This window comes from Zingiber officinale, chromosome 4B, assembly GCF_018446385.1.
Source record: "Zingiber officinale cultivar Zhangliang chromosome 4B, Zo_v1.1, whole genome shotgun sequence".
NCBI lineage: Eukaryota > Viridiplantae > Streptophyta > Magnoliopsida > Zingiberales > Zingiberaceae > Zingiber > Zingiber officinale.
In genome coordinates this window covers 120262141-120334229 of record NC_055993.1, presented here as the reverse complement: position 1 = coordinate 120334229, position 72089 = coordinate 120262141, and the positions used below count along the sequence as shown (strand labels likewise).

General features: G+C 39.0%; 2 protein-coding genes across 8 annotated transcripts in view; one reads left to right on the top strand and one right to left on the bottom strand.

Moving 5' to 3' along the window:
• Positions 1-45292: 45292 nt before the first annotated feature.
• LOC121976283 (putative disease resistance protein RGA3) lies at positions 45293-49952 on the bottom strand. Of its 3 annotated transcripts, XM_042528385.1 has the most exons (5): positions 49569-49950; positions 46483-48797; positions 46019-46397; positions 45849-45946; positions 45293-45762 (listed from the first exon to the last, which is right to left on the bottom strand). In XM_042528385.1, the coding sequence occupies exons 1-2, from the start codon at positions 49855-49857 to the stop codon at positions 46483-46485; spliced, it is 2604 nt and encodes an 867-aa protein (XP_042384319.1). In that variant the 5' UTR covers positions 49858-49950; the 3' UTR covers positions 45293-45762; positions 45849-45946; positions 46019-46397. The 3 variants fall into 3 exon arrangements, with proteins under 3 accessions (XP_042384319.1, XP_042384317.1, XP_042384318.1); XM_042528383.1 differs by having other exon boundaries at positions 46483-49952; XM_042528384.1 differs by having other exon boundaries at positions 45293-45746; positions 46483-49952.
• A 21361-nt stretch (positions 49953-71313) lies between these two features.
• Positions 71314-72089, top strand: part of LOC121976282 — a 4035-nt gene continuing 3259 nt past the window's right edge. For 4 of the 5 annotated variants that reach the window (XM_042528381.1, XM_042528380.1, XM_042528379.1 and 1 more), the window contains exons 1-2: positions 71318-71450; positions 71957-72031. In XM_042528381.1, the coding sequence (XP_042384315.1) occupies positions 71393-71450; positions 71957-72031 (133 nt within the window). In that variant the 5' untranslated portion in view covers positions 71318-71392. Of the gene's footprint in view, positions 71451-71956; positions 72032-72089 lie in introns of all 5 variants that reach the window. The other variant, XM_042528382.1, reaches the window with a different exon arrangement.

Sequence of the window (72089 nt, the reverse complement as noted above, 5' to 3'; positions counted from 1 at the left end):
GGGATGGCTCGGATGCGAGGAGGGGGGCTAGGGCACGCGGGGAAGGAGTGAACGACGACAAATAAAAACCGGAGGAAAAGAAAACAACAAATAAAGAAAAGAAATAAAAGAAAAGCAAACTTTTCCTCAGTTAAATGGGGTAGCCTAAACAGACTTTCCCCGGCCCCGTTTTTATCCCCGTTAACTTGTCCATACGAGCTCCGAAAAATTCCAGAAATTTTTTTAAAAATTTCAGAAAATTCCCTTATTAATATTCGCCTATTTCCGGTATTTTACATGCTTTACTGCAGTCTAATGTCCTTGTCCAGGGTTACTTTGATATCTGCTAACTATGCCCTTGACAAAACAGATTTCCGATCTCGTGCATAGCATACATTAAGCTTCTGACAACCGAAGCATAAAGAACTGCCTTTATTTCCTTTATCTCCTTTGATGTCTACGGAGACATATCTTTAGATAAAGTTACTCCATGCTAAAAAGGTAAGAAACCTTTCTTGAAGTTTTGCATGCTTAAAACGAACAAGGATTTTTCCGATGTATAAAGCTTGAGATAAGTAAAATATTCTTTTCTTGCGATCCCTTATTACTTTGATCTCAAGAATATATGCATTCTCCCAAGTCCTTTATATCGAATTGTTTGGATAACTATACCCTTACTTCTGACAACATTTTGATATTGTTTCCAACTACCAAAAAATGTTATCTACGTATAGTACAAGAAATACCACCACGTTTCCATCACACCTTTTATATACACAAGACTTATCCGGTTACTAAATAAATCCATAGGTTTGGATTACTTTGATAAACCGGATGTTCCAAGACCTTGAAGCTTTGCCTCAGTCCATAGACTGATTGAGCTTGCACACAAGATGCTCTTAGCCCTTTGCAATGAATCCTTCTGGTTGCTTTATATGGATGCTTTTTTCAAGACTTCCATTAAAGAATGCTGTCTTGACATCCACTTGCCAAATAGATAAAAGAATCTGGATAGACTTAAGCATGACTACCAGTGAAAAAGTTTCCTTTTTCATCAAGCCTTGCTTTGAAAGTTTCTACCTTCCTGTCTATCCCTCTTTTCCTATTATAAACCTTTTTACACCCAAAGGCTTTTACACCATTTGGTAGTTCTACAAGCTTCCAGACTTTGTTAGAATACATATATTCTAATTCTGTTATTCATTACTCTTTGCCAAGATGCTGCATCTTTATCTTGGAGTGCTTCGTCATATGTCCGGAGATCAGGTTCATGTCCTCCAGGGATCGAGTCCAAAAACTCTCCCAAAACATGAATCTTTTTAGGTTGTCTAACAACACTCCCACTACGACGAGGCACTTTCTGCAATTGTGTATCATTTGTGATACGTGTTGCAGTTTCTTGTGATATTTCATCTTGTATAGTTGGTACTATGTTAGACATGTCCTTTATTATTTCCTTAAGAACAAATTTACTTATGGGCACGTGATTTATTACATAGTCCTTTTCTAAAAATCGATCATTGATGTTAACTATGACCTTCTGATTTTTAAGACTATAATCCTACTTTCATTTCTCTAGGATAACCCACAAATAAGTGAATTCCTGTCCAACTTATCATTATCTCTCTTCAGCATATGTGCTGGACTACCCGAATCCGAATATGCTTCAAAATAGGCTTACGCTTATTCAGCAATTCTATATGAGTAGAGAGTTCTGAGTTTGGAAGGTACTATGTTCACTTCCGTTTCCAAAGTATATCCTTAAAATGAATTTGATAATTTTCTGAATAACTCATCATTATTCTAATTATTTCCATAAGAGTCCTATACCTTCTTTCTACTACACCATTCTGTTGGGGTGTACCAGGTGCAGTTAGTTGGGAGTGAATCCCTACTTCTGATAAGCAACTCCTAAATTGTCCTAAGAGGTACTTGCCACTACGATCTTACCATAGTGACTTGATACTTTTACTTTAACGTTTCTCCACATCAGCCTTGTACTCTTTGAACTAATCAAAGCACTTAGTCTTGCGGCACATTAAATGTATTTGTATCTTGAATAGTTGTCTATAAAATAGACGAAATATTCGATACTACCTCTTGACTGGATAGACATAGGATCACACAAATCAGAATGAACCAATTCAATATATCTTTGGCTCCATACCCCTTAGACTTAAAAGCTTCTTGGTTATTTTTCCTTCCAAGTAAGACTCGCAGGTTGGAAAGATTTCCACTACTAATGAACCCAAAAGTTCATCAGCTACCAATGAATCCTACTCAAGTTAATATAACCTAGCCTTAGATATCAAAGATATAATTGGTTCATTTCCGAAGGTTACTTTCTCTTAAAGTTAGAAGATGTGTTATCAATTTCCATTTGTTCCATCGTGGGAGTTATTGGATTATAATTTGTCAACCAACATACTAGAATAGATAACTTCCCTATTTTTCTTGATAACAACTTTGTTATCAAAATAGACACAATATCTATTCTATAATAGTTTAGAAAATCAGGTTTTTTCTAAACTTAGTATGTAAAGACAATTTCTAATAATCCATATTTTATTCCTATTAGAGAATAAACCTCTCCCACTGCAACAGCTGCTATTTTTGCAGTAGTGCCCATGTGGACGGTGTTTTAATTTTCATTTAGTTGTCGGGTTTCCTGGAACCCTGCAATGAATTGCAGGCATGATTAATGGCATCTGTATCTACACTCCAAGTTCTGGTAGATAACACCACTAGACATGTTTCAACTAATGAATTAAATACACCTATATTGTTCTTAGTTCTAAGAAGACAGTCAACCTTAATGTCCAAATCCTATTTCCAATCAATTATAATTGGGACCACTAAGTCTATCCTAAAGTATATCAGCTAGGGATTGACCATCATCCTAAGAATCACAAAAATATTTGGTTAAGACCAACTCCTTAAAAAATCCCCATGAATTTTGTATGCCACATTAGTGTGGACGTATACAAATTCAAAGAGGAAATTTTATCATTTAATTTTATTATCTCGTCAACTTTACTTTATGACGAATAAAATTAATAGTTGGTCTATCTTTAATCAAATATTTGGTCAAGACTCTAAATTTAAAATAATATTGATTCCTCTAACAATACTATTTAAATTTACCAACACATCAAAACACCGTGAATTTTGCATGCCACGTTAGTGTGGACGTATACAAAATCAACATTTGTAAGAGGAGGGTTTTACCCATTAACTATCTTGTCAACGTAACTTTATGACAAATAAAATTATCTCAAACACCGTTAATTTCGTATGCCACGTTAGTGTGGACGTATACAAAATCAATCATTTGTAAGAGGGGTTTTAACCCTTTAATTTTATTATCTTGTCAACCTAGTTTTATGACAAATTAATAGTTGGTTTCATTTGGTCACACAAATAATAGCAGTGACTCCGATGGGGAGAATACTATTAGATGTGTCTAAGTGTATACCATTACTTGACACTAAGTACATTAATAAGATTATGCCCCTTCCGTTGGTGAAGATCACACGCTCTTAATTAACTTCCTATAGTCATCCAAAAATGGAAGTCTGTTCTAGTGATCTGCAAACAAGCTCATCCGTTATGGAGGAAGGCACTCAGAGCCAACGCGCAAACTTGTTTGCATCACTTACAAACCAGTAATGGAGACCATGAGATTTACTTAAAAATCCCTCTCCCACTTAGTTATTTATTAATGAGGAATTTTAACTATGCTAGCCTACTAAACTTGTAAACTAACATGCACACACAGCACAATATAAAAAGCAATAAATAGAAAAAATAATTTTCAACTATTATGGCTTTTTTCTATTGCTGCCCTCTGTGTGTCGCCAACCCTAGCTGCTGCCATCTTTAGCCACCGCCACTGGGTCTAGTTGTCGCATCCATCTTGCTCCTTGTTCCGTTGCGCCTATGGTCCTCAAAAGGTTCCACGCCTTGCAAGATTCAATCCGCGACATAAATATAATTTTATATTTTTCGATCCTATATTCCTCGAAGGAATGTACATGTAAACTAGATCGAACATAAAATAAAATTTACATCCATCGATCCTATATTCCATAAAAGGAATGTACATGTATCTAGATCAAAAAATAAAATCCTAATAAAACTAAATATAGCTCCTGCTGTATTTTATAATACAATCATGCACACTCAATAAAATGCCCTTGACATGTCCAAGGGTCCAATCACACACATAATAACTATAAGCCATAATAGTTGGATCCTGCATCCACAAAGTTAGCACATCCTACTATTATACTGCCTAAATTATGTATGACATGTGCATAATTAAACTAATACCAAATACACAGAGGCAAAACTCTAGCTCTGATATCAATTGTTGGTTGTTACTCGGAAAACCTAGAGGTTCCTGTAACGACCCAAATTTCCTCATTTTGAGTCTCAAAAATAATTCAAAAATATTTAGAAATACCTTTAAAATATTCTAGAGATTTTTAGAAATTTTTAGAGTATTTTTACGTAATTTTTGGAGTTCGTTTGGTATTTTTATCCAGAGAAAGAATTTTAAAATAAAATAAAATAAAAAGTGTTAAGGTGGGGTTTTGAACCCAAGATCTCGGACCGAACTAGACGATAACCAAAGTCAGCCAACCAACTGGGCTAGTAAGTGTTATTTGAATAAATAAAGGAAGAGATTTATTTGAGTAATAGGAATTAGTAACAAAGAAATAAAAGGAAGGAAAAGGGGTAGCAGCCGAGAATTGAACCCGGGGCTTTTGACTCGGTCAAAACCCAGCCAACCAACTGCTCCGCGGATATTTTGCAAAAGAGTTGGCATCGAAATATTCTTAAGTTAACAGAAATACTAGAGTTATAAAAAGGAATTTAGGGCTTTCCGAAACTTAATTTTCCCCGATCCCTTCCTCTCTCGTGCGACAAAGGCAGCTCGGGCGGAAACAAGCCGCGGCTAGGGCACGATTTCGGCGGCCGGCGGGTGGCTAACTCGGGGAGGTTCTTCACCGTCGTGATCCTTGCGTCGAGGAGGAACCGTAAGCACGGAGGAGTCGAAGCTTGCAATTTCCGCAAGCCCTAGAAGTTGTTCCGGTTGTAGGATTAAGAAGAGGTAAGTTGCTACTCACCTGCGGTAAGAGTTGCTCCGATTTTGCTTTGGTGTTTCCTTGTTTCCTTGAGTTTTGCCGTGAAGAAACTTGTTTTTGTTTGCTGCCGCGAACCCTAAAGAAAGAAGAGAAGAATTAGTTCAGTTTAGGCATGAAGGACAGATTTGATTTAGGTTTTAGCTTCCTTCTTTGATTGGGATTGCTTGCTGCCGTGAGTTGCTTGCTTTAGATTTTGTTGGATTCTGTTCTGTTTATGAATGTGCCGTGAGTTTTATAAAGAAGATTGTTCTTCCCTTTTTAAGCTTTCGGATTTGTTGTAAAGAATCTCGGAATTTCTAGGGATTTAGTTTCTTCTTGCTTTAGAATTTTTGTTGTGAAGATTGATGATTTAGGGTTGCTGTCGTGTATCACATAAAGAAGATAAAAGGGGGTTTTGGTTGGATTAGGTTTTGGATTTGTGCTGTAATGTTTTGTTCAGCATAGCATTCATTTTTTGGTTCCCTGCCATACCACAGTTCCAGGAGGAATTGTTTCCCTAGTTTCCAGATTTTGATTTGTTGGGAGTTTTGGTTGCCTCGCAAAAGTTTAAGTTGAGAATTTGATTACATAGGTTGTGTTTTAAATTTTACAGCAAGCTTAACTTGATCTCTCCACAGTAGCATTGGACTTAGGTTGTACATAACCAGTAGATGAGTTTTCCTTCTTGCTACAGACCTTGTTTCCATGGAGAGGCTTGGTTTGCATTCCTATATAGATGAATTAGGTTGAACTCTTCTGGAAACAAACTAGTTGATGGCATTGCTAAAGTTATGAGCACGGTCTAGTAGTACTGGAATTTTCTTTATAAACATGTTATGCTTGCTGGAATCTTGTGATAGATTAGTAATTCAGTTTTGAGTTAGGTTGCAATTAATTGGACATGTACAGCAGGCGTTAAGCATTTCAGATTCTTGCATCAAATATCTAGTTTCCTTTGAATTTCAGTTTATTTCCTTTAGCAAGTGCAGATTTTGTTAAGCTAGTATGCAGATTTTTGTTAAGCTATTATGCAGATTTTTATCAAGCCAGTATGCAGATTTTTGTTAAGCATTAGTGCAGATTTTTGATAAGTATTGTATGTGCAGATTTCTTTTGTATTCTATGCATGATTATGTGTTACATAGTTAGTTTCATTCATAGATGCATAAGAAAGATAAAGAAAAGTATAAGAAAGATAAAGAAAGATAAAGAAAAGAAAGAAAAGGCCGAGGCCTTAAGTAGATCCCAAAGTCAAGACTTTAGGGATTTTTGGCACACAAGGTGTCTATTAAAATGCCAAGGCATTTAAAGAAGAAGTGATTAAGATTATAAGTATTTTACTTTTAAGAAGAGGCTAGTACCCGACTTCCAAGGTTGTCGTTAAACAAATCCAGGTGTCCAATTCCGAGGTCTTGGCCCTGGTAGACCGAGGTCTGCTCTTTTAGGATTGGTGGCTCGCTACCCCAACCTATTAGGGAACGCGCATAAGATGGTACTACGCCTGGGCCCAAGAAGAAGTTGATTATTATTTTGAAGTATTATAAGTATAAGTTTTTGAACAAGTAAAGCAAGTTTTACATAAGTATAAAGTATTAAAGAATAAGTCTTTAAGCAAGTGAAATAAGATTCAGAAGGTGTTTAGAATTTAGTAAGTTTAGTTCTTTATGCTAGCATGATTGTATAGATTTACTTTACATGTTTAGCCTTTCAGTATGTTTCTTTCACTAGTAGATGAGCATGAGTAGATTTCCTTTTGAGCATTCAGTTTTAGATTTCAGTATATCCTCATGCATATCGAGATTTTGTGAGTTAGATAGCGCTTACTAAGCAAATTTTGCTTATAGACTACACTTCCTCTTACTGCAGATACAGGAAAGGAAAAGATATAGAAAGGAAGGCGACAAGGTGGCGCGGATGGTGTGTGATGCCAGGACTATGGAAGCCTTGGGACTTAGTTTGAGAATTTATTAAGATTGTCATTTATTAAGAATGTATTAGATGAGTCATTTAGTCTTCCGCTGTTAGTTAATTGTATGTTTTTATTTTGTTTCCGCTATTCATTACTTGCATGATTTGATTTCATTAAACTGCGTGGTGATGTTATTCCTTTTGTGTGTTTGATATGTGTTCCAGCCGCCTGTGGCTGTGTATATTATGTTATGTATGTCAGTTTAAGGTCACCGGTACAGGGGAGACTCTGCCGAAATTTTTCGGTAGGGTTTCCATGTGATTTTTAATCATACCGGTTAAGTAGAGTTAGTAGTTAAGTAACGGTCATCCTTAGAGAGTAGTAGTAGTAGTAAGAAGGGTGGTCGTTACAGTTCCACTGTACAAAAATTTTGTACAAAGGTCTGAACCTTTTCCTAGCTACCATGTGTTCTTTTAAATTAAATTTTGGATCGCCTGCGGAACTTAACACGTTTGATCCAAAACTTAATCTATTTTTTCTTTTAGGTTTTGACTTGGATCTCCTGCGGAACTTAACACGTTCGATCCAAATCACCTTAAGTTATTAATTCCATTAAATATTAATTTCCATAATTGGTTCCCAGTACTGACGTGGCGAGGCACATGGCCTTCTTGGATATGGGAGCAACCACCACCGACTAGACAAAACCTTTTATGGAAAGCTAATATTTAATTTCCTAAAATAACTTTAGGTCAACCGAAAAGAACAATCAAATCACAAGGAAAAGAAAAACAAAAGAACACTATATCGAAAACAAATTCGAAACACTAAAATCGTATGCCTCTTGTATTTGGTATTATTTCCAAAAATAACTAGTATGATGCGGAAAGGAAAAATACTAGTTATACCTTTTAGAAAGACCTCTTGATCTTCTATCATATTCCTCTTCTAACCTCGGACGTTGTGTGGGCAACGATCTTCCGAGATGAGAACCACCAAGCACCTTCTTCTTCCTTGCAAGTTTCGGCCATCAAAACTTCTTCTAGGATGAAGAGGTTCGGCCACCACCACCATGCTCCAAGGGATGCTAGAAACAAAGCTTTCTTTCTCTCCTTCTTCTTCTTCTTCTCTAAACTTGATCTGGCCACCATATGAGTCTCCACAAGAAGGATGAGGTTCGGCCATCAAAGAGAAGAAAGGAGGAGAGGTGGCCGGCCACACCAAGGAAGAAAAAGAGAGAGGAAAAATAATAGAGTTGTTCACCATGAAGGCACCTCTACCCTCTCTTTTATAATCCTTGGCCTTGGAAAATAAGGAAATAAAAATTTCCTTAATTCTTTTGCCATTGATAAGGAAAATTTATTTAATTAAAAATAAATTTTTTCTCATCAATCAATGTGGCCGGGCACTTTAAACCAAGCAAAGGAATTTTAATTCAATCAAGAATTAAAACTTTCCTAATTTGTTTCCGGAAATTTTATAAAAAATTTCTCTAATAATTTTTCCCTTCATGATGGTCAATAAAAAGGAAATTTTATAAATTAAAATATTTCTTTTAAACATGTGGATAAAAAGAAAGTTATCTTTAAAAACTAAAATCTCTTCCAATTTACAAATAAGGAAAGATATCTAATCTTTTCTTAATCTTTGTAAAAGCTTTATAAAAGAGATATTTAATTTTTAAACTCTCTTTTAAATCATGAACATGATTAAAAGGAAAGTTTTTACCAAAATTAAAATCAACCTTTTAATTTACAAATAAGGAAAGAGATTTAACTCTTCTCTTAATCTTTTGTAGAATCTTATAAAAGGAAAGATTTAAATTTTTAAACTCTCTTTTAAATCATGTTATCCACATAAGAAAAATTTAAAAATAAAATTCCTTTTTATTTTAATAGGGCCGGCCACCTAAGCTTGAGTTCAAGCTAGGGCCGGCCACATGAATTCACCCATGAACCAAAACATGGCCGGCCCTAGCTTGGTCTCCAAGCTAGCTTGGTCAGCCCCCTATAGGATGGGAAAGAAGGTGGGTATAGGTGGGTATAGTACTCTATAATTAAGAGGCTACGATAGGGACCGAGAGGAGGAATTGGTTATGGTCTCCCGATAAAATTAAGCATCCCGTGTTCGCCCCGAACACACAACTTAATTTTATCAATAATAATTCATTCCACTAGAGAATTATTATTGAACTACCGCACCACTCCCAAATTATATTTTTGGGCTCCTTCTTATTATGAGTGTGTTAGTCTCCCTGTGTTTAAGATAACAAATGTCCACTAATTAAGTAAGTTACTGACAACTCACTTAATTAATCTCTAGCTCCAAAAGTAGTACCACTCAACTTCATCGTCATGTCGGACTAAGTCCACCTGCAGGTTTAACATGACAATCCTTTTGAGCTCCTCTTGGGGACATTCTCAACCTAGTATCTCTAGGACACAGTTTCCTTCTATAATCAACAACACACACTATAAGTGATATCATTTCCCAACTTATCGGGCTTATTGATTCATCGAACTAAATCTCACCCATTGATAAATTAAAGAAATAAATATCAAATATATATGCTTGTTATTATATTAGGATTAAGAACACACACTTCCATAATAACTGAGGTCTTTGTTCCTTTATAAAGTCAGTATAAAAGAAATGACCTCAAATGGTCCTACTCAATATACTCTAAGTGTACTAGTGTAATTATATAGTTAAGATAAACTAATACCTAATTACACTACGACCTTCCAATGGTTTGTTCCTTTCCATCTTGGTCGTGAGCTACTGTTTATAATTTATAAGGAACTGATAACATGATCTTCTGTGTGTGACACCACACACCATGTTATCTACAATATAAATTAATTGAACAATTACTTTTATCATAAATGTAGACATTTGACCTATGTGATTCTTATTTCTAGATAAATATTTATACCAAAAGCTAGGCTTTTAGTATACATCCTAACAATCTCCCACTTATACTAAAAGACTAAGCTGCTATATCTGCTGCCATACATCTGATTCTCAACTCTTCAACATGCTATCAAAAGCTCTTGCCTTAAAGGCCTTAGTGAAAAGATCTATAGGTTATCATCTAATGTAATCTAGGCAGCAACAACTTCTCCTCGTTTATACGATTTCTTGTATTGGGTGGTACTTGCGCTCTATTGTGTTTACCTGCCTTATAGACTTATGGTTTCTTCGAGTTTGTTACTGCACCAATATCATTACAATAAATTGTAATAATCTTTGGACAAATCAAAAATCATATCTAAGTCTATCTTGAGGTTATTGAGTCATTCAACTTTTATGGCTGCCTTAGAGGCTTGCCATATACTAAACTTCTATGGTAGAGTCCAGAAAAACACCTATGCTTATCACTCTTCCATAGTTATGACTTTACCTCCTAAAGTAAACACAAAACCCCGAGGTTGACTTAATATTGTCCCTATCCGATTGGAAGTCAAAATCCGTGCAACCCACAGGGACCAAATTAACTGCCTTGTAAGCTAGCATATAATCTCTAGTGCCTCTAAGGTACTAATATATGCTTTGTCACGCCCCAGAGGAGTCCCTGTCCGAAAAAATTTCGGCAGCATCTCCCCTGTACGGCGGACAATTTGAAACTTCTACATAACCCATATATCTCAGCCACAGGCGGCTGGAATAATAACAGTAAATAAAATCAATCACCACGCAGTTTATATATGTATTCAGCCTCTGGCTGTCACAACCACGCAGTTAATAAAATAAACAACCCAGTAATAATCTGACTCGAAATCAACCCTACTCAACTACACTCGTAAAGCCCAAATCCGATTTTTCTTACCTCTTCTGCCGTCCAGGCAGGCATGTAGTAGTATAAAATTGAAAACAAATCCATCAACGAGACAAATTATATAATATCTAAGTATTCAACATCCAAATCCAAATAAAGTCAAGTGAGAATCAAAAACAATACAAACGATAGCAAATAGCTGGAGGTCTGCAGGCAACTAGCAACTGGAACACCCTCCTGACAGCATCAACCTGAAAATAACAACAATGGAGGCGGGGTGAGTCCAACACTCAGCAGGTACAGTTGATATGCAAAGTAAAGAAATAACACTTAGCACTAATCATGCGCACTCGACAATAATAAAGATAGATGCAAATCGAAGAGAACAGAGAGAATCGCACTAACCAGACCTAAAAGGACAAACAATCCGAAGGTATAGAAGACCAGATGCATGTCAATCAAGGTATCCAAGCAACGCATATAAGTGCAACAAAGACAAACACAACAATAAATGCATCATGCATATGATGCAATGTCATGGTCACCCCTGACGCAGCCAACTCACAACACAAGTGGGACCGAGTGGGTAGAGTTGTGGCCGTGCACTCTGCATCACTACTCCCGATGAGTGACCGAGTGGACGGGATGCTTCGAAGTACACGTACTTCTACCCCAAATCATAAATGGGAGCGCCATGCTCTCATCTCCCAGTACACGAGGATCTCTACCACATTGCGTCACACTACCCATGAGCGGACCAACGGAGCACCGGAAGAGCCAAACTGACGTGCTACCACGCTATGTCCCGCTACCCATGAGCGTCACAACGGAGCACCGAACTGTGATGAAACTGGCAAAGTGCTCGACAATAAAGGAGCAATCAATCACTCAGCATGCAATTATGCGAATGATGCATGTCACTAAACATGGTAATATACTAAACCAATCTCTGGACATATCATAATGTGCACCAAAGAGAATGAATCATATCAAGGTATCTGATCATAAAAGGTATCAAACCTAGGTCCTGACATGGTAAAATATGGTTATATCACTACCCATGAGCATGTGGAATCAGGTACATATCCATACAAGATGTAAACAAACAATCAATCAACAGGTATCATGTATTGGGCAGTGATTAACCGAAACAAGTAAGAAACACAATTAATGCATCTTGTTAATTTAATTACTAAGCATATCAAAGACAATAAGTCAAAAGTACCCGCCTCCGAAAATAGAAAGGTCAAATCTGACTCCGAGATACTCGTCTCGCGTCAAGGTCCTGTATATTAAACATAAGGTCTAATTTAGCTAATTTATCATACAACTATTAGCCAAACTAAATTCTAATCCATCGACCAACTAGGGTTAGCTTCATTAACCCTAATTACACCTGTAGATTTATTTCTAAACTTAAGTTAACAAGTATTGCTAACACAACTAGCAATCACCTACAACGAAGATCAAAACCCTAAACCTTACCTTAAATTCCACAGCTGTAATCACTGATCCAACGCCAAGAGATAGTTGCTGCTAGAATTAGAATAAATCCACAGTAAAGCAAACCCTACGGAAAATCTTTTCCCCACTGTCAGATTAATAAGATGTGAATATCACCAAATCAAGATACCCAATTACATAACACAAAATTCCTTACCAAGAATCCAACTTACCCCAACTGTGACCTAACTTCACCACAAAGAAGGAATGATCAAGAACAGCGGAGAGGCGGCACAGCGAGAGGCGACGCTGCTTCGTGCGACGCCGGTGGCTAGCTAGGGCACGATGGCAGTAATCGAAGGTGCTCGGTGGCTGGCGAATGTGAACTCCACAGCAAGGGCTCGGCTAGGGCATGGGGTGAGTCGCCGACACTGCTCGACGTCGGTGGAGATGCTAGGCTTGGCGGCGAGCCGGCGCAAGGGCACAGGGAAAAGGGCGGTGCTCCGTGCGTCGCCGCCGCTTGGACAGGGAGGAAGACGAAGAAGACTTCGGTCAACGGTGGCTCATCGGATCAGAGAAAAGGAGGAGAAGTCGCTGGTCGGCCGGGGCTGGCTAGGGCAGAGAGGAAAGGTGGCGCCGTGAGGAGATCGAAGAGGACGCCGGTGTGGGCAGTGGAGAAGAAATTGTCGGCAATCGGCTCTCCAGTGAAAGGGGCGGTCAACGCTAGGGTTGAAGACGACGGCGTCGACAGAAGGAAGGCCGGCGGTGTCTCGCCGGACCAGAGGAGGCGGCGTCGGCGGTGACGCTAGGCACAGAGGACTCGGCTTCACAGAAGAGGAGAAAAGGAAGAGGAGGGCTCGGCGGAGGGGCTGTACGCTTGAGGAGGAGTAGCCGCCGCCGGCGGTTAGGGCAAGGAGGAGAATGGCAGGCGACGTCGGGATGGCTCGGATGCGAGGAGGGGGGCTAGGGCACGCGGGGAAGGAGTGAACGACGACAAATAAAAACCGGAGGAAAAGAAAAAAAACAAATAAAGAAAAGAAATAAAAGAAAAGCAAACTTTTCCTCAGTTAAATGGGGTAGCTTAAACAGACTTTCCCCGACCCCGTTTTTATCCCCGTTAACTTGTCCATACGAGCTCCGAAAAATTCCCGAAAAATTTCTAAAAATTCCGGAAAATTCCCTTATCAATATTCGCCTATTTCCGGTATTTTACATGCTTTACTGCAGTCTAATGTCCTTGTCCAGGGTTACTTTGATATCTGCTAACTATGCCTTTGACAAAACATATTTCCGATCTCGTGCATAGCATACATTAAGCTTCTGACAGCCGAAGCATAAAGAACTGCCTTTATTTCCTTTATCTCCTTTGATGTCTACGGAGACATATCTTTAGATAAAGTTACTCCATGCTAAAAAGGTAAGAAATCTTTCTTGAAGTTTTGCATGCTTAAAACGAGCAAGGATTTTTCCGATATATAAAGCTTGAGATAAGTAAAATATTCTTTTCTTGCGATCCCTTATTACTTTGATCTCAAGAATATATACATTCTCCCAAGTCCTTTATATCGAATTGTTTGGATAACTATACCCTTACTTCTGACAACATTTTGATATTGTTTCCAACTACCAAAAAATGTTATCTACGTATAGTACAAGAAATACCACCACGTTTCCATCACACCTTTTATATGCACAAGACTTATCCGGTTACTAAATAAATCCATAGGTTTGGATTACTTTGATAAACCGGATGTTCCAAGACCTTGAAGCTTTGCCTCAGTCCATAGACTGATTGAGCTTGCACACAAGATGCTCTTAGCCCTTTGCAATGAATCCTTCTGGTTGCTTTATATGGATGCTTTTTTCAAGACTTCCATTAAAGAATGTTGTCTTGACATCCACTTGCCAAATAGATAAAAGAATCCAGATAGACTTAAGCATGGCTACCAGTGAAAAAGTTTCCTTTTTCATCAAGCCTTGCTTTGAAAGTTTCTACCTTCCTGTCTATCCCTCTTTTCCTATTATAAACCTTTTTACACCCAAAGGCTTTTACACCATTTGGTAGTTCTACAAGCTTCCAGACTTTGTTAGAATACATATATTCTAATTCTATTATTCATTACTCTTTGCCAAGATGCTGCATCTTTATCTTGGAGTGCTTCGTCATATGTCCGGAGATCAGGTTCATGTCCTCCAGGGATCGAGTCCAAAAACTCTCCCAAAACATGAATCTTTTTAGGTTGCCTAACAACACTCCCACTACGACGAGGCACTTTCTGCAATTGTGTATCATTTGTGATACGTGTTGCAGTTTCTTGTGATATTTCATCTTGTACAGTTGGTACTAGGTTAGACATGTCCTTTATTATTTCCTTAAGAACAAATTTACTTATGGGCACGTGATTTATTACATAGTCCTTTTCTAAAAATCGATCATTGATGCTAACAATGACCTTCTGATTTTTAAGACTATAATCCTACTTTCATTTCTCTAGGATAACCCACAAACAAGTGAATTCCTGTCCAACTTATCATTATCTCTCTTCAGCATATGTGCTGGACTACCCGAATCCGAATATGCTTCAAAATAGGCTTACGCTTATTCAGCAATTCTATATGAGTAGAGAGTTCTGAGTTTGGAAGGTACTATGTTCACTTCCGTTTCCAAAGTATATCCTTAAAATGAATTTGATAATTTTCTGAATAACTCATCATTATTCTAATTATTTCCATAAGAGTCCTATACCTTCTTTCTACTACACCATTCTGTTGGGGTGTACCAGGTGCAGTTAGTTGGGAGTGAATCCCTACTTCTGATAAGCAACTCCTAAATTGTCCTAAGAGGTACTTGCCACTACGATCTTACCATAGTGACTTGATACTTTTACTTTAACGTTTCTCCACATCAGCCTTGTACTCTTTGAACTAATCAAAGCACTTAGTCTTGCGGCACATTAAATGTATTTGTATCTTGAATAGTTGTCTATAAAATAGACGAAATATTCGATACTACCTCTTGACTGGATAGACATAGGATCACACAAATCAGAATGAACCAATTCAATATATATTTGGCTCCATACCCCTTAGACTTAAAAGCTTCTTGGTTATTTTTCCTTCCAAGTAAGACTCGCAGGTTGGAAAGATTTCCACTACTAATGAACCCAAAAGTTCATCAGCTACCAATGAATCCTACTCAAGTTAATATAACCTAGCCTTAGATATCAAAGATATAATTGGTTCATTTCCGAAGGTTACTTTCTCTTAAAGTTAGAAGATGTGTTATCAATTTCCATTTGTTGCATCGTGGGAGTTATTGGATTATAATTTGTCAACCAACATACTAGAATAGATAACTTCCCTATTTTTCTTGATAACAACTTTGTTATCAAAATAGACACAATATCTATTCTATAATAGTTTAGAAACTGAAATCAGGTTTTTTCTAAACTTAGTATGTAAAGACAATTTCTAATAATCCATATTTTATTCCTATTAGAGAATAAACCTCTCCCACTGCAACAGCTGCTATTTTTGCAGTAGTGCCCATGTGGACGGTGTTTTAATTTTCATTTAGTTGTCGTGTTTCCTGGAACCCTGCAATGAATTGCAGGCATGATTAATGGCATCTGTATCTACACTCCAGGTTCTGGTAGATAACACCACTAGACATGTTTCAACTAATGAATTAAATACACCTATATTGTTCTTAGTTCTAAGAAGACAGTCAACCTTAATGTCCAAATCCTATTTCCAATCAATTATAATTGGGACCACTAAGTCTATCCTAAAGTATATCAGCTAGGGATTGACCATCATCCTAAGAATCACAAAAATATTTGGTTAAGACCAACTCCTTAAAAAATCCCCATGAATTTTGTATGTCACGTTAGTGTGGACGTATACAAATTCAAAGAGGAAATTTTATCATTTAATTTTATTATCTCGTCAACTTTACTTTATGACGAATAAAATTAATAGTTGGTCTATCTTTAATCAAATATTTGGTCAAGACTCTAAATTTAAAATAATATTGATTCCTCTAACAATACTATTTAAATTTACCAACACCTCAAAACACCGTGAATTTTGCATGCCACGTTAGTGTGGACGTATACAAAATCAACATTTGTAAGAGGAGGGTTTTACCCATTAACTATCTTGTCAACGTAACTTTATGACAAATAAAATTATCTCAAACACCGTTAATTTCGTATGCCACGTTAGTGTGGACGTATACAAAATCAATCATTTGTAAGAGGGGTTTTAACCCTTTAATTTTATTATCTTGTCAACCTAGTTTTATGACAAATTAATAGTTGGTTTCATTTGGTCACACAAATAATAGCAGTGACTCCGATGGAGAGAATACTATTAGATGTGTCTAAGTGTATACCATTACTTGACACTAAGTACATTAATAAGATTATGCCCCTTCCGTTGGGGAAGATCACACGCTCTTAATTAACTTCCTATAGTCATCCAAAAATGGAAGTCTGTTCTAGTGATCTGCAAACAAGCTCATCCGTTATGGAGGAAGGCACTCAGAGCCAACACGCAAACTTGTTTGCATCACTTACAAACCAGTAATGGAGTCCATGGGATTTACTTAAAAATCCCTCTCCCACTTAGTTATTTATTAATGAGGAATTTTAACTATGCTAGCCTACTAAACTTGTAAACTAACATGCACACACAGCACAATATAAAAAGCAATAAATAGAAAAACTAATTTTCAACTATTATGGTTTTTTTCTATTGCTGCCCTCCGTGTGTCGCCAACCCTTGCTGCTGCCATCTTTGGCCACCGCCACTGGGTCTAGTTGTCGCATCCATCTTGCTCCTTGTTCCGCTGCGCCTCTGGTCCTCAAAATGTTCCACGCCTTGCAAGATTCGATCCGCGACATAAATAGAATTTTACATTTTTCGATCCTATATTCCTCGAAGGAATGTACATGTAAACTAGATCGAACATAAAATAAAATTTACATCCATCGATCCTATATTCTATAAAAGGAATGTACATGTATCTAGGTCAAAAAAAAAAATTCTAATAAAACTAAATACAGCTCCTGCTATATTTTATAATACAATCATGCACACTCAATAAAATGCCCTTGACATGTCCAAGGGTCCAATCACACACATAATAACTATAAGCCATAATAGTTGGATCCTGCATCCACAAAGTTAGCACATCCTACTATTATCCTGCCTAAATTATGTATGACATGTGCATAATTAAACTAATACCAAATACACAGAGGCAAAACCCTAGCTCTGATACCAATTGTTGGTTGCTACTCGGAAAACCTAGAGGTTCCACTGTACAAAAATTTTGTACAAAGGTCTGAACATTTTCCTAGCTACCATGTGTTCTTTTAAATTAAATTTTGGATCGCCTGCGGAACTTAACACGTTTGATCCAAAACTTAATCTATTTGTTCTTTTAGGTTTTTGACTTGGATCTCCTGCGGAACTTAACACGTTCGACCCAAGTCTCCTTAAGTTATTAATTCCATTAAATATTAATTTCCATAATTGGTTCCCAGTACTGACGTGGCGAGGTACACGGCCTTCTTGGATATGGGAGCAACCACCACCGACTAGACAAAACCTTTTATAGAAATCTAATATTTAATTTCCTAAAATAACTTTAGGTTAACCAAAAAGAACAATCAAATCACAAGGAAAATAAAAAACAAAAGAACACAACATCGAAAAACATATTCGAAATTCTAGAACGTATGCCTCTTGTATTTGGTATTATTTCCATAAATAACTAGTATGATTCGGAAAGAAAAATTACTAGTTATACCTTGTAGAAAAACCTCTTGATCTTCTACCGTATTCCTCTTCTAACCTCGGACGTTGTGTGGGCAACGATCTTCCGAGATGAGAAACCACCAAACACCTTCTTCTCCTCCTAGCTAGGTTCGGCCAAAACTAGAAAGATTCACCAAGGAAGAAGAAAAACACCAACCAAGCTCTAAGAGATGCAAGCTTCCTCTCCTTCTTCTTCTTCTTCTCCAAGTAGTATCCGGCCTCCACAAGAGCTCCAAGCAATAGAGAGTTTCGACCACCACAAAGAGGAAGAAGAGAAGAGATGATGGCCGGCCACAACACCAAGGAAAAGAGGGAGAGAAAATAATAGAGGTTGTATCTCATGAAGGCACCCCTACCCCTTCTTTTATATTCCTTGGCCTAGGCAAATTAGGAAATTTAATTACAATAAAATTTCCTCAATTTTCCTTGACATGAATTAATTGAGAAAAATAAAATAAAATTTCCCAATCAAACTTGTGATGGCCGGCCACAATCAAAAGAGCAAATTTGGAGAGTTTCAATCAACAAATTAAAACTTCCTAATTTGTTTCCAGAAATTTTTAAAAATAAAATTTCTCTTTAAAAATCTCTTCATGGTTGACAAAAGGAAATTTCTATAATTTTAATTTTATAACATGTGAATAATTTTTAAAGAGAAAATAAAATATCTCACCAATCTACAAATAAGGAAAGAGATCTAATCTCTTTCTTTAATCTTTTGTAGATCTTTTATAAGAGAGATATTTTAATTTAAATTCTCTTTAATAAATTATTTCTTCCACATAATAAAAATTAAAATTAAAATTCCTTTTAATTTATTTTGGCCGGCCCCACTAGCTTGGGTTCAAGCTAGGGCCGGCCACCCAATCTTATACCTAGGCCGGCCCTAGCTTGTTTCCCAAGCTAGCTTGGCCGACCCCTATTGGGTGGGTATAGAAGGTGGGTATAGGTGGGTATAGAACTCTACAAATAAGAGGCTACGATAGGGACCGAGAGGAGGAATTGGTTTTGGTCTCCCGATAAAATTAAGCATCCCGTGTTCGCCCCGAACACACAACTTAATTTTATCAATGATAATTCATTCCACTAGAGAACTATCATTGAACTACCGCACCAATCCCAAATTACATTTTTGGGCTCCTTCTTATTATGAGTGTGTTAGTCTCCCTGTGTTTAAGATATCGAATGTCCACTAATTAAGTGAGTTACTGACAACTCATTTAATTAATATCTAAGTCCAAAAGTAGTACCACTCAACCTTATTATCATGTCGGACTAAGTCCACCTGCAGGGTTTAACATGACAATCCTTTTGAGCTCCTCTTGGGGACATTCTCAACCTAGTATCTCTAGGACACAGTTTCCTTCTATAATCAACAACACACACTATAAGTGATACCATTTCCCAACTTATCGGGTTTATTGATTCAACGAACTAAATCTCACCCATTGATAAATTAAAGAAATAAATATCAAATATATGTGCTTGTTATTACATTAGGATTAAGAGCACACACTTCCATAATAACTGAGGTCTTTGTTTCTTTATAAAGTCAGTATAAAAAAAATGACCTCAAATGGTCCTACTCAATACACTCTGAGTGTACTAGTGTAATTATACAATCAAGATAAACTGATACTCAATTACACTACGACCTTCTAATGGTTTGTTCCTTTCCATCTTGGTCGTGAGCCACTATTTATAATTTATAAGGTACTGATAACATCATCTTCTGTATGTGACACCACATACTATGTTATCTACAATATAAATTAATTGAACAACTACAAACAAATGTAGATAATTTGACCAAATGTGATTCTTTATTCAAAACAAATGTTTACAAAAGCTTAGGCTTTCAGTATACACTCCAACAATCTCCCACTTATACTAATGACTAAGCTGCCATATCTTCTACCATACATCTTATTCCCATTCCCTCCACATGCCGATCGAAAGCTTTCGCCGGAAGGGCCTTAGTGAAAGGATCTGCCAGGTTATCCGCTGATGCAATCTTGGCGATGACAACTTCTCCTCGCTTCACGATATCTCGTATCAGGTGGTACTTGCGCTCTATATGTTTACTTGCCTTATGAGCTCGTGGTTCCTTCGAGTTTGCAACTGCACCGCTATTATCACAATAAATTGTGATGATTTTGGGCAAACCAGGAATCACATCTAAGTCCATTAGAAAGTTCCTGAGCCATACTGCTTCTTTAGCTGCATCAGAGGCTGCTACATACTCAGCTTCCATGGTTGAGTCCGAAACGCATTTCTGCTTAACACTCCTCCATGAAATGGCTCCACCTCCTAAAGTAAACACATAGCCTGATGTAGACTTACTGTTATCCCTATCTGATTGGAAATCTGAATCCGTGTAACCCATAGGGAGCAAATCGTCTGCTTATAAACTAGCATATAATCTCTAGTCCTTCTCAGGTACTTTAATATATGCTTTACCGCAGTCCAATGTCCTTATCCAGGGTTACTCTGATATCTGCTAACCATGCCCACGGCAAAACAGATATCAGGTCTCGTACATAGCATTGCATACATTAGGCTTCCTACAGCCGAAGCATAAGGAACTGCTTTCATGTCCTCTATCTCTTTCGACGTCTTTGGAGACATCTCTTTAGATAGAGCTACTCCATGTCTAAAAGGTAAGAAACCTTTCTTGGAATCCTGCATACTAAAACGAGCAAGGATTGTATCTATATATGAAGCTTGGGATAGACACAACATTCTTTTCTTACGATCCCTTATAACTTTGATAAATTAAAGAAATAAATATCAAATATATGTGCTTGTTATTACATTAGGATTAAGAGCACACACTTCTATAATAACTGAGGTCTTTGTTTCTTTATAAAGTCAGTATAAAAGAAACGACCTCAAATGGTCCTACTCAATACACTCTGAGTGTACTAGTGTAATTATACAATCAAGATACACTGATACTCAATTACACTACGACCTTCTAATGGTTTGTTCCTTTCCATCTTGGTCGTGAGCCACTATTTATAATTTATAAGGTACTGATAACATCATCTTCTGTATGTGACACCACATACTATGTTATCTACAATATAAATTAATTGAACAACTACAAACAAATGTAGATAATTTGACCAAATGTGATTCTTTATTCAAAACAAATGTTTACAAAAGCTTAGGCTTTCAGTATACACTCCAACAATATTACCAATTATGGAAATTAATATTTAATGGAAATAATAACTTAAGGTGATTTGGGTCGAACGTGTTAAGTTCCGCAGGAGACCCAAGTCAAAACCTAAAAGAACAAATAGATTAAGTTTTGGATCAAACGTGTTAAGTTCCGCAGGCGATCCAAAATTTAATTTAAAAGAACACATGGTAGCTAGGAAAAGGTTCAGACCTTTGTACAAAATTTTTGTACAGTGGAACCTCTAGGTTTTCCGAGTAGCAACCAACAATTGGTATCAGAGCTAGGGTTTTGCCTCTGTGTATTTGGTATTAGTTTAATTATGCACATGTCATACATAATTTAGGCAGGATAATAGTAGGATGTGCTAACTTTGTGGATGCAGGATCCAACTATTATAGCTTATAGTTATTATGTGTGTGATTGGACCCTTGGACATGTCAAGGGCATTTTATTGTGTGTGCATGATTGTATTATAAAATACGCAGGAGCTGTATTTAGTTTTATTAGGATTTTATTTTTGATCTAGATACATGTACATTCCTTTTATGGAATATAGGATCAAAAATGTAAAATTCTATTTATGTCGCGGATCGAATCTTGCAAAGCGTGGAACCTTCTAAGGACCAGAGGCGCAGCGGAACTAGGAGCAAGATGGATGCAGACCCGGTGGCGGTGGCCAAATATGGCAGCAGCTTGGGATGAGAACACACAGAGGACAATTAGAGATAAAAGCCATAATAGTTGAAAATTAGATTTTCTATTTATTGCTTTTATATTGTGCTGTGTGTGCATGTTAGTTTACAAGTTTAGTAGGCTAGCATAGTTAAAATTCCTCATTTATAAATAACTAAGTGGGAGAGGGATTTTTAAGTAAATTCCATGGTCTCCATTACTGGTTTGTAAGTGATGCAAACAAGCTTGCGCGTTGGCTCTGAGTGCCTTCCTCCATAACGGATGAGCTTGTTTGTGGATCACTAAAATAGACTTCCATTTTTGGATGACTATAGGAAGTTAATTAAGAGCGTGTGATCTTCCCCAACGGAAGGGGCATAATCTTATTAATGGACTTAGTGTCAAGTAATGGTATACACTTAGACACATTTAATAGTATCCTCCCCATCGGAGTCACTGCTATTATTTGTGTGACCAAATGATACCAACTATTAATTTTATTTGTCAAAAAGTTAGGTTGACAAGATAATAAAATTAATGGGTTAAAACCCTCCTTTTACAAATGTTGAATTTGTATACGTCCACACTAACGTGACATGCAAAATTCACGGTGTTTGAGGTGTTGGTGAATTTAAATAATATTGTTTGAGGAATCAATATTTTTTAAATTCAAAAGTTTTTGACCAAATATTTGATCAAAGACAGATCAACTATTAATTTTATTCATCATAAAGTAAAGTTGACAAGATAATAAAATTAATAGATAAAATCTCCTCTTTGATTTTGTATACGTCCACACTAACGTGGCATATAAAATTCATGGGGATTTTTAAGGAGTTGATCTTGACCAAATATTTTTTGTGATTCTTAGGATTTAAATATTTGTCAATTCCCTAGTAGTCATACTATAGAAAAGACTTAGTAGTCCAAATTGTAATGATTGGAAATAGGACTTGGACATTAAGGTAGACTGTCTTCTAAGAACTAAGAACAATTTAGGTGTATTTAATTCATTAGTTGAAACATGTTTAGTGGTGTTATCTACCAGAACCTGGAGTGTAGATACAAGATGTCATTAATCATGTCTGCAATTCATTGCAGGGTTTCAGGAAACCCGACAACTAAATGAAAGGTAAATCACCGTCCACATGGGCACTACTGTAAAAGTGGTAGCTGTTGCAGTGGGAGATGTTTATCCTTTGATAAGAATAAAATATGGATTTTAAGTAATTGTCTTTACGTACCAAGTTTAGAAAGAACCTGATTTCAGTTTCTAAACTATTATAGATATTGTGTCTATTTTGATAACAAAGTTGTTATCAAGAAAAATAGGGAAGTTATCTATTCTGGTATGATGGTTGACAATTTATAATCCAATAACTCCCACGATGCAACAAATGGAAATTAGTAACACATCTTCTAATTTTAAGAGAAAGCAACCTTCGGAAATGAACCAATTATATCTTTGGCATCTAAAGCTAGGTTATACTTGAGTAGGATTCATTGGTAGCTGATGAACTTTTGGGTTCATTGGTAGTGGAAATCTTTCCAACCTGCGAGTCTTACTTGGAAGAAAAATAACCAAGAAGCTTTTAAGTCCAAGGGGTATGGAGTCAAAGATATGTTGAAATCGATTCATTCTGATTTGTGTGATCCTATGACTATCCAGACAAGAGGTAGTATTGAATATTTTATCTATAGACAACTATTCAATATACAAATAAATTTACTTAATGTACCGCAAGACTAAGTACTTTGATTAGTTCAAAGAGTACAAGGTTGATGCGGAGAAATGTTAAAGTAAAAAGTCACTATGGAAGATCGTAGTGGCAAGTACCTCTTAAGAGATTTTAGGAGTCACTCATCAGAAGTTGGATTTCAATCCCAACTAACTGCATCTGGTACACCCCAACAGAATGGTGTAGTAGAAAGAAGGTAAAGGACTTTTATGGAATAATTAGATAGATGATGAATTATTCAGAAAATTATCAAATTTGTTTTAAGGATAAACTCTGAAAATGAAAGTGAACATAGTACCTTCCAAGTTAGAACTCTCTACTCATATAGAATTGCTGAATAGGTGAAAACCTATTTTGAAGCATATTCGGATTCAGGTAATCCAGCACATATGTTAAAGAGAGACAATGATAAGTTGGATAGGAGTTCACTTGTTTGTAAGTTATCCTAGATAAACAAAAGTAGGTTTATAGTCTTAAAAATCAGAAGGTCATTGTTAGCATCAATGACTGATTTTTAGAAAATGACTATATAATGAACCACGTGCTCATAAGTAAATTTATTCTTAAGGAAATAATAAAGGACATGTCTAACCTAGTACCAACTGTACAAGATGAGATACCACAAGAAAACTGCAACACGTATCACAAATGATACACAATTGCAGAAAGTGCCTTGTCGTAGTGGGAGGGTTGTTAGGCAACCTAAATAGGTTCATGTTTTGGGCTCGATCCCTGGAGGGCATGAACCTGATCTCCGGTCATATGATGAAGCACTCCAAGATAAAAATGCAGCATCTTGGCAAAGAGTAATGAATAAAAGAATTAGAATATATGTATTCTAATAAAATCTGGAAGCTTGTAGAACCACCAAATGGTGTAAAAGTCTTTGGGTGAAAAAAGGTCTATAATAGGAAAAGAGGGATAGAAAGGAAGGTGGTAACTTTCAAAGCAAGGCTTGATGAAAAATGAAACTTTTTCACTGGTAGTCATGCTTAAGTCTATCCGGATTCTTTTATCTATTTGGCAAGTGGATGTCAAGACAGTATTCCTTAATGGAAGTCTTGAAGAAAGCATCCATATAAAGCAACCAGAAGGGATCATTACAAAGGGCTAAGAGCATCTTGTGTGCAAGCTCAATCAGTCTATGGACTGAGGCAAAGCTTCAAGGTCTTGGAACATCCGGTTTATCAAAGTAATCCAGATCTATGGATTTAGTAACCGGATAAGTCTTGTGTATACAAAAGATGTGATGGGAATGTGGTGGTATTTCTTGTACTATACGTAGATAACATTTTTGGTAGTTGGAAACAATATCAAAATGTTGTCAGAAGTAAGGGTATGGTTGTCCAAACAATTTGATATAAAGGACTTGGGAGAATGTATATATTCTTGAGATCAAAGTAATAAGGGATCACAAGAAGAGAATATTTTACTTATCCCAAGCTTGATACATCGGAAAAATCCTTGCTCGTTTTAAGCATGCAAAACTCCTAGAAAGGTTTCTTACCTTTTAAGGATGGAGTGTCTTTATCTAAAGAGATGTCTCCGATGACATCAAAGGAGATTGAGGACATATAGGCAGTTCTTTATGCTTCGGCAGTTAGACAACCTAATGTATGCTATACACGAGATCAGAAATCTGTTTTGCCAAGGGCATAGTTAGCAGATATCAAAGTAACCCTAGACAAGGACATTGGACTACAGTAAAGCATATATTAAAGTACCTTAGAGGCACTAGAGATTATATGCTAGCTTACAAGGCAGTTAATTTGGTCCCTGTGGGCTGCATGGATTTTGACTTCCAATCGGATAGGGACAATAATAAGTCGACCTCGGGGTTTTGTGTTTACTTTAGGAGGTAAAGTCATAACTATGGAAGAGTGATAGGCATAGGTGTTGATCCGGCGGTAAGAATGGGGGACCCACTTCCTGAAGGGTCCCAGCCTGAGGACGGATGGAGGGCTGACTAAGCGGGTAATGGCCGCGTCAAGCAGTTGAGCAGGTCCGAGCGGAGCCAGAGATAACCCAGCCATGGGCTTGGGTTTCCGACGCCAAGGCGGGAGGACTGAATGGCCGAGCGGGTGCCTGCCCGGTTGGGACCGAAGGGCCGAGCGGGTGGTCCGTTCGGCCAGGATAAGGGCGAGGATACAAAGGTTAACCGAGCGGCCTATTCGTTCGGCTCGGGATAGGGGATGTCAGCAAAGGCATGTTTGATGATTATGCCGTACACAAGATTGCACGATGGAGGATCTCGCCGTCACATCAGGGAGAGGTTGATACAGTAGCGGTATGGCCTTATGGGTGCCCTTCTGACAGACTCATACCTGGGCATGGTCGAAAGCAGGTGATTACTTTGATTGGCGCGCCCAGGCTCCTTCGAGAGGTCTATATAAGGTCTCCATTTCTTCACCGGAGGTACGCTGGTCCGAATCTCTGAAGCCACCTCTTTGTTATTCCTCGCCTGACTTGAGCGTCGGAGGGTCGTCGCCGGGACACCCCTCCCGGCTCGGTTTTGTTGCAGGTTCGCCGGAGCACTCGAGGATCCAGCAGGGAGCGCCACGTCCCCAGCGTCCTTTGACTTCTGGTTCGGACAGGATCAATTTGGCGCCGTCTGTGGGAACGCACCTGCATCCGAGCAGAAGCAATGGACGAGACTGGAAGACTACATACCGTGGCACTCTCACAAGAAGAGTTTGACGCTATAGTCAAGGCGAGGGCAGCCAAGATAGTGGCGCAGTAAAAGGAGAAAGCACAAGCTGAGCGAGCGCAACAGCAAACAACCTCAGCTTCAGCAGGCCGGGCGGCGCAAGCAGACCGCCCGGAATATGTTTCAACAGGAGGGTTCCCTCGGGCTCTCTTCCGTACTCCCCCAGAAATCGCGCCTACCCACGGGGAGCAAGGATCTTCATCCGATGAGCCTCCCATTCGGGATCATAGGAAGGGCAAAGCTCCCTGAGCGGACGCACCACCCGAGCAGGTTCACCGACAATTCTCTGAAGCCATACATCGGGATCCGTTACCAAAATACTATACACCACCGCCGATCGGAGCTTACAATGGAACGACCGACCCCGATGATCATTTGGGGAAGTTCGACAGCATCGCCACCTTGCATCAGTACTCTGATGGCGTAAAGTGCCGGGTATTTCTCATCACTCTATCGGAATCTGCACATAGGTGGTTTCGGAGGCTGCCGGATGGCTCTATCACTAGCTTCCAGGAGTTCCGAACGGCATTCCTTCATCACTTTGCGAGCAGCCGACGTTATCAAAGGACAAGCGTCAACCTGTTCACCATCAAACAAGAACCAAGAGAATCTCTCCGGGCGTATATACAGCGGTTTAATCAAATAGCGATGGACATCCCCACAGCCACCTCGGAGACGATGGTAAACACATTCACGCAAGGCCTCGCGGAAGGGGATTTCTTCCGCACGCTCATTCGCAAACCGCCCAGAGACTACGACCACATGCTACACCGGGCGAATGAGTATATAAATGTGGAAGAGGCGGAGGCTGCCCGACGGAAGGGAACTCATGCCGAACGTCCGGCCCAAGCCGAACGAAAGCAGCCCGCTGCCCATCAGCCACCAAGAGGACCAAGAGTTGAGGCATCCCGGGCACATCATGCGAAGTCCCCGGTGGTCCAAGAGGTAGCGGCCGAGCGGCCAAGGATAAAGAGAAAGAGGGTATGGACCCCAATGTTTTTCTCTTTCCATAATACTGACTCCCACAACACCCGCGACTGTCGGGGCTTGCCTTCAATCACCCATCCCGTACGACGGGGTGGCCCTCGTCGATCGCCTTCACCCGACTGCCGGCAGCGGCATCAAGAGTCCGGTAGACGAACATATCGAAGATCTCCCGAACGACGTTTCCCTCCAAGGCATGAAGATCGCTCTCGAAGGTCCAATGAGCGACCTAGGCAATCCGCTCGGGAAGAGGAGAATAGAAACAACATCTCCCGGGGAGAAATCAATATTATTGCGGGTGGGCCGACCGGAGGAGATTCACACAGGGCAAGAAAAGCAAGCGCTCGGCAGCTCAGAATCCATGAGGTGGGTTGCAGCCAAGAAAGGGCGAGCGGACCCGAGATCAATTTCGGGCCCAAGGATCTTGAGGGAGTTGAAGTGCCGCATGATGATGCCCTTATCGTCAAAGCGGTAATAGCCAACTACACCATCCACCGTATCTTCATTGACACTGGCAGCTCGGTCAACATCATCTTCAGAAAGGCCTTTGATCAACTACAAATCGATCAAGCCGAGCTGCTGCCCATGACAACCCCCCTCTACGGGTTTACGGGCAATGAGGTTCTTCCGGTCGGACAGGTAAGACTGGCTATCTCCTTAGGGGAAGAACCGCTCCGGAGAACGAGGACAACAAACTTTGTGGTGGTCGACTCCCCTTCATCCTACAACGTGATACTGGGGCGACCGGCGTTAAGCGAATTCCGAGCTGCTGTGTCGACGTTCTACCAGAAGATCAAATTCCCGGTCGAGGACAAAGTCGGTGAAGTACGAGGAGATCAATTAGCCGCTCGGAGATGCTATGTGGAAATGGTTCGAGCCGAATCCAGCGCCGCTCGAAAGCCTCCCCGGATCGAGGTACACGCCATAACCGAGAAGCCCCCTGCTTTAATTTATGATGAAAAGGAGGAGGTTCAGATCCATCCGAGCCGATCGGAGGCTACAACCTTTATTGCCGCCGACCTGGAGGACGAGCAGAGAGAAGAGGTGGTCAAATGCCTCCAGATGAATCATGACGTCTTCGCCTGGTCGACGCATGAGCTGCCCGGTGTCTCCCCCAGCATAACCCAACATAGGCTTCACGTCCGGCCGGACGCTCGGCCAGTAAAACAAAGGAGAAGAGATTTCAGCGCCGAGCAGAATATTATCATTCGAGCGGAAGTAGAAAGGCTCTTAGAGGCCGGCCACATACGGGAAGTTCAATTCCCAAGCTGGTTAGCCAATGTGGTGCTCGTCTCCAAGCCGGGCAACAAATGGAGGGTATGCATCGACTTCAGAGATCTGAACAAAGCCTGCCCGAAGAATTTCTACCCTCTGCCCCGAATCGACCAGCTCGTAGATTCTACAGTCGAATGCGAGCTTATATGTATGCTGGACGCCTACCAAGGCTATCATCAAGTGCCGCTCGCCCCGGAAGATCAGGAAAAAGTTAGCTTCGTTACACCGGACGGGACGTATTGCTATACGGTGATGCCGTTCGGACTGAAGAATGCCGGAGCAACATATCAAAGATTGATGAATAGGGTCTTCCGCGAGCAAATCGGACACAACCTGGAGGTCTATGTAGATGACATCCTCATCAAATCCTTCCGAGCGGCCACTTTATGCAAAGATATGGAAGAAACCTTCCATACACTCAGAAAATATGGGGTCAAGCTAAATCCTCATAAGTGTTTGTTCGGCGCCAAAGGAGGACGTTTCTTGGGCTATATTGTGACTGAACGGGGTATTGAAGCTAATCCTAGCAAGGTGAAGGCTCTTCAGGACATGCCACCGCCCAGAAACATGAGGGAAGTACAGAGGCTGACCGGTCGGATTACAGCGCTATCACGCTTCATCTCCAAGACTGCCGACCGGAGCCTTCCGTTCTTCAAAATCCTCCGCAAAGCTACAAAGTTCCAATGGAATGAAGACTGTGATCGGGCCTTTGAAGAATTGAAGACGTACTTAAACTCCCTACCTGTGCTAGCCAAGCCAGGCACATTTATTTATCCTCAACCGAGCATGCTGTGGGATCAGCGTTAGTCCGGTCGGGAGGTGAGGAGCAACCTGTATATTTCCTTAGTCATATCTTGAAAGATGTTGAAACCCGCTATACCGAACTCGAGAAGTTGGCCTTTGCTTTGATCCTTGCCGCTCGGAGGCTTCGTCCTTATTTCCTGGCGCACACGATTATCGTCAAGACCAATAGCCCGTTGGGACGAGTGCTTTTAAATCCAGAAGCTTCCGGACGGCTCATCAAATGGACAACCGAGCTAAGCGAATTTGATATCCAATATCAACCCCGTTCGGCTATCAAAGCACAAGCCTTAGCCGATTTCGTGACAGAGGTGCAGGACCCGGAACCCGAAGCTGTGTGGAAAGTGTTCGTGGATGGATCGTCCACTAGACACGGGAGCGGAATTGGCATAGTTTTGCTGTCCCCTCAAGGAGAGCGGATGCAGCTCTCCGTCCGGCTAGATTACCGAGCGACCAACAACGAAGCAGAATATGAAGCCCTTATTGCTGGATTGCAGGCCGCTCGGCACGTTGGAGCCGGCCGGGTCATCCTCTATTCAGATTCCCAGTTGGCTGCTCAGCAAATCTCGGGGATTTTTGAGATAAATAGTACAAGGCTCAAGCTCTACGTGGAAGCTATTGAAAAACTTAAGCTCAACTTTAGGGAGGTGATTATTCAGAAGATCCCCCGGGCGGAGAATCAAGTGGCGGACGAATTGGCCAAGCTGGCAAGCGCGTTATCCCCGGTCGGCTCTCAAAAGCCGATCGAGCAAGTATCTTTAGTAGCACATGTCGATCGGATGGAGGGCATCACATACCCGAGCGACTGGAGGATAACTATTGTGGAGTTTTTGCGCTCGGGAGCTACCCCATCCGACTGGGAAGAAGCTCACTTACTAAAGAGAAAGGCTAGTCGGTTCACCCTCGTAGGAGATCAACTCTACAAGAAGGCCTTCTCCCGTCCGCTCCTAAAATGCGTCAGCTGGGAAGATGCCGAGTACATCCTTCGGGAAGTGCACCAAGGTTCGTGCGGTGGACATCCAGGCGGACGGTCATTAACCAGGAAGATTTTGCTAGCCGGGTATTTTTGGCCGACACTTCAAAAGGATGCTGCCCGGACCGTGGCAAATTGTCTATCCTGTCAGAAGTATCACAGCATGTCCCACCGACCGGCAGATGAGATGAAAGCATCAACTGTGGCCTGCCCGTTCGACCAATGGGGGATGGACATCGTGGGACCCTTCCCCATGGCTACCGGGCAGCGGAAGTTCTTATTGGTGGCGGTCGACTACTTCTCAAAATGGGTAGAAGCTGAGCCACTTGCAAAAATATCCGAGCAGATGGTTAAAAAGTTCATATGGCAAAATATCATCTGCCGCTTTGGCATCCCAAGACGACTCGTCTCCGACAATGGACGTCAATTCACGGGGAAGTTGCTCAGGGAGTGGTGCGAAAGTTATGGCATCGAGCAGCACTTTACATCGGTGGCATACCCCCAGAGTAACGGTCAAGCCGAGGTAACCAACCGAGAGATTCTCAGAATTTTACTGACTCGGCCACCATGAAGGAGGCAATGGTAGACGAGCACAAGGCCCCTATGGGCTCTCCGACGACACCAAAAGAGGGAACGGGCACCCCATTTCACTTGGTATATGGAGGCGAATCATTGGGGTGGAGTCCGCTCGTGCAAAACTATGATGAAGATAACGCAACGGAGGAGCATGGAGCTAGACTTGGTCAAGAGGAAAGAGATAAAGCGTCCGTCCACTGATGGCGCATCAACGATGAAATGAACTACAACCGCGTGATACCCGTGAGCCTTTCAAGTAGGCGACCTAGTCTGGAAGAAAGTTAAGCTGGCAAGTTGGAAGCTCCTTGGGCAGGACCCTTTGAAGTGGTCGAGAAGCTCCGATCGGGCGCTTATTACCTCAAGGATGCGGAAGGTCGGATGCTGGACCGGCCCTGGAGTGCAAATCACCTTCAGCCATATAGAGCTGGGTGAGAGGTGCGTTGTTGCTCTATTTTGTGTAAATTCAAAATAGCTGTACTCCTTTTGTCGCAGGAAACAAATTATTCCCAAGGCATTCTGTATTCATAGCCGAACGGCTGGTTATCTGAAGGCCCCGTACCATTAGGACGGAGGTATATTAACCGAGCCCCGAGCTCGATGGGAAGACCCCGTGCCGTTCGGCCGGGCGTACGATAGCCTTGCATTGGCACAAAAACCGAAGGCCCCCGAGCCGCTCGGCTGGGAGGTTTATATATGCAAGCTTAGTCAAAGATCGGGAGACGGTCCGGCGTCTATAAACCCTCCGGCCGGGAAATCGGGAGACGGTCCGACGTCTATAAACCCTCCGGCCGGGAAACCGGGAGACGGTCCGGCGTCTATAAACCCTCAGGCCGGGAAACCGGGAGACGGTCCGACGTCTATAAACCCTCCAGCCGGGAAACCGGGAGACGAGCTGGCGTCTATAAATATCCGCGCCGACGAGCTCCGTCGTTAAAGATCGAGAGCCGCACCGACCGGCTATAAATATCCGCGCCGACGAGCTCCGTCGTTAAAGATCGAGAGCCGCACCGACCGGCTATAAATATCCGCGCCGACGAGCTCCGTCGTTAAAGATCGAGAGCCGCGCCGACCGGCTATAAATATCCGCGCCGACGAGCTCCGTCGTTAAAGATCGAGAGCCGCGCCAACCGGCTATAAATATCCGCGCCGACGAGCTCTATCGTTAAAGATCGAGAGCCGCGCCGACCGGCTATAAATATCCGCGCCGACGAGCTCCGTTGTTAAAGATCGAGAGCCACACCGACCGGCTATAAATATCCGCGCCGACGAGCCCAGTCGTTAAAAATCGAGAGCCGCGCCGACCGGCTATAAATATCCGCGCAGAAGACCGACGAGCGATATCGTTAAAGATCGAGAGCCGCGCCGACCGGCTATAAATATCCGCGCCGACAAGCTCCGTCGTTAAAGATCGAGAGCCGCACCGACCGGCTATAAATATCCGTGCCGACGAGCACCATCGTTAAAAATCGAGAGTCGGTCCGACGACTATAAATACCCCGGGCGGACGAACGAATACCAGAGAATAAGAAACCGCGGAAACCTGAAGTATTAAAACATTTAGGCCCGCTCGGGCGTTGGTCCTTCGATACTTGGCGTTTGTTGAGTTCACACTGGCTAGATACGTGTAGAGCGAGTAGGCCCTCCTGCTCGGACTTTGTTTAATGGGTTAAGCTAACCGGCCGCGTGACGGAGAACGCTTAAAGAGCATGACTAACTCTAAGCATAAACATTAAGCAACAGAAGAATATTATGGATAGGAAGACACAAGCAAAGACATAATTGCATTAAAAGGAAAGCATGCCGAACGGCAAGTACAAAAAGTTGCGCTGGTCTTAGGAAACGTAAAAACAAGGTACAGACAAGGAACACTCCTCACTCAGGGTCTTCGAAGTTGAAGAAGCCGTCTAGGATGTCGTCTATCATGGCCGCCAGATCGGAGGCGGGAATGTGCATTCCCGCAGGAAGGTGGCCACCCTTCTTCAAGTACGCCATGGTGACCTTGACCGCCTCGGCGAAGGTTGAGGAGACGTTGCCACCGAATTTTGCGCCAAACCGCTCCGAGCGGAGGTATTCTTGGCGCGCTGCTGCTAGGCGACTCGGCTCTCCCTCCTTATATTTTCTTAGCGCCGCCCGGGAGGAAATTAGCGAGTCTTGGAGAACTTTCTGGTCCACCTCCGCTTTAGTGCGTTCAGCTGAGCGCCCATCCCGTTCGGCAATTAGTTGGGCTTCCAGCTCCTTAGATCGCTGATCTAGGGCTCGGACTTCAACTTTCATCTTGTCCATATCAGCGATCGCCCGCTTCTTCCGGCTACTGGCGCACTTCACGTCTTTGTCGCGCTTCTTCACCAGGTCACCTCAGCAGCCAGGTCGGCGACCTTCTTCTGCTCGGCCTCACGGGCTTGTTTCTCCCGCCCGGCCGATGGACCCCCGAGACTTGGAGTTTTCCATGAGGTCCTCCAGCTCGGCCAGCCGATGTCTAGTGGTGATTTGCACCAATGCTGTAAGAGAAATAATAAAATCGGGTGAATAGTAGCATGACACAGAAGAAAACGAACCTACCCGAGTGGCTTTCCGATATTCGCCGAAATGCTTAGGGCCATGAGGCCACCCAATCAAGGCCCTCGAAAAGTTTGAGCGGACCCGCTGTGGTTATTTCATGAACGGGCTTGATGGCCGATCGGACCAATAAATATTCCTCCGATGGGAATCAAGGGTAGTCTTGATGGTCGGTGGTCGGCCGGCACCGCGGTCACCTGCCCGAGGACTCCCTATGGTTGAAGTTTCGCCAACCGCCTTAAGCGACGACGAGTCCGCGGAGGAGAGCCAGAGGGCTGTGGGCGAGGCCGGTGATGGCGTGCGATCCGACGAAGTGACGTCGATCGGCGCCTGTGGTTCGCCTCTTGGGTCGGCGGAGGCTGGAGTCTCTTCGACGTTTCCACCGAACTCCAATGGGGAATCCCCGCCTGGGGACTCCTACTGGCGGAGCAGAGGAAACAGGATCCGCCTCGACCTCCGTTGAAGCGGCTTGGGCAACTTCTGCTTGGGCGGACTGCCCCCCTCTCCTACGTCCGCGGGGCGGCTGGGATGAGACCCACTTTCAATTTCAGATGATCAGTAGCCTTGGAGCGCCACATGACTTCAGCTGCAGTAGAAAAAATTAAAATCAGTTAAACAAAAAAGGCGAAGGGAGTAAAGAGTCCTTACCCATGCGGTAGGGGAGATTGGCCCGAACGGGAGATAATCCAAAAATGTACAACACCCCCTTGAGAAGCAACTGGTCGATTTTGTACCGCTGACCGGACAACCAGTTTGCCGCATGAAGGTAGGCCGGATTGCTTCTGAATTTGCCGAGCTCCGGCTGGGTCGGCACAGCGGCCTGCCATTTGGTTCTGAATGATGGCCGCTCGGGAAGCCGTATATAGAAGAATGACTCCTTCCAGTGCTTGTTGGAGGTCGGCATATTCTCAAAAAATTTGAAGCCTATTCTACTTTGGAAAATAAAAGTACCCAACTCGGATTGTTTGGGGTAGAAGAAGTAGTGGAATATTTTGGGGTCGAGTGGGATACTGTGCAGCCTAAAGAGGACGACCACCCCGCTCAGCAGCCTAAAGGAATTCGGCACGAGTTGGCCGAGCGGGATGCGAAAATAATTACAAACTTCCAAAACAAAAGGATGGGTAGGAAATCTAAGGCCGCCCTAGAATTGGTCCAGAAAAAAATAAATGGTACCGATCGGCGGGTTATGGGGCCGGTCGGGTCGGCTACAACTATTTCATGGTCGTCCGGGATCCCGTACGTCCGAACAAGACGCCGAGCGTTCTCCTCGTCAAATCTACTCTTCATGGTCATATACCAGGGACCATGAACATCAATAGCGGGTACGGAAGTGCTCGCCATGACTAAAGTACCAAGAAAAAGAAAGAAGGAAGCCGAAAGAAACTCGAAAACGGAGGACAGATAAGAGTTCGCAAGCAAGGGGACGAAAGGAGTTCCACGCGAAAGGGAAAGGCCGAACGAAAGGAAGGGAGAAGCTTACTGAGGGAAGATGAACGGAGAGGATCACCAGAAAGCCGAAAACCACCAAGAGGCAAGAACTAGGACAGCCGGAATGATGCAGCCGCGGGCACCTTCGACGGAGGACGCGCAATGAAATAGAGAATGCAGCGTAAAGGCGAAGACGAAGGCTTTATGCGAACGAGGCTGGTCGGCCTCGTCCGTCGGATGTAGGTCACGAGAGACGAGGTCATCATCTAACCGTCCATTTCAAAATAATCGGCGTCCCATCGTACGGATCATCACCGCCACGCGAGAAGAGCCACGTGGCGCTCTGTCACCAGGCGCAATTAATGCGCCCATACCGCGCATGCTTCGACTTAATGAAAAGGATTTGCATGATTTTCGAGAGGATTTAGACAAGCAAACATCCACGTTGAGCGCCAAGACATCCAAAACGAAGAGCCGAGCGGCTGAATTTGGCATAAGGGCCGAACGGCTCAAGGGGATATTATAAGCGATGGTAAGGCGACGACCGCCCGCTCGGACACATAGTCCAGTCAGTCGGACTCACTGCCTCCTTCGACTAGACTTGAAGGGGAGGCAAGTGATCCGGCGGTAAGAATGGGGGACCCATCAAGGGTCCCACCGAGGACGGATGGAGGGTCACTAAGCTGGTAATGGCCGCCAAGCGCTTGAGCAGTCCGAGCGAGCTGTGAGATAACCCAATGGGCTTGGTTCGACGCCAAGGAGGACTGAATGGCCGAGCGGGTGGTCCGTTCGGCCAGATAAGGGCGAGGATACAAAGGTTAGCCGAGCGGCCTATTCATTCGCTCGGGATCCGGGATAGGGGATGTCAGCAAAGGCATGTTTGATGATTATGCCGTACACAAGATTGCACGATGGAGGATCTCGCCGTCACATCAGGGAGAGGTTGATACAGTAGCGGTATGGCCTTATGGGTGCCCTTCTGACAGACCCATACCTGGGCATGGTGGAAAGCAGGTGATTGCTTTGATTGGCGCGCCCAGGCTCCTTCGAGAGGTCTATATAAGGTCTCCATTTCTTCACCGGAGGTACGCTGGTCCGAATCTCTGAAGCCACCTCTTTGTTATTCCTCGCCTGACTTGAGCGTCGAAGGGCCGTCGCCGGGACACCCCTCCCGGCTCGGTTTTGTTGCAGGTTCGCCGGAGCACTCGATGATCCAACAGGGAGCGTCACGTCCCCAGCGTCCTTTGACTTCTGGTTCGGACAGGATCAGGTATTTTTCTGGACTCCACCATAGAAGCTTAGTATATGGCAAGCCTCTGAGGTAGCCATAAAAGCTGAATGACTCAATAACCTCAAGATAGACTTAGATATGATTTCTGGTTTGTCCAAAGATTATTACAATTTATTGTAATAATGTTGGTGCAGTAGCAAACTCGAAGAAACCATAAGTCTATAAGGCAAGTAAACACAATAGAGCGCAAGTACCACCCAATACGAGAAATTGTATAACGAGGAGAAGTTGTTGCCGCCTAGATTGCATCAGATGATAACCTAAGGTCCTTAAGGCAAGAGCTTTTTAAAAGGCAAGGGAATCAGATGTATGGCAGCAGATATGACAGCTTAGTCTTTTAGTATAAGTGGGAGATTGTTAGAATGTATACTAAAAGCCTAACTTTTGGTATAAACATTTGTAAGAATCACATTGGTCAAATGTCTACATTTATGATAAATGTAGTTGTTCAATTAATTTATATTGTAGATAACATGGTGTGTGGTGTCACACACAGAAGATCATGTTATCAGTACCTTATAAATTATAAACAGTAGCTCACGACCAAGATGGAAAGGAACAAACCATTGGAAGGTCGTAGTGTAATTAGGTATTAGTTTATCTTAACTATATAATTACACTAGTACACTTAGAGTGTATTGAGTAGGACCATTTGAGGTCGTTCCTTTTGTACTGACTTTATGAAGGAACAAAGACCTCAGTTATTATGAAAGTGTGTGCTCTTAATCCTAATATAATAACAAGCACATATATTTGATATTTATTTCTTTAATTTATCAATGGGTAAGATTTAGTTCGATAAATTAATAAGCCCGATAAGTTGGGAAATGATATCACTTATAGTGTGTGTTGTTGATTATAGAAGGAAACTGTGTCCTAGTGATCTAGGTTGAGAATGTCCCCAAGAGGAGCTCATAAGGATTGTCATGTTAAACCCTGCAGGTGGACTTAGTCTGACATGACGATGAAGTTGAGTGGTACTACCTGGAGCTAGATATTAATTAAGTGAGTTGTCAAGAACTTACTTAATTAGTGGACATTTGTTATCTTAAACATGGAGACTAACACACTCATAATAAGAAGGAGCCCAAATGTAATTTGGGATTGGTGTGTAGTTCAATAATAGTTCTTTAGTGGAATGATTATTATTGATGAAATTAAGTTGTGTGTCGGGGAACACGGATGCTTAATTTCATCGGGAGACCAAACCAATTCCTCCTCTCATCCCTATCGTAGCCTCTAGTATATAGAGATTTATACCCACCGTACCCACCTTCTTACCCATCCAATGGGGGCCAAGCCAGCTTGGAACCCAAGCTAGGGCCGCCAAGACCAAGTGGATGAGTTGTAGGTGGCCTACCAAAGCTTGGGTCCCGTGCTTAGTGGCCACCACTAGAATATTTAAAAGGATTTTTATTAAAATTATTTCTTATGTGGATATCATGATTTTAAAAGAGAGTTTAAAAATTAAAAATTTCCTTTTATAACTTTCTACAAAAGATTAAGAGAAGAGATTAATCTCTTTCCTTATTTGTAGATTAAAAGGATTGTTTTAATTTTTGGTAAAAACTTTCCTTATTTGTAAATCATCTACATGTTTAAAAGAGAGTTTAAAATTTGAAACCTTTCCTTATTTGTTGATTAAAGGAGGATTTTAAATTTTAAGAAAACTTTCCCTTTTAACCATGTTCATGATTTAAAAGAAAGTTTAAAAATTAATAATTTTCTTTTATTAGTTTCTACAAAAGATTGAGAAAAGATTTGATATCTTTCCTTATTTGTAGATTAAAAGAGATTTTAATTTTTAGAGATAACTTTCTTTTTATCCACATGTTTAAAAGAAAGATTTTAATTTATTAAATTTCCTTTTTATAAACCAATCATGAAGGGATTAAATTATTGGAGAAATTTTATAAATTTCTGGAGACAAATTAGGAAGTTTTAATTAATTAAAACTCTCCTTGTTTGTAGCTTTGGTGTGGCCGGCCAAATAAAATTGAGAAAGAAAATTATTTTTAATTAAATAATTTTTCCTTTTCAATGGAAAAAGAATTAAGGAAGTTTTTATTAAATTTTCCTTATTCGCCAGGATCAAGGATTATAAAAGAGGGGGTAGAGGAGGCTTCAAAGCTAACGACTCTATTCTATTTTTCTTTCTCTTTTCCTTGGTGTTGTGGCCGGCCAACCTCTCTTCCTCTCTTCCTCTTGGTGGTGGCCGAACCTTCTCTATTGGCTTGGAGCTCTTGTGGTGGCCGGATACTACTTGGAGAAGAAGAAGAAGAAGGAGAGAAAGCTTGTATCCCTTGGAGCTTGGTTAGTATTTTGTTCTTTGTCCTTGGTGAAGCTTCTTTGTGTTGGCCGAACCTAGCTAGGAGGAGAAGAAGGTGCTTGGTGGTTTCTCATCTCGGAAGATCGTTGCACACACAACGTCCGAGGTTAGAAGAGGAATACGGTAAAAGATCAAGAGGTCTTTCTAGAAGGTATAACTAGTAATTTTTCTTTCCGCATCATGCTAGTTATTTATGGAAATAATACCAAATACAAGAGGCTTACGATTCTAGTATTTCGAATATATTTTTCGAAGTTGTGTTCTTTTGTTTTATTTTTCCTTGTGATTTGATTGTTCTTTTCGGTTAACCTAAAGTTATTTTAGGAAATTAAATATTAGGTTTCTATAAAAGGTTTTGTCTAGTCGGTGGTGGTTGCTCCCATATCCAAGAAGACCATGTGCCTCGCCACGTCAGTACTGGGAACCAATTATGGAAATTAATATTTAATGGAATTAATAACTTAAGGTGATTTGGGTCGAACGTGTTAAGTTCCGCAGGAGACCCAAGTCAAAACCTAAAAGAACGAATATATTAAGTTTTGGATCAAACGTGTTAAGTTCCGCAGGCGATCCAAAATTTAATTTAAAAGAACACATGGTAGCTAGGAAAAGGTTCAGACCTTTGTACAAAATTTTTGTACAGTGGAACCTCTAGGTTTTCCGAGTAGCAACCAACAGTCACAGTCGACTGATACATGCTGAACTCGAATTTCAGCCTTTTGAGGCCAACTTCAGAAATGCATAAAAAATTCCAGAAAATTTGAAAAATCATGAAATTTTGAGAACATATTCTTTGAAATATCCTTTAACTAGGAAAAATATGTTTTCATGAAAAGTCAACCTATTTTTGAAATTTTGACCAAGTCTCAAGAATTTCAAAAGCATGTAAGTTTGTATCAATTTAAAATCCAGTTTTGCACTCATATGTTTCAATATAGCTATGCCATAATAAATAAAACATAGAAATGTTTTCAAAACATTTAAAATATCCAACTATGATCTATGGGCAAGATGTCCATTAATTAAACATTTGCTTTCCCCATAGTTGGTCTATGATCACTAAAAATTGATACATCACATAACTCATCAAAATACCATAAGCATATGTGAATTATTTGTATCATCATAATATCTCACATTTATGGTTAGAAAAGAAGACAAGTCATTTTGAGATAAAGGTAACTTCTACTTAGCCCTCTTAATCATGAATTTCTAGCAATGCTAAGTGCTCCCCCTTAAGGTCTCAAGTCAACCAATTTTCAAGGATTTGAATTATGATTTACATGGTTGACTTAACCCAAAATCCTCTAACCCTTGAGGATTGATTTTGGCACCCAATAGAAATTCTTTCTAATTGGGTTGACCAAGTACTCTTTGGGGATCCATTTCCTATCTATGGTCTTTGTCTTGGATTGCCCCCTAGCAAGTAGACAATGATAGGTCTTTTCATTGTTTGGTTCATTGTATCCTATCCCATTTTTCTTAAAACTTGCCCTTTGGCTCCCAATGATCATATTTAGGGTTTTAGAGCCAATTTTAAATTTCCTAAGGGCATTGGTAAGGTATTCTACCTTTTCCCTTAATTTTATATTTTCCTCTTCTAAACATGAATCATTTGAACTTGTAGAGGAAGAAATAAACATATCATTGTCCTTAGAACACATGGACTCTAATTTTTCTTCAAGACAAATAATATCATGTTTCAAAGATTTATTCTTCCTTTTTGCCTTGAATAAATCCTCATTTGTGCTTTTAATAATTTTAACCAAAACATGGGGAGGAAGATTGTGTACCTCACTTACCGAGAAGTCCAAATCCGAAGTTTGACCTCCCCCTTCACTTGAGCTCCCCTCTTCATCTTCACTTGAGCTTCTTCCTTCTTCTCTTTCGGGTGAGGTGGAGACTACATCATCAATTCTCATTAGAGCAAAATTGACTACATGGTGCTCTTCTTCCTCCGATGATGATGATGGATTATCCCATGTTGCTTTTAGGTTGTGAGCCTTCTTTCCCTTTCCTTTTGTCTTTTTCTTCTCCTCCTTCTTCTTTCCTTCTTTCTTTTTCAAGAGAGGGCAATCATCCCTTATGTGTCCTTTTCCTTGGCAATTATAACAAATGACTCTTCTTGTCCTACTCTTGCTTCTTGAACTCCTTCTAGCATGAGACTTGTTAGTAGAAAAGGTTTTAAATACTTTTCTCATCTTCCTTACCATATATGCCTCTTGATCGCTATCCATCGAGGCGCTTGAATCCTCGGAGTCGGAGGATGATGGGGATGAAGTTTTCTTCTTCTTCCTTTCTACAACAAGAGTTATTCCCTTCTCTTTTGAAGGCTCATTAGCTTGTTCATGAAGTTCAAATTCGGAAAATAATTCATCAAGCTTAATCAAGGAAAGATCCCTAGATACCTTATACGCATCAACCATCGATGCCCATAGGGTGGTTCTAGGAAAAGATTGGAGCACATACCTTACTAGGTCTCGATTGTCAATCTTCTCACCTATTACATGAAGTTCATTTACTATCTTCTTGAATCTACCGTGCATTTGACTCACGGTCTCATTGGTCTTCATGGCAAAGGTTTGAAGTTTCCCCACCAAAAGATCTCTCTTGGCCCTCCTAGATTCACTTGATTCCTCATTTAATTCAATGAGTTTTTCCCAAAGTTCTTTAGCGGAGTTGAATGGTCCTACTTTGCTTAATTGCTCCTTGGAGAGTCCACATTGTAGAGTTGTTGTGGCTTTTGCATTTGCTTGGGCCTTCCTTACCATCTCTTTTGTCCAATCCTTAGTTGGAAGAGGCGCTCCCGACCCATCTTTTGGTTTCTCAAATCCATCTACAACACTAAGCCAATTTTCAATATCATTCATTAAGTAATATTCCATCCTACCTTTCCAATATGCGAAGTCGTTGCCGTCAAAGAAAGGTGGTCGAGCGGTGCTATATCCCTCTTGAAGTGCCATCTTGATGCTTCGGTCTACGATTAGTTCTTCCGATGCTAACCTGGCTCTGATACCACTTGTAAGGCGATCGGTGGCCGGCTTGAATGGGGGTTGGATAGCTAGGCCACCCCCAAATCGATTTCTTCTCTACAAGAGGGTTAGTGCACAACGGAAATACAAAAACTAAAGCAATTAGAAACAAATAAGAATACAACCGCTAACACGCTCGATGTAACGTGGTTGAGGTGGACGAGCCCTTGATCCTTCGGTGGATCAGTCCTTGGCAATCTCCGGCTAAAGCTTCTCCTTCTCCGTGGAGCAAACCTCTCACAAAATGATCTCTTCCTCTTTACAAGATGGAGTTTAGATTGGGAGGAAGAGGATTGAACTTGAAAGCTTTGGGCAAGACTAAGAAGGTTTACAATTAGCACCAGTAACCCTCTTCAATCCCCCAAAGCATTCTTTAAATAAGAGGAGAGAGTTGATCACAAATCAACTCAAACCCCGACACCAATCGACTGGTCCAAGCACTAGTCGACTGGTGTGCCGTTGGACCCAGCCAATGGCTCTCTGCAGAAAGTCAAATTCTGCCAACGGCTATGTCTCAGGACCAGTCGACTGGTCCCTGTAGCCGACAAGCACAGAATGCTTCTGTGCATTCTATGAAGTTGGATCAGTCGACTGGTCCCAGTACATTCACTCCTCTCATCCTTTCCGGAGTCGCTTTTGAAGTCCTCTTCCTCGGCCTTCGTCCCTCAGATACACCCGAGCCCGCGGCTCCTCTCCGTGCCATCCTTCACGCTGCCTTGAAGTCCACTTTCCTCGGCTCCACTCCATTGCTCCTCGTCCAGCGGTCCCTCGGATGTCTTCCACACCATCCTTCACCGACTCAACGATCCGAGCCCTTGGATGAGCTTCCCACACCTGGCCACACCAAGTTCCTCATGTGTTTCACCAAGTCCTGCAAGAGTCAAACACATATCAAATACATATGAAAGTCTACTTAAACTCTTTGACACACATATCAAAACCTAGGTTGATTGCACCAACAGGGAGGTCGCAAGTTACCTTGAATGTGGTCTCCCTTAATAAACTAGAATATAGATGCTAACTACTGCGTAACATAGTTTTGAATATGCTGAGTCTCTCGACTCATTTAGACAACAAAACCAATGAGGTAGGAGGCGTTAACAAGCCGAAAGTCTTCTAGATTAATTTCGCATTTAGCTAAGTTTATTTTTTTCAAGTCGTATATATAATTTTATTTGAACTAAGAACCGCTATAAAAGTATGAGTATATGGCACCCGCGGTTTATGTATTATAAACAAAAACAAGGGGTGTTATACTCGTGTTCTTCGAAGGGGTGAATATTCACCAAGGTGGAGATTGTTGAATGGTGACTTATATTTGGATGAGGGTAATACGATGGATGTTAAAGAAGAAAAATCTGTTAAATTTTTTCGTAATAAAATTCTATTACGATTTTATATAACATAATTCTGTTACGATTTTTCATAACAAAATTCTGTTGCGATTTTTCATAACAAAATTCTGTTATAATTTCACCGAGTCTGGGGTTTATGCATTATTTATAGGGATCATTGTAAACCTATTGTATAACAATAATCATAAGAATCATGTAATGTGATTCTCATGTGTAGAGAGAATTCTAATAAAGCTTCGGTCGTTTTGTGGAGTAGGCACGCTGCTGAACCACGGTAACTCTGTTTCTTTCTCTTCTTCTCCTTCGTCGTGTTTGCTCTCCTTTTGTGCGATTTTGTTTTGTTGTTCCGTACGATCTCTTTTTCCTCTTCCTCTTCCTCTTCTTCTTCCTCTTCTTCCACATGTTACAGGTTGAGAGGTGTTGCCCCTTTTTGCCCAACAAAATGCAAACAACACCATGCAAAAATCTTATACTGATCAAGCCCGGCAACCACTGTGGGAGCTGATCTGTTTCCTTTGAACATATCAACACCAAACTCAGCTTATACTCATTCTTTCATTTTTCAAAAATCTTTATATTTTCTTTATTTTAGAAATATTTTAAAGGTGGAGAAGCTTTTACAAAATCATAATATGGAAGTATGATGAATCACAAAACCTGATAGTAAAATAGTAAAAAAATAATAGAAAATTGCAGAATGTAAAGAATAAGAAAATTAAATTTGAAGGCTCCAGAAAAATGGAACACACTTGTCACGGTAAGAATGTTGTAGAATGAGTATTGGGTGAAAGATTGAAGGATTTTTGATGCTCTAGTCGAACGACATTTGGGTTCCTTTTATAGTTATTAATTGATATCCATCAATCGATTGTTATTGTTGATTTGTCAATTGATCTGGTAGTTTCGGCCATCATCCATAATGAATTTCATTTGATTGTTTACAATTTTTAATTGATTGTTTGTTGATTATCAATCGACTACTTTCATTAGTCAATTAATTATTGCATATCAATAGACTCACCCATGACATGTTGTCATCTAGACTTGTTCATTCACTACTATAAAATCAAGATTGAATCTTATGGATTGAGATTTTGCCATCCTTATTGTTTAAAGACATCATTTACTGACTGTATCATTGGAAATCATCCATTAGTCTAGGATTTTGCTATCCTCATTGTTTAAACACATCATTATATATATTGATTGTGTTATTATAAATCATTCATTAGTCAACTAATACTTTGTTATCATAACTCTAATAGAATCTTCGGTTGACTTTGTGATATAGGAATGGAAAAAATAATTTTATTATTTTTTAATATTTTTATCAAGTTTGGTATTACAATATTTTTGTTAATTTCTATATTTTATATTTTTAAATTTTTGAGTAGGATATTTTATATTTTTAAATTTTTTTAGTCTGTTTAGGATATTTTATATTTTTGATATTTCTGGTATTTAGGATATTTTATATTTTTAGTATTTCTAGTATCTATGGCCGATGAGTTGTCTATATAAGCGTCATTTTTTTATTAATTTCTTTATGTTAACTATTCTTTTTCTAGTAAGATTTTTTCTTTTTTTAAAAATAAGAATTGAGATCCATATATGAGAATTTCCTTCATTTTTTCAAGTCTTAGTGCATGAGATTTATATAAGAGATTTATATAAGTGTTCTGTTTCATGTTTTGATAAGAGTTTGATTAATAATAATTCGACCATGCCGTTCTTTTTTTCCTCAAAGCTCCGTGTAATTTTTGGATGTCTATTTTTTAATATTTTTTCGAATCAATAGGTTTTAGAAGATCATTTTCGATATTCATGCATAAATCAACAAATTTAATAGTTATCCGCTGCATCACTTTATTATCTTGACTGATTCAAATTTCTATTTACACTTGTGAGACTTCTCCGGTTAATATCTTATTGACCTCAATTTACATGAACTTCGTCTATACTTATTGGTGTTTTATGTTGCACCGGTAATGCTAATGCCAAGATAAGCTTGCACATGCATATTTGACATAGAGATTAGCCTAATATGAAACCAATTTTAAACCTTTACCAACTACATCAAAACTGGAAGGTTTTGTTCAAACTTTTTTTAATTGGATTGGCACGAAATATCTTTTGTAAAGTTGATTCAGACATGCCATCGGATGAAACCTGATTTGCTGTTTTGTTATGCAGCTAAAGCCCAAAAATGAATTGGTCCTTCGGTGGTCCAACTATAGAAGTAACTAAAAGGAAATATAAATAAGAGCCTAATTAACTTGTTCTGATGAATCGTAAATAAAGAAACTAATTTCAGGATACAAAATAGGGATAAATAAGACCTTAACTCATTACTTAATTCAAGTGAGCACATGATCATGATGACCACGATCGCCTTTTCATAGTTTAAAACAAGTGAAAATGGTGGAATTGCTTTTCAAAAGCCATTCTGAATCAATGCACAAAGAGAGAATAACAATGTTGTCAAAAGTGCTTCAGTTTCCACTTGAGAACTTGCCTTCAGCACCACCACCAACAAGCCTGAATCCCAATTGTAGCTGCAGGCCTCCTTTGTAACTCTAAAGTTTCGCTTGCTTGTGAATCGGAGAAGGTTGGGGTATGCATATCTAGAGAGTGCCGCAGACATGCCATGTGCCAATTAGACCACATGAAGCTGCAACATTGCAATCTTTCTCAACTGTATCTCATCCTGATTTGTAAATGAAGATCCTGCCTAACTTGGTCTTTTGAAATACACTTCTATAAATTGACTTGTTTCTCTGACAAATCGACACCCTGGAGCATGTTAAAGTAAGCCATTTGATGCATCTTAACCTAAGAAAGACAAGTAACTCCAAGGATGAAGTTGAAGTTGATATTACCAGTTCAATTCCAAATGCAAACAGCACCATGGAATCACACCTTCACCAATACAATTGAAGAAACACACAAAGTGATCAGTGCATTTGCCGACGCCATCCTGCAGAAAGAAAGGTGATTGAAATACCGAAAGGTTGTATGTGAAGGAGGGCTTTGAAGATAGATGAATCACCTTATTCAATCAGAAGCAACATGTGGATCAGAGTTGTAGGGCTCTTTGGTGTAGAGTATGTACTCTTTGACCTAAGAGATGGTTGAGAAACAAATAGATGTACAAAAAAAAAAAAAGACAGGTCCTATATGAATGTGTTCATTACATCCTGATACAGAAAATACATACGTACAGACTTGCAAATGCAAACAGCACCATACAAATCATACTTTCACCAGTACAATTGAAGAAAATGCAAACATAAATACACACAAATAACATCTTCACCAAATGTAAAGTAATCAAACCAAATGTAGAAAGAAGCAAACGCAAACAGCACCATACAAATCACACCTTCATCAGTACAATTGAAGAAAGCATATCTTTTTTTGACACTATCCTGCAAAAACAAACAAAGGTGTTTGGAAGAATTGTATGGTTACACGGGAAGGAGGATTCAGAAGAAGATAGACGAATTGGCTTACTCAATTAGAAGGAATGTTTGCATCATAGTTGTAGGGATCCTTGGTATATCGGATGTACTCTTTGCTGGAATATGTCTGTATTTTGACAACAGGAATATGCTTGATAATGTCCCAATTCTCATTGCCTTCGAGACAGCTCATTAGCAGTTGAAGATTGCAGTGCATCTCAAACTTCTTCAAACTCCTGTGACTGCTGGCCATGTTGTTATGCTGCTCGATCAAGTCCTGGAACCACTGCGGGAGCTGCTCCATTTCCTCTGAACATATCAACACCAAATGCTGCAGCTTGTCGAGATTCTCCACGCACTCCAAGTTGGGACAGTTACCCACCTCAAGATATCTTAATAACGGGATGTTGGAAATCTTCTTCAACCATCTGCCATTTGAGACCTTAAGCTTGTAAGCCAAGGGGAGGTTATTGATCTCACGTAGCTCATACGTTTGGAACAAGTACAGTTCGTTGAGGTTGGCGGCTCGGTGGAGGCCGTCAGGAAGAGCTCTTAGCTTTGGGCAGTTGATAATAGCACAACTCCTGAGACTCGGAAACAACTTCACTGCAAGAGGTGTTCCCTTGAATGCCCACTCCTCCCATTTGGGCATGTCTTCGAATCGGAGCACTTCAAGTTTGGGAAATGCAGAGCTTCTCGATCCGAGAAATTGAGACCCAATGGCTGTTATGGCGTTTGCACTTACAATACTGAGGAACTTGAGCTGAGGCAGTGTACCCAAGGGAGGGAGCTCCGTGCAACATGGCAAACCAACAAGCTTCAAATACGTCAAGTTTGGAAAAGATTCAGCCAAGGAAGAGGATGCCATCCAGCTCGGGAACTGTCGGCCACAGTACTCATAGAAGTGAAGGTGGACCAAGGTTGATGAAGGCTGAGACATTTCATTGCATATCCTCTCGGCTTTACTGATTTGCTCCTCATTCCATCCTTTTTCTTCTTCCTCACCATCCACCTCCTCATTTTCGTCTTCTTCTTCCTCACCCTCATCCTCCACCTCCTCATTTTCGTCTTCTTCTTCCTCTTTAGTTTCAGTTCGTTGTCCAGAGCCATCATCCTTGCCATCACCATCTTCTTCTTCATTGGCTTGAGCATCGTGCCCTCCACCATTGTCATCTTCCTCCTCATTTGGTCGCATCCATGACAGCGTAAGCTCCTTAAGAAATGGCTTGTTTGCAAGTGCAGAGGCTCCTTTTTCTGCCCTCTCAAGCCTCAGAATGATTAGGACTCTCAACTTGGAGAGATTTTTCAGCTCTTCTAAATCACAACCTTCTTCAGAGGTTGAGTCATTCTGTCCAATCATAAATCCGTAAAGGCTATAGATATTTTCCAGTTTCCCAATTCCCTTGGGCACATAAGTGAGCAGTGGACAGCCAATCATGTTAAGCCATCTTAGATTATGCAACTTAGTGATGGACACAGGAAGTCTTTCCAAGAACTTACACCTTAAGATATTCAGACTCTGAAGGTTTACAAGGTTCCCGATAGTTGTCGGAATCTCACGAATATTTGTTTCATCGAGATCTAGATATCTTAAATGCAACAAATCTCCAATGCAATCTGGAATCTTTTCAATTGATGTTTTTGTGAGATCCAAAACTCGCAAACACAGTAATGCTTGCAGAACACTATCTTCGATTGTCTTGGTTTGAGGGGAGTCCGTGAGAATTAGAGTTCTCAAACAAGCTTGTCTTAGAATTTGAGCCGGTAACACTAGCATAGGCCCCATACAAGAGATTGACAGCCGTCGAATTTTCACATTATCATCTACTTTGAATTCTCTACCATGTCGATATAAAACCCCTTCCTCTCTCAGTAAATTTGCACAAAGTGATCTGAAGTGATCGTGCATAGAGAAGAAACTCTTGGACAAATCATTTCTTATAGCTTCTAAGAGATTTCTACCAAGTAACTCCCTGTAAATCTCCTCCCCTAGATCTTCCATTGTTCTCTGCTTTTTATTTGGAATATCCCTCCTCAATTCATCTTGTTCATCCATAATAAGACCTTCGGCGATCCAAAACTGAACAATCTCCTTAGAATACATATCTTTTTGAGGATACAAAGAGCAATAGAGAAAACATTGTTTCAATCTAGATGGTAAGTCTTCGTAACTCAAATATAAAGGTCTTAATTCTTCCTCAATCTGATCCATATTCCATGCATCACTTTCAAGAACATCCTCCCATTTTGCTTTGTTTTGTTGGTATAGAACCCCTGCAATAGCTTTAATCGCAAGAGGCAAGCCATCACATTTGTTGACAAGTTTAATTCCTATTTCTTCAAAGCTTGATATCTCGTCTTCATCTCCTTCAACATCAAATACTAAATGTTTAAGCAAAGTCCAACCACTTTCTTCATCCATTTTTTCAACTGGATGTATATATCTAGGCTTCATTAGCATTACGATCTTTTCTATTCTAGAGGTAACTAAGACCGTACAACTTGTTGCACTTTTCATTATAGGTTTTCTCAAGAAATCTACCCACACAGATGACTTCCATACATCATCTAGCACAATAAAAGTATTTTGAGTAAGAATAGACACAAGTTTATTTTCTAATTCCACTTTACTTTTTCCTTCAAGGTTTTCTCCTTTGGTTTCATTTCCTTCCACAGACCTAATTAGTTTTTTTAACAAATCAGACTCTGTGTAATTTTTAGAAACATACAACCATATTCTATTTGAAAAATTATCTTTGATCTTTTCATCCTCGAATATTTTGCTTGCTAGAGTACTCTTTCCAATTCCTCCTGTTCCCACAACTCCAAGAACACGATACTTCTTAGGGTTATTCTCGAGTATCAAATTAACTAATACCTCAGTAGCATTTTTTATTTGTGTTCCTATAATATCCCCTTCAACTTGTAAGTGAGATGTTTCATGGGTAACCAATCTATTAACATATTCGATTGATTCTTTGGCTGTTCGATCCAAGTTACTTCTTATAACTATATCTTTTTTCAAATCTTCCAACCTATTATTTAGTGCTATAATCTGGTTAGCAATATCATGGCGATATTTAAGGCATTGGAAGCATGAAAAGAGATAGCTGAAAGGGATGTTTATAGTCGTTGAACCTGACAAAGCTTGAGCTTTCAATAACTTTCCCCCTTCAATCATACAAAGATCAATAACATCATCAGCATCATACATGACATCCTTCAACTTCCGCACCCATAAATCAATTTCATCATTCTCATGCTTCTTTTCCTCTGCCCGGTGGAGATAACCATTGATTGTCCCCAACCTTTCTTGAAGAGCTTTGATCTCCTTATCGACACCGAGCACCTTAAAGATCTCTACCTCCACCATGTTGGCAGTGATTGTCATGAATTTTGAGACAAAGAAATCTAAGATCATTGCCATTGTTGGTAGAAGGGAGAGGAAAGGGCTCACAAGTTATAGGGTGTGATGTTTGTTTTGCAAGGAGAAAATGCTAGTGCCCTAACGACTATATATAGGCTCCAAACAATTAGAAAATGAACTAAGTGGTGATGCTATGATTGTTCACATAATGAAACATAAATGAAATTTCAACTTTAATGTCAATTTCCTTCGTTAAATATTATCTTACAAACTTAAAAGTTTAAATATATCCATGTAAGGTAGAGCGATTAAATTAATCATTAAGATAAACATCAATAATTAACGAATAGTAGTTGAAATGCATGTTAAAAAATAATAAAATTCTACAAGACAATCTTTTGTATCTATCTATTCACCGTCTTCTTTTATTAATTTATTCTTTCCATTTTTTAAGGAGGAAATTACTAGATAACTTTAGTAGGTATCAATTATTGCACGTTAAGAGCTCATCATAGGTTGTACTCATAAATAATTAATGAGATAAAAAGGAGATGATTAGTGAAGAGTTTTTATCATTTTCCATTGTGCAACTTGCTATTCTATCTATCTATCTATCCATATGATGTTTTACCAACTTAATATACAATCCACTTGCTCAATTATTGGACATTTATATTATTAATGGATAGTAGTTGAATGCATGTTAAAGAAACAATAAAATTCTTCAAAACAGACAATCTTTTCTATATATCTATTCACCGTCTTCTTTTACTAATTAATTCATGAAGGAAACAACTAGATAACTTTAAGTATCGACTATTGCACATTAACAGCTCATCAAAAGTTGTACTCACAAATAATTAATGAGCTAAAGTGGAGATGACTTAAATTAAAATTGGTTTTTATTATATTCAAGTTAATGAAGAGTTTTGTCATTTTTCATTGTGCAACTAGCTCATATATCTATCCACGTGATGTTATACAATTCATTTGTTCAATTATTGCCCTAGAAATTATTAAAAACCAACATTCAAGACTAATCCAGCTGTGATTGATTGGACATTTAGATAATATTTCGAATTTTATTATTGTGTAGTTTGTCTTGCATGAAGCAAAATGATTGGAGAACTTTGTATTTAAGTTAATCATGTTAGTCATTTTAATGCTATATGATTTGTCATATTTGTGAGTATTTTTAATTAGACATGATAGTTTAAGTTAATTCGGCTTGATATGGATATCTATCAATCTATTGTAATTGAAGTCATCTCCTCTCGTATTGAAACAATGAGATGCGATCTTTATGCATAATCCTTGCATTGTCAAACTTTTTATTGTTTTATAAATCAATCATATTAGTCATTTTTAATGTTACATGATTTGTCGTATTTGTGAGTATGTATTTTTTAATTAGGAATAATAATTTAATTTGGTTTGATATTGATGTCTATCAATCCATCCTAATCAAAGTCATCTCCTCTCCTGTGTATGTAATTAATTAATGAGATATTTTATGTATATATAGTATTTGTGTTGGGAAATTGTAATGATTTTATATATCGATCAAATTAGAACGCTTACAAGAATTGATAGACACTATCCATAGCTCTACTTTCATGTCTCACGTATACTCCTATGCTCTCTTGTTCTTCTCCTCTCACACAGTGGTAAGCTCGAGGTGGAGGCCGTAAAGGACTAGAGGCTCGAGATCAATAATACCACATTTGAAATTAACTATTAATATCTATATTGCTATTTTTATTTAAGTCTCTTATTTATTGTAAGGTCAATTGGAAGATGAGATGGTGAATGATCGAGCTCAGAGATGCAATTGATCGAGGATCAAGTGACTGGATAAGGTTTTCCAACCAGTCGATTGGAAGATGATGTGATGAGTGATCTAGCATTCTAAAAAAAAATATGGAATCGTCACATCAGCGGTCCTCCTAGAGCCGGTCTCACGGATATGAAGGGAGGTAAATACAGGTACATAGGTGGAAAGTGCATAGCGGAGACGTTAATCCCAGACAATGACATCTCGAGGATCGATCCCTGGACCTTTCGATCACAGAATCATACACTCCTCATCTGTGATCTAACATTCTAGCTCAGAGATATGATTGATCCATTGAAATCAAGTTATTGGATAAGATTTTTCAGTCAACTAACACGTCGCATCAGTAAAGATGATAGAGACCGCTTGTTTGTGGACTAAGTTAGCAGCTTTCGATCAATCAGATAAGATTTTTCCATCAACCAAACCTGTCACTTCAGCAGAAGCGATAGAGACAACTTGTTCTTGTATGAGACTGAGAAGCTAAGTCATAGCTTTTCGATCGATCGAATGTGCCACATCAACACAATTGTAAACTCAAGGTGGAGGTTTGCTATTTTTGTTTAAGTCTCTTCTTTATTGTAATACTATTGATTTGTATATAAGAGATTTCTCCACTTTAATTTGATCATTTACGGAAGAGGAGAACAAATAGTAGACAATGCTCTATGCCTAATTAAGCCTTGGATGTAGTAACTCAAGGGTCGTTAACCAAGTAAATCAAGATTTCATCTTGGTATGATTGTTTCATTTATGCTTGCTTCCACTAATATGTGTGTCTTTGTTAGGAAATTCACATGAGAAAGAAAACATTTAATTGTCGGTTCGTTATTCACCCTTCCCCTACTAATTATTCCAACACTAGCTTCAGCATAGCATTGCTCCAACATCTTCTTCACCCTACATCCTCCTGATTCTTTGGTAGGTTGCAAGTTATCCAAGTCTCTCTTGTAACCTTTCCTCTAATTAATCCTTTACGATGTGTTAGTACCACTTCCTGAGATGACCACTAAGATGATGTTATCACCTTATATTTGGATCATAACACCTTTTGTTAGATAATCTATCATGGATTTTAGAGAAAAATTACTGAATTAAAATTATATAAATTCAATTCTAATATATTTGTTGTGATGATTTGAGCAGATAATCTCAGGCTGCAAGTGGGACTGGTTTTGCCAAGTTTTCGATGGTCCGAGTCATAGAGTCGATGTAGTACGAATCAAGAAAGAAATTCGTCGAGGAAGATACTCAACGCAGTTTCCTTGAAACAGATTCATCCAACCTCCAGCTATGCTTTGAGGTTCTCTCGGATTGTCTGTTTCCCATGATATAACGGTAAAACCACGCACTGGTTGTTTGTGGCGAACTGACCATGTACCCAAGTGCTATCACAAGTAGTTCAGCCAAGTGGATGCACGATTGAGAGGAAAGAATCAGGGAACGAAGGTGGAGGAATTCTTTTATTATTGCTATTGTTTTCGCTTTCACTTATCTTCTACTACTCTTTCTTTGCTCAAGATCCAGTCTCCTTATATAGGAGCTCTCACCTTGCCTGCAATGAATGACTAAATTATGGTAATTTAATGTTGGGCTTAATATCGCCATTAATGGATTTAATGTCATCATTAATGTCGATACGTTACGAAATCAACATTAATGGGTTTAATATCGTAATTAATATTGGCTCGCACACAAGTCAACTTGTATAGTACAATCCGGACCCTGGATTTACACCCCCTTTATGTACCCACGCGTGAGAGAGCCTCTCCCCATGCATTTGTTCATATTATACATGCATATGAACCAATTTAAACCAATCACTATTCCTTGAAATTCCCAATGTGGAACTAAAGTCCTATTCATAATAGAGCCTCTTTCCTTTCCATCTCTTCCTCATTCACATATATCCAATAATCCCCCATATGAATGGAGACAGGATATATGATATCATTCAATAGTTGAGTCCAGTATAGGACAAATAGATTTTACCCTTTGAACATTCCCTTGTGAAGATATGTTTGCTTACTGACTGATAGTAGACGTGGTGTCCTTGAACTATTCTGTTGTCTGTATAAACATTGACATATCTCATCCAAGATTCTCCTTGATACAACTCAGTTCTCATGAGTGCGTTCGTTCTTGGCCATGAACACGCTTGGTTCTGTGAGAAGTTCTAAGAATTGTGTCTCAAATTCTTTTCAAAGCAGTCCCACTTTTTTCTCATATAGGTGATATCTAATTAAGAGTATTCATCATTACTCTACTAGATCATTAAAAGTCGTGTGCTCAACCTCCATCCTTCACTAGTCTATTGGATCATTCCCCCATAGTAAGTAACTTTATCGGTATAATTAGGTTATCCCTTTGAACCTAATTCATGGAATCTCTAGTCTGCATAGGTTGGGTTTCTTTTGCACCAACATTTCTCATCGACATCAAACACATCCCTCGCGATGAGTTTGCAAGTAACTCTTTATTTAATCCTTTAGTTAATGGATCTGCCAGGTTATCCTTTAACTTCACATGGTTAACAGTGATAACTCCCATGAAGAGTAGTTGTGTAATGATATTATATTTACAACGTATATATTTAGACTTACCATTATACAGATGGTTCTATGCTCGGCCAATTGCTGATTGACTATCGCAATGTATGCAAATTATCGGCACTAGTTTTGTCCATCTTGGAACATCTTCTAAGAATTGTCGTAGTCATTCAACCTCTTCACCACATTTATCAAGAGCTATAAACTCAGATTCCATCGTGGATCTGATTATTACAATTTGCTTAGAAGATTTCCAGAAAATGACTGCACCTCCAAGAGTGAATACATATTCACTCGTAGACTTAGAATCTTTTATGTTAGATATTCAACTCGCATTGCTGTATCCTTCAATCACAGTAGGATATCTTGCATAGTGTAGTCCATATTCACAAGTATACCTCAAATACCTTAGTACTCCTGTTATCCCTTTCTAGTGCTCAACACCAGGGTTACTAGTATATCTACTCGATCAGTTTACTTATTGCGTAAGCTAAGTCTGGTCATGTACAATTCATGAGGTATATCAGACTTCCAATCACTCAAGAGTACTCTATCTGAGAGATATTTTCCTTTGATTTTTTGATAGATGTTGATTCGTATCTATCGACGTTCGTGCCAACGTAGTATCACCCTTGATGAATTTCTCAATAATATTATCTACGTAATGGAATTGACTATGAACAAATCCTTTTATTGTTCTAATAATTTTGATTCCTAGAATCACATCAGCTAAACCCATGTCTTTCATGTTAAATCTTGACTTCAACATATTTTTAGTGGATTTGATTATTTTATCATTACTTCCAATGATAAGTATGTCATTTACATAAAGGCACAAGATGACATAGTCATTCTCTATAATCTTCATGTAGACACATTTATCACATTAATTGATCTTGAATTCACATTCCTTCATGGCATTATCAAATTTCTCATGTCATTGTTTTAGTGTCTGTTTCAAGCCGTATAATGACTTCACTAATCTACAAAACTTATTTTTCTGTCCTAGCATAGAAAACCCTTTAGGTTGCTCCATGTAAATTTCCTCTTCTAAATCCCCTTTTAGAAAGACTATCTTTACATCCATCTGATGTATATTCATATTTCATAAAGCGACAATAGCCAATAATACTCTAATAAAAGTTATTCTCAACACTGGAGAATACATATTAAAATAATCAAGGTCTTATTGTCAGTATCCTTTTATTACCAATATGACCTTATACTTATCAATCATGTCATTTGACTTTATTTTCTTCTTAAAGATTCACTTGCAATCTAGTAGTTTACTTCCTGAAGGAAGATCCACAAGTTTTCAAGTATGATTTTACAAAATAGATTCTATCTTAGATGTAATTGTCTCTCTTTAGTGAGGTCCATTAGAAGAATTTACTGTTTCTAAGTAACTGCGGGGTTCACTTTCTAATATGAAAGTGATAAAATATATTTGATAGGATTTTTTCCACATGAACTTTTTTACTCTGTCTGAGTTCAACCTCTACTGGTTCATCATCATCTTCTTCACCTTGTGTTTCATATGTCCGTTTTGAGAAGCTACCTTCCTCTCGGGTCTTATACAGAAATCAACGCATGAAAAACGAGGCATTTCTCGATTCTATTATCGAGCTCTTATGTATATTCGGTATTTATGAATCATACACTAAGAACCGATATGCACTACTATTCTGTGCATATCCAATAAATATGCAATCAGTAGTTTTTTGTTCAATCTTAATCCTTTTCAGATCAGACACCAAAATTTTAATAAAACATCTCCACATTCATAAATATTTATAGGATGGTTGTTGAAACGACCCTAGCTCCTACTTTATTTAAAGAAAATAGGGATTTTTTTGACTACTTTTCTTTAATCATAAGAGTCATATTATAGCATACCTACCATACACCATTCAAAACTAGTTTACCAATAAAATAAAATAAAATCAATTGCAGTTAATATTCATCATGCTAATACCATTTTAAACTAATTTACCAATGAAATAAAATCAACTGCAGTTAATATTCATCATGCTGACGGACCTAGTACAAATAAAATTTTTGAAAATCAATCTAAACATCCTAAAAATTCAGAAATAATACTTAATCATATTCTCTTTTTTTTTCATTTTTAAAACCCCTCATAAATTATAAAAAAATATTGTCCTATCATAATCCGATAAGCAGCATGGTCCTCGAGTGTGTACTACAGTGGCTCGGTCCAATCAAGCATAAGAGCCTTCAACCTCATAATTATTATCATCTGTAACCATACAAGCTAAGTGAGTCTAAGGGTTCAATACTTCCTAACCAGTAATAACAAATATTACATATACAAGGACATGCATCATTAGAAATACTTTTACTAAAATACAATCAGCTTAAAAATCATGAACATATGCATTTATAAAAAATCATTAAAAATCTTGATCATCATTTATCATTTACATATATCATAAAATCATCATCATATCATCGTATAACTTTTATCATCATCATATATAAAAAAAAATCCCTTTAAGGTGAGGTTTAATCGTTGAAAGTGACTAGCTATCATCATATGGTCGATTGATTAATCTCAGCTATAAAATCATGGTACCTAGTGGTAGGACGTCAGTAACTCTCATCATTGGCCATGGCCTAATATGAAAATATGATATTGGGCTCCTTCCAAGATCTTTTTCTCATAAATGAACTCCCTCCGAAACCTTTTTCCTTATCGTATTCCTATTAAGTCGTTATCATCATTATCTAACATCCTTCAAAATAATTTTCATCCTAGATAAAATTAATATCATGCCTTTTTTTTTAAACCATGCATGCAACATAGACTTAAAATATATATCATTCTAATTTCATAAAATTCCATAATCATTTAAAATAGTCATTTTATCACGTACCCTTCAATTGTGACAAAAAGATGAATACGCTCATCCTCAGCACCCCCACCAGCCCATCTCAAAACTAACACGGAAGAGATAAATCACGGGCGGCTACTAGCCTTTGGAATAGTGACTAGTACATAAAGGAGGTATTTACCTCGGCTCACTACTAGAAATATAGCCTATTACGACATTTTCTTCATGACATTTAATTTTAAATGTCACTATAAATATTTTTTAATGACATTTATAAAAAAGGATTATTTTAACTATAAAAATACCATGTTAGATAATATATAATGACAAATTTCACCAATGTCACCATATACCATCCTAATAATCACTTAATAATTAAGTTTTTTGTTTTTTTCCCTACCCTAACGCTAACCCCTTCCCTCATCACACGCCGATTTTCCTTCTCCTCTGTTCTCGCTCGCCGCTCCCCCACCCTAAGCGCCGCTCCGATCCTCTCCCTTTCTCTTCCCTTAGCTGCTCTCGTCATCGCTGCTTTTCTCCTTGCTCCTCCCTAATATGCTCTTGTCGGCACTCCTATCCCTTTCTCCTCCCTCTGCTCTCGTTCATTGCCGCTCCTCTCCCTAATATGCTTTCACTGTCGCTGGGATCTTCACCCACGCTCACGCATACATGTGCCGCCGTCGGCCTCCACCACAATTCCTCCACAGCACTGCCTACACGCTGTGATTCTGCCTTTCTCCTCCCAAACTCATTCTTGTCGTCGCTGCTCCCTAATCTGCGGATCTCACCGTGATTTGTAATTTGTTTTTTTAATGTTGTGGATTGGAAGTTTTGTATTGTATATGCTCCTAACTAATTTCTTGTTTTTTTAGGTTGTGGATTGGAAGAATTTAATAGTCACCTTGCTCCTTTCTACATAATCGAATCAAACAGGTATATATAATAATAGTTTTAAGTTTAAGTCCTTATCTAACAAGCTTCACTTGTTTATGTGTTTGGTCTTTTTTCTTTGAATTTTGATGGATATGTTTCTTTCTTATGTAATTTCTTATGTAATGTGTTCAATCTTAGTGAGTGTTATGAGATCTAGGGATTCTTTAGTTTGCTCCACTTGGCTAATGATGTCAGCTATGACCTTGCTCATCACTTGAAGGTATTTCATTAGCAAATTCACCCTTATATCTTGTGCTTTGCACAAAACATAACTAGCTTAAAGACATCCTTTGAAAGGTTCGACAATAGAGCCATGGAGTGGTTGTATCGCTTATAGTTGTAATCATAATTTAGTTGCTTTGCACAAGAAGCGTACAAATGTTTGATCTTGTGAGACTTTTAGAGATTCTTAATTTCTTGAACTTGGTCACCTCTACATCTCATGTTTATTCTCAATATAACATAGAGGTGTTGGTTCTATGAAATTACCTTATTATTATGGCTAAGTTGGAGACTTCTATTAAGTCAGTTTTCTACTCATCCTAATCGTCAAAACTTACAAAATCATGGGAGTTGATTCCTCAACAGTTGAGGTAAAACTCCACACTCACTTGCATGCAACATGAGAGCATGCAAGATACCAACCATCATCACAGTAAAATAACCAACGTGCAAACACAATTCCAACATGCGGATTTGTGTTCACACTTACACCTCACCAACATCACACGGACATGTAATCAAACAATTACAAAATAAAAAAAAACCATAGCATTCTTAAAAGATAGCACGGGCTTGGCTTCATCAACAGATGACATTATAAAAACCCAGCCAGCTCCATCTTGCCTTCATCAAACGGACAGCAGCTACAAGCATTCCAGCACGGTGACAATTCCAGCATATCAAGAACACATCAAAACCGGACAACAATTCCAAACTCAGCTTCACACGGACAACAGCTTTACTCAGCACGGTGACAATTCCAACACATCAGAATTCCAGCACACACAGTAATGGATTGGAGCAAAGTACCTAAAATAGAATGAAAAGAATTAAGAGAAGCATAAATGAGATTGATCGATCCACCTTGTAGAGCAGGAGATTTGAAACCATAGTATAGATTGTTGATTGCTATGTTTGCACTTATATTCAGTGTTATTAGAGGCGCGAGGAGCACCGAGGCGCAAAGGGGCTACTAGAGCCCAAGGCGCGAGGCGCGCCCGAGGCGCTCCCGAGGCGCGCGCCGCTTGAACATGAAGTTGATGACTACTAAACTATTGACACACTCATATAATATGTCAAATATGATAACTATTAATATTCCACACACATCAATATCAAATATGAGAAGCAAAGCAACACCATAATAAAATTAATAAAAGTTTCAAACTTTCAAGTTTCAACTTTCTAATTTAAACTAACAAAGTTCATCAAAACAAGCGTAATAAGTCAAATTAATCATCAAGCTCAAGATCATCCCCATTGTATTCTTCTTCTTCTTTATCTTCATCTTCTTCAAATTCAATTTCTTCTTCTTCTTCTTCATCTCTAAGTCTTAGAGATGAGTGTCTCATAGAGGAAGATGTATTACCCTTCTCAAGTTGTTTAGGCCTAGCATGTGAACTGGAGGTCATGGATGCAATATTTTTTCCTCTAGTACAATATTCAGGCTCTTCAACTCCACTAGCCCTAGCAACGACATCCCATGTTAAGTCATCACCTTCAAAAACTAACTCATCTTCTTCATTATCGCTTTCTCCATCCATTCTACCCATTAGCCATTCATTACTATCAGCAATATCTGCCAGAGAGATGGGGTCAATCTTATCACGTGCATCGTACCAAAGTTTCAAGGCACGATTATATTTCACAAATACCAAATCATTTAAGCGTTGCTGAGCTAGCCTATTCCTTTTTTTGTTGTGAATCTACAAAATATTAAAAATCATAATAAGTATAATAAAATAGCAAAGAATATTTTCTACTTATAAATGTAACATACTAATAGTATTAAACATTTATATTTATTACATACCTGCTCAAATACACTCCAATTGCGCTCACAACCAGAAGCACTACAAGTGAGGCTAAGCACTTTAATAGAAAACTTTTGCAATTCTGGGGTATTTGCTTCATAACATTCCCACCATTCTGCTGGAGATAATGCTCTTCTATGTCTAATTGCCACATTCCTCCCAAATAGCCCTTCTGTCTTTCGATATATAGAGAGCTGGGTAGTGATTTTATCTTGCTCGGCAGCGCTTGAAACCAATCTCTCCATAGTTTCAAACAAATCATTCACCACTTCTCCACGTATGAATAAAAAAATTCTGGATTCAAATAATGTCCTACAGCATGCAGAGGCCGATGAAGTTGACATTCCCATCTCGCATCAATGATCTCAAACACTTCTTTATATTTCTCTTCTTTCTCCTTAAAGGCCTTCATAATTGTTTCTTTTGCCCTATCCATAGCCTTATAAATATAGCCCATTGCAGGTTTTCTTTCGCCATCAACCAATCTCAGAACATGGACTAAAGGGCCATATATCTTTAAAATATGCACAATACTGCTCCAAAATCTAAGTGTCATGATGATTTTAGCTACCTTCTTCCCCGCCGCTTCTTTTGCCCATTTACTATCTGTCCAATCCTTTGAAATGAACATTTTTCTTAAATTTTACTTCTGTAGGTGCATCCTTTCAAGAGTGAGAAAAGCAGTAGCAAATCTTGTGACACCCGCCTGACAAAGCTCTTTTTGTCTTGTGAATTGCCTCAACATATTTACCATGCCGGGACGAACATAAATGTAAGCATTCACACTCATTGTCTTCTTCAATGTTGCTTTAAAATCAGGCAATTTCCCAATATCTTTTAAGATCAAGTCGACACAGTGAGCAGCACAAGGAGTCCAATACAAATGTGGCCTTTTTGCTTCTAATAATTTTCCAACAAAAGAAGTTAGAAAAGTAGATAAGTATAACAAATATAAGAAAAATCATATTGATAAGAAAGAATTAAATAGATTCTTACTAGCAAGCACATTATTACTTGCACTATCCATAACAACTTGAACAACATTTACTTCTCCTACACGCTCCATAAATCGATCAAGCAACTGAAATATTTTCTCTCCAGTCTTTGCATAATCAGAAGCATCAACCGATTCGATGAAGACTGAACCTTTAGGAGAATTCACTAAAAAATTAATCAATGTTCTCTGCCTTTTGTCTGTCCACCCATCTGCCATCAAACTACAACCATACTGTAGGACCGTTAGATTCGATAGAGGGGGGGTGAATATCGATTCGAAAAAGACGAGTATAAACGCAGTGGAAAAAATAAAGTAGACACAGATATTTTTACTTCGTTCGGAGCCTGTGACGACTCCTACTCGAAGGCCCGTGGTCCTTGACCACTTTCGTTGGGCAATCACTAACAAGTCGAAATATGATTACAGAATAAGTACAGGAAATGCTAGTAATAAAGTAATACCGACAAAGAAAATTAAATAAAAACCGGAAGAGCACTTTTGTCGGAGCGTTGTTGACGTCGCACTTGTACGTCGAGCAGCAAGATCAACAGTAGAAGAGTTCTCAGTAAAAGTTGATTTTGAAGCTCCTGTCTGTGGCTTCTTTTATATGCTGTTCCGGGCGCCTGGATCCCTTCCGGGCGCCTGGAGTGTGACGTAACTGCTCAAACCAAGATGCTCCACGTGGCGACGACCTGGCTGGATAAAATTCGCCTTCCGGGCGCCCGGACCTCCGGGCGCCCGGACCACCTTGTTCCAGAAAGACTCATTTTTCCTGCAAAACAAGGTTAGTCCGAGGCAAATATATATCCTGTAAAACAAATGGTTAGCACAGTTAAAGTTCAACAGATGGATAAAGAGAGTATGACTTAGATTCCGTCTTTCCGAGACCGGAATCTAGTCACGATCTTGACTTAGACATCCGAAATGGATCTAAGCCGGATCGACGCCTAATGTCCCCTTCCTGGGAACGCGTCCTCACAGTCACTCCCCTCCGGTCGACCTGCCTGGACTTCTCGCCAGGCGTCCGGTCAGCCCGTCGACCCGCCTGGACTTCTCGCCAAGCGTCCGGTCAGCCCGTCGACCCGCTTGGACTTCTCGCCAGCTATCCGGTCAGCCCGTCGACCTAGCTGGACTTCTCGCCAAGCGTCCGGTCAGCCCGTCGACCCGCTTGGACTTCTCGCCAGCTATCCGGTCAGCCCGTCGACCTAGCTGGACTTCTCCTGCACACTCGATCAAAGTGTCAGACAACAACACAACTAACTTAACCTATTTGTCATTCATCAAAACCTGGGTTAGACCGTTAGTGCTACCCGCACCAACAATCTCCCCCTTTTTGATGGAATGACAACCTGGTTAAGTTAGTGAAAGCATATGCAAGAAACAACATGCATTTGTGTGGTTTTAAAATTAGTTTGTGTTTTCAAATTGGTTTAATTGGTTTAGCTAACTTAACCACCTAACCCTCCTCCCCCTTTGGCATTCATCAAAAAATGAACAAAGGTAAATAATCATAGTGAAGAGTTACTGTAACAGGTAATCAAACTAAGTTTGGTTCAAGATTTGAAAGATAAAAGTGCAATTTTTAACACAAAGTTAAAAAATAGTCAAGTTGACTTGGGGGAGACAAGTTGAGTTTTGAAAAGTAAAAATTTAAAGTTAATCAAGTTTGACTCTCAAGCGTGTGTAAATTTTCAAAATAGGTTTTTCAAATTTACTTTTTATGTTTAAGTAACATCTACTTTTCAAAAAGGTAAGTTTTTCAACTTTGATTTTTCAAACCAAAAAATTAAGTAATTTTTCAAGAAAATTTTTTTTTGTCAAAAATTAATTTTTAAGGCTAATTTGATAAAAGCTAAATTTTGAAATAGTTAACTTTTCAAATCAGATTTAACCTTTCACATTTTTCAAATACTTAGTTAAATTTAACTTTTTGTAAATCAATGTTCAAATATATGTTAGGTTTTAAAAAGCATTTTTCAAAACACACAAAATTTGAGTTAATTCTCCCCCTGAACTTGATACTTAACTCTAACCAGCTGTCTAACCAATTAGGTACTAACTAACTATCAGAAGATAGTAGCTTTCACTTGGTTAGTCAGATTAAGTTAATTATAACCAGTCAGTGTTTGACTTGACTGATGAACTTTAATCTGATTAATATCTGAATTGTATTTAACGCCCAGACTTATGCTGATGCACTGGAATAAGCATCTTAAGTCTAGACAGTTGGCCTATGCATCTCACCCCTTTCTATGTTTGTCAAACACAAGCAAGGTAACCCTAGGGTGTTGGTGAGATGCTCAAAAACTAGTCCTATGGGTACATGTTTTCTAAGGATTCAAAACTAGTCTAAGGCCAAAACTGTTTTTGAAAATCTAAAAATGGAAAGTTTGAAAACAAACAAGTTTAACCTATAAGTTGGTAAAATCATTTTTGAAAGTATTTTTGAAAGATCCTAGCCTATTAAGATAGAACATATTCAATGTAAGTTTGAAATGCCACTAGATAAATCCAAAATATTTTACAAGTAGTGTAGCTACAGAAGTAGGTCATCACTAAAGCTACTGAGATGATGAAGGGGGTGGTCCAGATCCCAAGGATCGAAGAAGTGCCATCAGCTCAGTGTGTCGGGTGTCCCCGGCAGCTCGTAACTCGGCAACCTCTCGATGAAATCAGAGTTCTCCTGCTGGAGACTCACCATAGCTCTCTCTAGTCCGGTCATACGGTCGGCTAGAGTGCGGGGAGCGTGTCGTGGTGCTCGAGCTGGGGGTGGTGGTGGAGCCGGTGCGGCTTCCTCCGGAAATAGTGCGAGCATGAACTCGTCCACCTGTGCGTCTGGATCAGGCTGGTGCTGTGCCCCCCTCCGCCAAGACATAGTCCCGTCATCTCTATCTATCTGGATGCCGGCTAGGGAAAAGTTCCGAGAGGCTATAACATCGAACTCGGTCATATGGGCAACGTCTCCTCTAGTGACATCAATGTGCAACGAGGACATATAGGTGTCAGAATGTGACCAAATGGCATATGGACTCATTTATCACGAATCCGGCTGAGTAGATGATGGTGGAGAAGATATGAGGCGATGTCAATTTCTAACCTATGAATCGGGCATAAAGTAAGAATGAATGGAATGGGCGCATCAGCGATGTCCCGAGTAGTCGGTGGTAAAATGCAAAGGACTACAACCCTATAAAGAGCGTAGTCCTGGCTCAAGTTCTACTGACCTAAACTGTGTCACGAAGGGATCTCTCTCCCAAAAATACGAATAAATCGTATCGAGAGTAATATGTGAGTAGGGATCTTCGAACGGTAGATCCCTCGGAGGATAGCACAAAAAGGAGCAAGTAGATGGACGCAACTCTAAAAACTCTCGGATAGTCGTAGGGGAAAATACGATATCAGTGCCTGCTGCCCTAGTGGTATAGGTGAAATCGTCTACTTTTACTAGGTTGTTGCAAAATTCGGCACACAGACTTATGTTTATTGGACTGGTACATTCGACAAGGTTCCTTAAATTATAGTGGCCTATAACCTCTAAAGCAGAGGGACATGACCTTAGGAAGAACGATCTATCTATGCAGGTAGTCCTAATGGCCTTATAAATGGCGGACTCAAATTTAATCCTAAGTTCGTCTGTGGGAAACCTAGGGTCTGTACTAGCATTGGAGGGTCCAGCACCAGTATTTGTTCGTTTCCTACTGTATATAAATAAAAGAATATTCTAAAAAATTGAGAAGACAAAAAAATACAAGTTTAGAGATGGGAAGAATTTTTTACCGAGGAGCCATCGAAAAATATAGATTTGACGACCTCGGTTGAATCGCAACAGCGTCTTCACCGCAAGAAAATTTTGATTTAGAGTACTTTCGCACTGAGGTTCAAAGTGAACCTTGGCAAAAGTGAGAATGAGTGGGGCAAAGGTTGGGGGCGCCTGCTGCCCCTTATTTATAGGGGACTCCGGGCGCCCGGATCCCTTCCGGGCGCCCGGGGTTGCTGGGGCGGGGCGCCCGGAACCCCTTCCGGGCGCCCCGGAGGAGAATACCAGGGGCGCCCGCCCCTGGTTTTTGACTTTTTTTTTTTTTTTAAATTATGTTTAATGTTAAGTTTTAAGTTTGAATAAAATTTTGAAATTAAAATTTTAAAATTAAAATTTTGAAGTTAATTTTTTTAAGTTTAAAATTTTGAAAAAAAATTTTTAAGTTTAAAATTAAAATTTTGAAATTAATTTAAGTTTTAAAATTAAAATTTTGAAATTAATTTTTAAGTTTAAAATTGAAATTTTGAAATTAATTTTTAAGTTTAAAATTAAAATTTTGAAATTAATTTAAGTTTTAAAATTAAAATTTTGAAATTAATTTTTAGTTTTAAGATTAAAATTTTGAAATTAATTTAAGTTTTAAAATTAAAATTTTGAAATTAATTTTTAAGTTTAAAATTAAAATTTTGAAAATAATTTTTAAGTTTAAAATTAATTTAAGTTTTAAAATTAAAATTTTGAAATTAATTTAAGTTTTAAAATTAAAATTTTGAAATTAATTTTTAAGTTTAAAATTAAAATTTTGAAATTAATTTTTAAGTTTGAAATTGAAATTTTAAAATTAATTTTTAGGTTAAAAATTGAAATTTTAAAATTAATTTTTAAGTTTAAAATTAAAATTTTGAACTTAATTTAAGTTTAAAATTAAAATTTTGAAATTAATTTTAAATTAAAATTTTGAAGTTAATTTAAGTTTTAAAATTAAAATTTTGAAATTAATTTTTAAGTTTAAAATTAAAATTTTGAAATTAATTTTTAAGTTTAAAATTAATTTAAGTTTAAAATTAAAATTTTAAAATTAATTTATAAGTTTAAATTTAAAATTTTGAAATTAATTTTAAAATTAAAAATTAATAATTTTTTTTTAAATTTAAAATTAAAATTTTGAAATTAATTTTGAAGTTTAAAATTAAAATTTTGAAATTAATTTTTAAGTTTAAAATTAAAAATTTGAAATTAATTTTTAAGTTTAAAATTAATTTAAGTTTAAAATTAAAATTTTGAAATTAATTTTTAAGTTAAAATTAAAAATTTTGAAATTAATTTAAATTTTAAGATTAAAACTTTGAAATTAATTTTTAAGTTAAAATTAAAAATTTTGAAATTGATTTTCAAGTTTAAAATTAAAATTTTGAAATTAATTTTTAAGTTAAAATTAAAATTTTGAAATTGATTTTTAAGTTTGAAATTAATTTTTAAGTTTAAAATTAATTTGAGTTTAAAATTAATTTAAGTTTAAAATTAAAATTTTGAAATTAATTTTTTAAGTTTAAGTTTAAAATTAATTTAAATTTAAAATTAAAATTTTGAAATTAACTTTTAAGTTTAAAATTAATTTAAGTTTAAAATTAATTTAAGTTTAAAATTAAAATTTTTAAGTTTAAGTTTAAAATTAATTTAAGTTTAAAATTAAAATTTTGAAATTAATTTTTAAGTTTAAAATTAAAATTTTAAAATTAATTTTTAAGCCTTATTCATCTCGCCCGATCTATATTATCAATCAGGGAATCCTATGATTTTGTGAGATGAAATTGGTTTGATTACAGAGTTTTGGTTTAACTTGTGTTAGATTCAGACTTAGCTTTGGTTTCCACAAATAGGCATTCTTCGGATAAACTTCTAAGCTTGGTGAGTCACAAGGACATCATTAGAAGTAACCAACCTTTCGAGGTTTTCCGAATAGTCCTATCCACGGAACTTAGTACTATATCTTGGTCTAACTGGTTAGGATTCGTTTAAGGGTAGCTTCGGTCAGTTCCACTTGGCCAAATGCACCAGATCGAAACCATATCTTTCTAGACATGCGATGCCCAAGTTTCCCTAACGTACTATCATCCAAAAATTTCACCAATACCATGATTCAAGTTAAACTTGGTCTCTTTTTAACTAATCCTAATTACCCTGCCGGGTTGGTAAATTTTGGGTTACCCTATCGGGTAAGTTAGTTTTGGAGGTGCCAGCTATTCTGGAGCCTCCCCCTGAATTATTGACCTTTAATAAATTTTGATTTTAGGCTTGTGTCGATTCTTTTTATAGTTATGATTAACTTGGTGATAATTTTGTTGATTTTTAAACTGTTTAGATTTTGAATTTGATTTAGGTTTGTATTTTGGATTTTGGTTTGGTTTATTCAATTTTATATAATGTATTTTTTCTTTAGGTATATAATATTGATTAAGTCCTACTTGCGTGGTTAGACACGCTTTCGGAACCCAAGCTAGATTGGTTGATTTGTATTGGGTTATTAATGATTTGAAGGTTTTATTTGAATTCGACTTATATCCTAGTCCGGTTTTATTATAACATGCTTTTTGATTATTTAGGATTAAGTCTAAATTTTTTGATCTTGTTGTGAATTTTTCTAACATCTCCTTTAAATGGTTTATTTCATTTTTTAATGATAAATTCTCCTCCTCAAGTGTTAGATCTTGAGTTGGATTTGAATTTTTTACTTGTTCCTTGAGGTTTTGATTTTCCTTAAGAAGTAATTTGTTTTCATTTTCTGCTTTGGTTAATTTACTATTTAAACAAGAAATGATTCTAAAAAACTTTTTGTTTAAATTAAAGTATACCTCATTCGAGCCTTCGGAAACGAGTACGGACTCGTGGCTTGTTTCGGGTTCAGTTTTCAGTTTCGGCTTCGCGGGCCATCAGTGCGAGGTGGCTCTGATGTTTCTGTTCTTCTTCCTCTGATTCGTCCGAGGAGTCGTCCCACGTTGCTTTGAGTGCTTTCTTTTTTGTTGGCTTTGGTTTTTCGAACTTTAGTTTTGGGCATTCGTTCTTGTAATGTCCCTTTTTGTTGCAGCCGTAGCAAGTCACGTTCTTTTGTTCTGAGGGAGAGCTGATCTTTTGAAGATCCTTTTTGCTGAAGCTCCTCTTTTTCCTGGTGAACATTTTTCTTACCAAGTTCACCAGGTGTTCTTCGTTTTCAGAGTCTTGGTCGGAGTCTTCTTCAAGTTCAGGCTTGCCTTTCTTTTCTTTGGAGGAACCTGCAAATAGTCCTATACCTTTCTCGGCTCCAGCATTAGTTTGTTCGTGTAATTCTAATTCACAAAACAGCTCGTCTAATTTTAAGTTAGAGAGATTCTTAGAAATTTTGTAGGCATCCACTATTGATGCCCACAAACTATTTCGTGGAAAAGCGTTTAAAGCGTACCTAATTAAGTCTTTGTTCTCCATTTGGTGGCCTATTGCATGAAGCCCGTTGAGGATGTCCTTGATCCTCGCGTGTAGTTGATTCGCTGTTTCTCCTTCCTGCATTTTTATATTAAAAATTTTATTGAGAAGCAGGTCTCGTTTTGTTACCTTAGCGTCGCTCGTTCCCTCGTGCAGTTCGATCAGCTTGTCCCATAGCTCTTTAGCGTTTTTGTGTGGACCGACTCTGTTCAGTTCTTCTCTTGTCAATCCGCATTGTAGAGTGTTGATCGCTTTATTTTCTGTTTATGCTTTTTTCTTGAGATCTGCTGTCCAGTCTTCAGGATCCACTAGATTCCCGGCGTTGTCCACTGGAATTTTGTAAGGTTTCGTAATGCTCATCCACTGGTCGAAGTCTGTTTTGAGGTAGACCTCCATGCGCTTCTTCCAGTAAGGGAAGTCGTCCCCGTTGAAGAGTGGAGGTCGCACTGTGGGACATTCTGTGCACAGGTAAATAACCAAAAAAAATATCCCAAGACTTGGTCTTGGATTAGTAGTGCGGGAAGAGAAAGATAGAAAAAAAATCTAGATTCGTGTTGCACTAATTTAAATTGATTAGTGGAATATTAAGTTAACGAAACACCAATTTTAAAATTAATTATTTAAAAAAAAGAAAAACAATTCACCCCCTGTCTGATTGGTGGTTGCACCAAATCAGAGCGGTACCTGCTCTGATACAACTTGTAGGACCGTTAGATTCGATAGAGGGGGGGGGGGGGGGGGAATATCGATTCGAAAAAGACGAGTATAAACGCAGCGGAAAAAATAAAGTAGACACAGATATTTTTACTTCGTTCGGAGCCTGTGACGACTCCTACTCGAAGGCCCGTGGTCCTTGACCACTTTCGTTGGGCAATCACTAACAAGTCGAAATATGATTACAGAATAAGTACAGGAAATGCTAGTAATAAAGCAATACCGACAAAGAAAATTAAATAAAAACCGGAAGAGCACTTTTGTCGGAGCGTTGTTGACGTCGCACTTGTACGTCGAGCAGCAAGATCAGCAGTAGAAGAGTTCTCAGTAAAAGTTGATTTTGAAGCTCCTGTCTGGGGCTTCTTTTATATGCCCTTCCGGGCGCCTGGAGTGTGACGTAACTGCTCAAACCAAGATACTCCACGTGGCGACGACCTGGCTGGATAAAATTCGCCTTCCGGGCGCCCGGATCCCCTCCGGGCGCCCGGACCACCTTGTTCCAGAAAGACTCCTTTTTCCTGCAAAACAAGGTTAGTCCGAGGCAAATATATATCCTGTAAAACAAATGGTTAGCACAGTTAAAGTTCAACAGATGGATAAAGAGAGTATGACTTAGATTCCGTCTTTCCGAGACCGGAATCTAGTCACGATCTCGACTTAGACATCCAAAATGGATCTAAGCCGGATTGACGCCTAATGTCCCCTTCCTGGGAACGCGTCCTCACAGTCACTCCCCTCTAGTGACTTACCTCACTTACCTGCCAGACGTCCGGTCAGCCCGTCGACCCGTCTGGACTTCTCGCCAAGCGTCCGGTCAGCCCGTCGACCTGCTTGGACTTCTCGCCAGCTATCCGGTCAGCCCGTCGACCTAGCTGGACTTCTCGCCAAGCGTCCGGTCAGCCCGCCGACCCGCTTGGACTTCTCGCCAGCTATCCGGTCAGCCCGTCGATCTAGCTGGACTTCTCCTGCACACTCGATCAAAGTGTCAGACAACAACACAACTAACTTAACCTATTTGTCATTCATCAAAACCTGGGTTAGACCGTTAGTGCTACCCGCACCAACACATACTTGGCACATTCTGTTTCACATGACTTAATGTAATCATTTGTCACACTATCAACAACCTTTTTTAGAAAAGGAACCCGCACCTCATGATAACTAGGTCCTTTTAGACCTATACCATATTGGCCAACCAAGTCCAACATTCTTTTGAAGCTTGAATAGTTAACGACATTAAAAGGAATTGCCGCATCATACATCCACTCAGTTATGGCCATACAAGCTTTTTCCCTCAATTCTTTCTTGTATGCCTCATTTATCGTAGTTTGTCTTTCTTTACCCTTTCTACTTTCAATATTTTTTTGTACATTAGGAGAAAAATACTTATCCATTGGACCTATTTGTCTGGGCCTTTTTTGCATATTCACTGATCTAGAACTTGTACTTGTACTTATAGGCGGCGGCACAACTTTAGCTCCAATATCATCCATATCAATATCATCACCAAGAGGGTCTACATCCTCAAAGTCCATTGTCGCAAGTTTAGAAAGATTACTTTTCTCCGTCTTTTTCTCCATGAAAATTTTAATTTCTTCACGTACATGAGGCGGACATTTTTTGCAAGTCGTAGTGTTTCGAAACCCCCCAACAAGATATTGTTTTGCACGATAAATACCCCCTTTTGTAACTTTTTGACAAAAGTTACAAATTAAATCATTTTTATTATCCGGATTAACTCTTTGAAAATAATTCCATCCCGGATCTTTTGATATATATGTTGGAGTATCACTACTACCTTCCATGATAATTGAATAAGAAAATAGTCTAAAAAATTAAAAATAAAAATAAAATCAATAAGGTACCAATAAGAAAAAAGCATTGTACAATCTGTACCAGCAATTTAAAAGTAAAACTTAGACCAATTCAGGCATTGTACCTACAGCTTGAAAAAACAAAAACCAGTAAAAAAATAAAAATGTTCATTTCAAAGCAAAACAAAAAGCAGTAAAGACAAAAAAAACAATAAAAAATCTAAAACACTGGACAGTGGACAGCACGCCAGCACCAATACAGCAAAACAAAAAACAGTAAAGACAAAAAAAAATGAAAAACAGTAAAAAAAATTGAAATACTGGACAGTGGATAGCAGCACGCCAGCTGCAGTAGGAAGTCAGCAACATTAAAAAGTTGAAATACTGGATAGTGGACTAGACAGTGGACACTAAACTAGGAAACAGGAAAATGAGACGAAGAACACGAACCGGACAGCAGCGAAAAGAATACTCGGTGGCGAAAAGAATACACAACTGCAGCAGGTAAAAAATACAGAAAAGAAGAAGAAAAAGAACGAAGAGAAGAAGAGACGAAGAAGATGATAACAGAGGAATAAGAAGAAGAAGAGAAGAAGAAGAAGTGAAGAACAGAAAAAATAGAAAAAAGAAGGAAAACATACTTGGCGACGATGCAACTCAGCGATGGCGCGACTCAGCGATGGCGGCGGCGGACAGAAATGGGTTCAGGTTTCTTCCTCCCTTCTTGCGTTCTCTTCCTTCCTGCGTTCGCGTTTTCTGCTGCGTTTCTGCTCCTGTTTCCCATGCCCTAATTCCAAACAACGCTGATTTGGAATGTTATTTTTTGGTTTAAAATCTAGATTTGGTCACGATCTATCGCGGCGCCTCGATCGCGCCTCGATCACGCCTCGATCGCGCCTCGATCGCGCTTCGTTGAGGTGCAAAGGCGCACAAGGTGCGCCTAGGTGCGCGCCTAGCGAACAGCGCCCGCCTCGCTTGGGAAGATGCGTTTTCCCCAGCGCCTTGTGCGCCTAGCACCTCGGGCGCGCCTCAGGCGCGCCTCTAACAACACAGCTTATATTTGACTTAACAACTCGAGAGTTGTAGAAATGAGATCCTCTCATGCAATACCTTACTATATATGTTTGGATGATATATGGTGATATGTATTTTCTCTTCATTTTTAACTATTGATTTTTTATAATTTAAAATTTGTTACTAACTTTTATTTGTAGTAGGAATGACTCCTAAGCGCCGAACTAAGAGAAAATCACCAAGTATAAGTAAAAATCACACTGATCATGAACAAGGTAATATCTCTTTTTATGCATGACAAATTTAATAACTGATTGTGTTTATTCATATTTA

Bases quoted from the DNA above. Each gene is read 5' to 3' on its own strand.
- LOC121976283 (XM_042528383.1), bottom strand. From the start codon at position 49,857: ATGGCAATGATCTTAGATTTCTTTGTCTCAAAATTCATGACAATCACT.